At 33.7% G+C, this 72089-nt stretch overlaps 2 protein-coding genes across 2 annotated transcripts; one reads left to right on the forward strand and one right to left on the reverse strand.

Moving 5' to 3' along the window:
- Positions 1–1983: 1983 nt before the first annotated feature.
- On the forward strand, positions 1984–3041 carry LOC149550113 (putative calcium-binding protein CML25). The gene has a single exon (XM_089795025.1). It carries the CDS (start codon positions 2049–2051, stop codon positions 2841–2843), a length of 795 nt encoding a protein of 264 aa, XP_089651151.1. The 5' UTR covers positions 1984–2048; the 3' UTR covers positions 2844–3041.
- Positions 3042–13981: 10940 nt separating this feature from the next.
- Positions 13982–33020, reverse strand: LOC149550114 (calmodulin-like protein 5). The gene is made up of 2 exons (XM_089794427.1): positions 32246–33020; positions 13982–14160 (listed from the first exon to the last, which is right to left on the reverse strand). Exons 1-2 carry the CDS (start codon positions 33018–33020, stop codon positions 13982–13984), a joined length of 954 nt encoding a protein of 317 aa, XP_089650553.1.
- Positions 33021–72089: the final 39069 nt, after the last annotated feature.

Consider the following 72089-nt stretch of genomic DNA (forward strand, 5'->3'; position numbering starts at 1 on the left):
GAATATTTTTAATTGATTAAAAACATATAAAAAGTAAAAATAATTGAATATAATTGGTTGATCTTTGCAAAATTAATTAGCTAATTGGACAAAGTGAATGCAATAGTCCTAGCCTATATCAAGTACAATAAGGTAGAGGAAGTGGCACAACTTTTTGTTTTTGTAGGACATTCAATTCATTACTCACAATTGTAAGAAGAATCTTTATTTCCTATTTTACATTTTAGGAATTAAATTGTGAAGATTTAGAATAGAAGTCAAAGTGTTTTAAATTGTTTGATTTGAATGAGAATATATATTGTTCAATATGTGTTGTCGGTCTAAGACTTTAACAAATATTTTAGAATAAAAAAATAATTCCTCTCAAATTTTATTATTATTAATTGGTTGACAAGTCATAACTATTTATAGATTGAAGTATCATTGAAATTTCAGAATGAAAAACATTTAAGAAATTTAAAATACTATCTATGAATAAGATTCATCTTCAAAAAAAATAGCTTCAATTTGTATGTCATCTATTGTTAAAATAAGAAACAATTTCTATTAATAATAGTCATTGTTCAAACATAAAAATATGATCTGCATTAGTCTAAAACAATGATATAAAAAACTATTATACAACTTATCATTAAACTCATTTGTAAAATAAAAATTGAATATACTAATCTAAAACTTCTATCTAGAGCAAGACCATGAAAAACTTGACAATATACTTTGAATATTTACACTGAGTTATTGAAAATCCTATCAAAATGTAAGATGAAAGGGCTTTTGAAGTGAATAGGAACTGAATGCTTAAAAGTACTTGTGAGGTAGAACTAGATCCTGCTTCAAAAATACCACCCTATAAAAAAACTATGTGAAGATGCCCTAAAGGAAGTTTTGACGTAAAAGGCCATTTCTCGGGCTCAACTGCTACTGGGAGATAACAAGAAGCAGTGATTTCTCTCTCAAAACTCCAAGGGCTGCACCACGTGAGTACCTGTCAAGAGGCTTGTGGACAAAAATGAAACAAAAAGACCCGAGGAAGATAACCATGCAAAAAGGAAAACAGGCCCACTAGGTGGATTATGTGGGCTAATGGTTTGAACAGCCCTAACCTTTATAACATGTGAAACTGTCAGCGCCCACTAGAAAACTACAAATCCACGGGTTTGGGCTGTGCAATTTTTGTCCATCATAATTGAAAGCTTTTTGTATATACTTGCACGTACTAAAATGTTCAACTGGAGGACAAAATAATTTATCAGGTAAGTGTTGAGATGCCTATTTCTTAGGAGGGTTTAATTTCATCTATTACTTTATTTTTCTAGTATGTATGAAACCTAAATTGATACTCTAAATATCCTTTCCGTAAAAGGAAATAGGAAAAAAAATCTTATTAAACTCATCATTAATGCTAAGTCATTGCAAACTATCTTGTCATTGAGCAATATCTATTTCACTAAGGCAGTGCAGAGTTTTTAGTAATGTTACTTTCTTACATCTTATGCCCATCTTCTTGCATGTTGATTTTCCTGCCATGTAAGTTATGATTGCACCAATACTACGAAGCTTCCTTTGTCTATGACTTATAATAAAGATGACAGCGTTGTTTGTTTTAAGTTATTTGTTTGCATTAGCACGTACTTAAAACTTTTTAGTATAATAAAACATGGAGCTGTTATCCATCCTTCAAGTTTGGTCTGTAGAAGTTGAAGTGCTTGCTGTCATTGAGCTATAGCCACGTACCCACATCAAGAGTTCTACTTAAAAATGACCAAGCCATTGTAATTAGAACTTTGATACATTAGTTAGTAAGATCATGACGTATAATACTGAAACTGATATACCTCAAGCAGCTTCCTCCCACTTTCCTAAGTATTCTTATGTACTGAAAACTGCCAGATCCTATTCTTTTCTCAAAAGATTCTCTCTCTTGAAATTTTATTTAATAGTAGAGAGACTCATTGAGGAATACAAAGGCTAAGAGAAGTTGATAGTAGTGGAGAAGGATACTTCTTAAGTTTAGAGAATAGGAGAAGCAAGTTAGAGATTTATCAAAGATGTCTTTTAGGTTGGATGTTAATGAGTCCATCATTGATGGGTGTTGGTATTATGGTTCTCTCTTCAGTCCAAAGAAGAGCATTGATCTTGACGCAATTTTTAGTGTTAGTCCAGGTCATAATGAGATTACTGATGCTGGTCATGGCATTCCTAGTGAAGATGAAAAGTGTCAACAACCCATTGCACTCAATAAAGAGATATTGAAAGAGGATGGTAGCAATGGTAGTAGTTCATGTTTTGAGTCAAGGGACTCTCATGTTTCAGCTAGAATAATGTCTAGCGAAGATGCTGAGAAGGAGGCTGAGTGTCTTGCAAGTATGTTTAGAACTTTGGATGAAGATGGTGATGGAAGAGTTAGTACGGATGAGATATTGAGATTTTTGGAGAGAATAAGTCTGGAAATGCCAAAGGAGGAGGTGGAATTAGCTGTGAGATCAATGTCTGCATGTGGTAATCACTTTCTCACTGAAAATGAGTTTGGCGAGCTTTATAGAATCCTATTTGCAGAGGAGGAGGAGGATGTTGAAAATGTGAAGGTTGAGGACAAGGCAATTTGTGAGGCATTTAATGTGTTTGATCAAAATGGAGATGGGTTTATCAGTGCAGTGGAGTTGGCCGATGTTCTCTCCAGATTGGGTTTTGTGGAGGGAAAAGATTTGAGTTGCTGTGAGAGCATGATTGAGAGTGTGGATTATAATGGAGATGGGTTTGTGGATATTCATGAGTTCAGGCATTTAATCACCAGAACTTCTTCTGCTTCTCATCCATCTCTTCAATGTGTTTCTGTAGTCTAGTGGCATGCCAATATTTATTTAAGGGTTAGAATGGGATGTATTGAGGAGTTCACAATTATCTTATGGCTAAAAATCTGTAATTTAACAATCAAGTGAGCTTCTTAGTTTTGTGCTAGGAGTAGCGACATTGCTTGAAATTCGTATGATCTCTTATATAGAGATGATATAAACTAATGAATCTTGTTCAGTTATTCATAATTTGTATGTTGCAGCTGGAAATACTATAAACATTAAACCTTATGATGACCTTCAGTAAAAGATTGGGAAATCAATTTCATATTTGAATAATAATTGTAAAGGGAAGTAACTGTGCCGTTCTTTCAAATTAAAGCATCCACAAGTTTTTGCATTTCAAAAAGATGACAGCTAGCAAGGAAATGTAAGACTTTTGCAGTGAAAAGCATTAAAAACAATACCAATATTTAGTTCATTGTAATAAAAACATTCTGGAAAAGATATAGGAATGGGGAGGTGACAAACGGGGGGGTGAAAAGCAGTCTGAAATAGGAAAATATATAGGAATGGGGAGGTGAAAAGCAGTTTGAAATAGGAAATGAATAGAGGAAGTTCTATAAATATTAAGAAAACTATCATTTTGAATTTTAAATGTAGAAAATGGATACTGATCAATTATTACAGCTTTCTAAAGAGTATTGTGGTTTGGGGAATAGAACTGATGAGAGTTCTAATAGAAAGAAAACATGTTCTTTTAGATCAATTTCTTAGACTCGAAGGTTTGAAAATGAATCTAATATTTAAATGAGGTTGATTTTTATATTAAAAACAAAAAAATATGGGTAATGTCCCTAACAAAGCTATAGTCTAATGGGGGAGGAAATGGAACCCTCATTATGAAATTGATTAGGTTGGAATAGTTATAAACGCAATCTATGCACTAAATTATTTCTAATTAATTTTTACATGCACAACATTATTGTTGGGTGATGCGACACACTCCCTTGCCCAAGGTGGTTAATTATGTGGTGTTCCATGTTCACTAATAGTCATGGCTTTTGGTGCAACGGCAAATGGGCCCTACAAGTGCTCAAAATACCTATCAAATGAAATATCATTTGTGAATATAGAAGTTTTGCATATATTTATATGCCTCTCAAATATGGTATGAGAGAACAATCTTTGTGTCTATGTTGCGATTAATGAAGAAATCTCGATGTATGTTAACTAATTATAATTCTTCTTTTATTTCCACCTACACATACAAGTGAAATTTGGGGGGATTTGAATAAATTGTTTGGAACAAAAGTAATAAATGCAAGTTTTTCTTTAAAATTTCAACTATTTAGATTTAAAATGGAAGATAGAATCACAATGAAAAATCATATAAGTAATTTGAGGTCTCTTATAAGACAACTAGCCATAGATGATGACACTGATGTTAAAGCTACATAGCTAAACATTCTTCCTAAAAAATATAATAATGTAGTTTTTGCCCTGAACTAAAGAAATGCAATTTGTTCTCTTTTCATAGAAGAAACAAGAACAAATGCAAATTATTCAAAAGGTGTTTCTCAATTAGAAAATATGTCACTTAGCTTGGTCTAGCAAAATCTGATTTTCTTAAAGGAAGTCTCCAGGATGAGGGTAATATTACCTATGTTGAGAAGGAGGATTCATCAAATACTAAGGTATTAATATAAAAAAATTAGTGGTCATGGAGAAGTACTGATGGAGGATTTTAATCATCTCGAATTAGCTCACCTTCTCACTTTGAGATGATGTTTTTCTTAAAAAGCATTTTTTATTTTTGGTTTCTTGTTTATTCTTATTATTGTTGATATATTTAAAGATATATGTTTTGTGAAGTTTGATTTGTGGAGGCAGGTAAGGGGTTTTGTGTAGAACTCAAAAATAGATGGGGAGAACCCAAGAATCTCAAATAGGGGCTACACCTTCATGAGAATTATGAGACAACTTGACAAAACTCCATTTGATTCAAAATTTGATTTTTTAGTGACGATTTTACAAAAACTGTAAATGTGTATGCATCTTATATTCAACATATTTTTAAAAAATAAAATAAAATATAAAGGTGAGTTTCTCAAGAGATGAATACAGTCCAAAAATAAAGGTGGGATTATTAGTATAATGTATTACATAGATTAGGTTAGATAGTTACAAAAGTAGTTTGTGTACAAGTAAATTATTTAACTGACTTTTATTGTCTGCACAACATTATAAAATATAGATATCAAATGTAATATCTGAAATACATTGGAAGTTAAAAATAAATAAATAAATTCATAGCTAACACAAGGAGGAGAGTGTTGGCAAGCCTGCACATCATAAGCTACAAGATCGAGATAATCAAGAGTAGTGGTTAGAGGAGGGTCTACACATCAAGAGGGTGTCCGATGATCATCATAGCATCCTTCCATTAAGTGCCAATACCTTTACAAATAGGAGTCCTCATAATTTAACAATTTAATCCATGGCCTAACCCTCTACACATAGAAAAAAAAAATTTAATGCAAAAGTAATAGAATTAATTATAAAAACATCATAACTTTTTCAATAGGTTTTTATTCATATTGATCACAATTTTCAGAATATATTAAATAATTCAACATGACTAAAGTATGCAAATAGTTTTAGGTTTGTTTATGATTTACTTTTATAAGTAAATAATTCTTTAATATAAAAAATATATTAGAAAAAAGGAGAAAATGAAGTCTAACAATGCAAGAAGGTATCATTATAATAATAATAAATAAATTATTATTATTATTATTTTCTTTATTAAAATTTTTCAAAACTCATATAAGAATACAAATAGTTTTACAAACAAAATGTACAACAAAATTACATTATTTTCTGAAGAATGAATTCTTTTAACCAACTGACAACAAAATTACATTATTTCTAAAGAATGAATTCTTCTAACCTACCGACATCATTGTCAGAAATAAATAGAAAATTTAGACAAAAAATAAATACTCATGCAACTTTTGTGTACCCTAAATTTAGAGAAATTTTTAATATATTTCTCAATTGAACTATAAAGATGATTTCATTAAAAAATTATTTTTAAAAAATAAACACATTCATGTAATTGGGTGCAAGCAAAGAAATATAATAGATTGGAATGGTGCGGTTTTCAGTTCATTAATATTGTAAAACTTCTCCCACTCATTTCTTAACTAGTCTTCACCTACTTTGTTGTATTTAATGCTTGTCCATACGAGAAGGGTCTTCAATTTGTTCCTTCTTCCAGTGCAGTTTAGAGTTGCATATATAAATACATAGCCTAAAACAAAAAGAAACAGTTTTGCTCAAGTAATAGAAAAAGGAAGCATCCCAGAAGTACCTCCCTAACGTACTTCTAACACTACTGTTGTTGTAGTTGACATTTCAGGAATTCTACATGATCCATAATATTGTATGGTTGCCTTATTTACATTCTCCTGCTAAATAACATTAATGGAGGCACAAAACGCCTAGGGCACTGATTGTTGTAAGCAATAATTGTCATCATTTATGAACATTTAATTTGTGTTTTGTTTTTTACATTTGACTGCCCTCAAGGTTATTTATTATTGTTATAAGACAACAAGAACTGCATTATCTACAAGAGATATTGAAGAAGACTTGAGGAACAAAGTATTTATTATTTTGATTATTTATACATTTGGTGATAAATAATCATATATATTTTATATTTTAAATTTTTTTTTACTGATGTTGATGTAGATTTTTCTAAGAAATAGATGTTTAAATTAGTATTTTTTGGGATAAGTTCAAATATCATAATGCTGCTATCAGAATTTATTTGTGTAATGATAAGTCAAATTTGTAGATATGTGTTTCATGAGTAGTAGTTTACAAGAATCCATCTCTCATAGGAATGAATGGAACACCATTCATTAGGCACACTCATTACATCTAGACTATGTTGCTATCAAGATTTTTATCATTTGAACAAAAATTGAACAATTGAATCCTTATAACAATATCAAGGTCCCAGCAAGCAAACCAGGGCTCACTCCAAGAAGATTGAAGATACGAGCAAAAAGATTAGGTGAAGGCAGTGGCTGAAAACATGTAGATTCTAGTAGACCAAGTGTTGGACCTGATCAAGGCTACTTAGCTGGTTCTTTGCTGTCTCGTTTGCTATCTTTTTGCTGACTTTCTACTGTCTTTTTGCTATTTTTTTCAGCAGATTTTTTTTGACCTCCTTTTTTGTCCTACTTGGAGGTCTATTTCTTGTTTTCTTTTAATTGCTATCTCAGATTCTAACTAGAATTTTGTTTTTTGTAAAAAAGTTTCGAGTCCTTTAAAACCTAATTTTACTTATTAAAGACAATATCACAATTTGTATTTTTGTAAAAAATATGCTACCTGTCAAATTAAATATAAGCCACCTTTTATTAAATATTTATAAAATCAACAATATATTCAAATAAAAAAATCACAAACTAAAATAAAAAATAATGTGCACTATTTATATTAAGTTCAATATTATATTTGAAATATAGTATTCTTAATCCTCTTAAACAAAATTATTTTATATTAAAATATAATTGACTACTTATATTGTTTATTTTCTATAGAAAGTTGACAATTACATTTTAAAGAAATTTCCTGAGTTATCAATCACTTACATTGAAGTTCCATAAAGATATTACATCTTGTGTTTTGCTCCAATCCTATAGAGATAAGCTTGAATACATTTGAAGGTTTCTTCTTGTATAAATTTACATTGGTTATAGCTTGAAAATTTTATAATTATAAGTTCAAATAACTGAAATACTTATATGATTATGAAGGCAACATGCATTTTATGTTGATGACAATTTCTATATACACACTCTTAATGGTGAGCTTCTACTATTAGTTATATTGAAGTTTCTTTTATCAAAGTCTTTACATGGAAGTTGGTTCTTTAAATAAATATATATTCCAATCTCTCATAAAAGTAGTTTTTTAATGATAAACTTTTTATGATAAACTCAAGGACAATATTGTATTTTATATTATAAGATTTCAAAAACTAGAAATAAAACAGCAACAATGTGACAATATGCTACTAATGCACTTGATCTATGATGAATTTGTTCAAAATCATCCAAAACATAGTCTTTTCTTTCTCGCAATTTTATATTTGTTGAAGTGTTAAGTACTAGAAATAAGATTTATGGTTTTTTCTTATATGATAGGGATAGTTGGGGTTTTGGCTATGGAGGGGCCAAAATGCACATGCATAACCAATTTGTTTGTATTTTTTAATAAACTAAAATTCATAAAATTCTTATACATTATTTTTTAATTAATTAATACAAGCACATTTTAGCCCCTCCATAGACAACATCGATAGTTAGAGCTATATGCATTCCTTATTTCTGATTATAGTTGAGGGCAAGAAGTGGGCTAAGGAATGGTAAGTCAATGACAAAGCACAAGTGAAGGGAAAGCAATGATTATGGAGAGCTTCTGATTCTTTAGTACATTAATTATTATAGGTAGCAGTTTTTCCATTTCCACAGATTTGGTCGGTTGCTTTGCCTCTTTCAATTTGTAGTTTTCTATCACATGTTAAAAGTACCTCTCCAAAGAAGTTGAGTCCTTCAAAGACTTTTTGATGCCATATTAATTTATAGACGAGTATGATTTGGATAGTCTCAAAATTGTACCCATATGTACTTTCATGAATATTTAGTATTTTATTTTTAGTTGAATTGATTGACACCTAAGATTCCAGATTCTAAATAAAGTAGCTAAATATTTCTTAGATGAATATTATTTGTTATAAAATTTTCAATGGAGATATAAATTGAGGTACAAATACTTTATTTCAGAAGAATGATAGTTTTCTAAAATTTTCATTTGTCTCATTGTTCTAAGAGCGAGATCTCTAGGTCATTGTTATGATTAGTCAAATATAAAATTGATTTCTGACATTTCACTTATTGTTAAACTAAGATTGTTTATAAATCAAGGTCTTATGTTTACAGTATCATCAACTACTCAATAGACAATATAAATATGTTAATATATTCTAGTCATTCCTCCCCCAAAACCCGAAATAAACCATAGATAAATTTCTATAATAGTTAGAAATATATTGATTATTTCTGTTATTGTCACGTTCTTATTTTTAGCAAGTAAATCCCAGAGGTTATTCCTATCATTAGCTTCAAGAGGCTTCCTCCCATTTACTAACATCCATTGACCAGTGCCTTCAACAAAAACAAACTATTTTTGCCAGCATTCCTAATAATAGACAAAGGAAGCTTCGTAGAATTGATACAATCATATCTTACACGGCAGGAACCTCCACATGGAAGATGAGGGTAGGTGCATAAATTACTAAAACCTCTTCAACTGCCGTATGGGCATTGCGAACAACAATTGCTTACTGACACGGATGTTTTTAATGACTCGGCATTGATGTTGAGCTTCATTACCTTTTTTGTTTTGTTTATCCTTCACTTTTGTTTGACTGGGTATGGTATGCTACATTGATTAAATCATATTGATTTATTATAATCTTTAATATCTATTTTATAAAGCAAATCGTTATCCCTTGAAATGTGGTTATATATTCTTATCTATATTTGAGAACCGAGATAAAAAGAATATAGGTGTAGTGTCCTACTCTTCATATTATATTAGGACTTTTAAATTTATTAAATTTAAGTTTGAATAATTTAGCTAAATGTCATTTCAGATTGATTATATTATATTATTTTATTATTATAATAAAACTATTTTTAATGTTTTCTTTCTAAAAGCAAAGTTCATACATGTCTTTTTTTCTTGAAATGTAGTTATATATATATTTTTAGTCTTTAATTCATAAAGTCTAATGAGAATCTCACATTTAAATAATTATAAATCTTATAAAAAGATAGTTTGAAAAGATTGTACAACTTTGGATTCTAACATTTAGATAGAATTTGACTCAATCTAATATTTTTGTATGGAAAGTGGAGGTACTTAGCTAAATATTTTCTTTTGATTGTACAATTAAAAGGATGCATATTGAAATTGTGAAGACAATTTTGTGAGCTAGGTTGCATGTACAGACATAAGAATAATTACTAAACATGAAGTTAATCACAAGAAATACTAAGTAAATAGGCTCAAATATAAACATAAATACTTAATTTATAGCTATATAATAGATATTTTAAAGCTAAATTTAAAAAATAAATTGATAATTGATATCCATTCATTTTTTAAAGTTACTATTAAATTTTTGTCCTTAATTTATCAATATAATTTGAATAGTCATATTTAAATATTTCAATTATATATAATATAATTAACTTTTTAAAAACTATATATATAAGAATTTCCTTTTGATTATCTATAATAGTCTTAATAATTGATTTCTATGGAATTTCTATCAAAGATCATGTAATTAATTGTCCAACCAATTAGTCGAAAATCTACCAAAAGAATAATAGAAAACTTAGACAACAAATAAATATATTCATGCAACTTTTGTGTATTCTAAATTTAGAAACACTCTTAATATATTTCTCAATTCAACTATAAGCCTATTTCATAAAATATAGATTTTTCAATAGAGAAACACATGCATGTAATTAGATACAAACAAAAAAATATAATAGATTGGAATGGTGTGATAATTTGAAGGTAAAACATTTCATTAATATTTGTAAAATCTCTCCCACCTATTTCTTAACTAGTCTTCCCTTGCTTTGTTGTATTAAATGATTGGCCATAAGAGTAGGGTCTTCAATTTGTTCCTTCTTTCTAATGCATTTGGAGTTACATACATAAATACATAGCTTAAAATAAAAAAAGAAACAATGCAGTTTGGAGTTATATATATATAAATACCTAGCCTAAAACAAAAAGAAACAATTTTGCTGGAGTAATAGACTAAGGAAGCATCCGAGAAGTGCCTCCCTAACGTACTTCTAAAACTTGCCACATGGAATATGAGAATTGGAGAGAAGCTTACTACTGATCCATAATATTGTATGGTTTGCCTTATTGTTCATTCTCCTGCTACAGAACATGAATGGAGGCACAACACGCCAAGGGCACTGATTTGTACTGTAAGGAATAATTGGCATTTATGAACATTTAATTTGTTTTTTGTTTTTTAACATTTGATCCTCAAGGTTATATGTTATCGTTATAAGCCAAGAATTGCATTAGCTACAACAGATATTGAAAAAAGACTTTAGGAATAATATATTTATTATTTTGATTGTTTATACACGGGTGATAATAATCTTATATATTTTAAATTTTAAAAAAATTTATTGATGCTGATGTACATTTTTTTAATAAAAAAATGTTTTAAAAAGGAAAATTAAAAATTTGGTGCAATATCATGATGTTATCAAAATTTATTTGTGAGTTTTCAGTAAAATATAAAAAATTAACAATTGAATCCTAACTTTTTTGTACTTTGAGGTCAGCCCCCATTGTTTTGGCTGCTAATACTTCAAAAATAATATCACAATTTTATTATTGTAAAAAATATAGTACTTGCCAAATTAAAATATAAGCCATCTTTTATTAAATACTTATAAAATCAACAATATATTCAAATTAAAAAATCACAAATGTACACGAGTCATATTAAGCTCTATATTATATTATGTATTATCGGGTAGATTAAGCTCAATATTACATTTGAACTTTTTTTTTTATCAGTAAGAGGGTGAAGTCAAGATTAATTATTATGTATTATTATTAATTATTATTTTATTAAGCACATGTAGATTCGAACCCAAAACCTCTTTGATAAGAGGCTCACAATTTACATTTATCTTTATGTTGTAGGCTCTTTCCTTTGAAATATATTATTCTTAATTATCTTAACCACATGTATTTTATATTGAAATATGATTGGATAGTTATATTGTTTATTTTCTATAGAAAGTTGACAAATTTCTTGAATTATCAATCATTTACATTGAAGTTGCATAAAGATATTACATCTTGAGTTTTGCTCCAATTCTATAGAAATAAGCTTGAATATATTTCAAGATTTCTTTTAGTATAAATTTATATAGGCAATAGCTTGAAAATTTTATAATTATAAGTTCAAATAATTGAAATACTAATATGATTATGAAGGTAACATGCATTTATGCTAATGACTATTTCTATGTACACACTCTTAATGGTGACCTTCTACTATTAGTTATTATGAAGTTCCTTTTATCAAAGTCTTTATATGAAAGTTGGTTCTTTAAATAAATAAATATTCTAATCTCTCATAAAAGTGAATCTTTTATGATAAACTCAAAGACAAATACAATATTGTATTTTAAATTATAAAATTGTAAATCTATGATGAATTTGTTCAAAACCACCCAAAACATAACATTTTCTTTCCCACAATTTTATATTTTTTAGTGTTAAGTATTAGAAACAAAATTTATGATTTTGTTATTGTACTTACTATAGGCTAGTACTATTGTATTCACTTTAGTTTATAATCTATCAACTAATCACAATGAATAAATCAACTATTTATAAAGTTTATATATAATTTATTAATATAAATTATAATTTAAACTATTTATTTTAATAATGATTGGCTTATTTCATTTGGTCTTATAAGACCCCTTTTTTTGGACGCTCCTCCATATTGATTTATTTTTGGCTATATTTTATGTAGTATGTATTATTACTATTTCATATTTTTAATTCTTGATAAATTATTTATTAATTTACTTTATAATTACTTCTACTATTACTATTTAAATTTAATTTTTGATTAAGATTCAATTTATGTTATTTTTTTATATAACCTCTATTATATCATATTGTAATATATTTTATAATACTAAATTTATACAATATATAATTAAAAATAATAGTGTACACATATTTTTAAATATTTCATTTACTATATCAATTATTATTATAATATTGAATAAATATTTCTATTAAAATGCATTTTACGACAAGTACATGCCACTATGTGGCAATTTTTATATAATAGGGATAGTTGAGATGTAGGCATTCTTTATTTCGCATTATGGTTTAGGGCAAGTAGAGGGCTAAAGAGTGGTAAGCCAAATGATAAAGGACAAGTGAAGGGAGAGTAATTAGTACTATGGATGGATCTTCATTTCTTTGGTAAATTATTCATTATAGGTAGCAATTTTTCCTTTTCCTTTGTTAGAATCTTGTTTAATACAGCTTGCAGCTTTGGCTGTTTGCTTTGCCACTTTCAATTGGCACCAGCTACGGTGCAACATAGTTGCATCGACTGAGCCCCTCCACTCCATGCCTTCGTCGTGGTGACATACCATACCATGCATCATTTGTACTAACCTCGAGCAAATGCAAATTTTTGTACCTATCTTGTCTTCTTAGTATTTTGCAATCCTTAAAAAATTAAATGGATAGACTTGTTATTGCACCGTTAAATGTTTTTCTTAACTTTTAAATAATTGAATCCACATTCCTATTTTCATCTAAAAATTTTAGAAGGTAAGTTTTTTAAAATATTTTTTAGTAAATTAAAATTTGACTTTGTATATTGAGTTGTTCTAATATATATATCTCCAAATTAATATTTTAAGTGATTCTAATATACTTTTATTTTAAGTTTATATCTTTAAAAAAAAATTATTATTATTATTATTTCAATAAATTAACATCCCCTTAAATTCAAACAAAAACTAAAAATTATTTTAAAAATATATAATTAAAATATATTAAAATTACAAAACTTTTATATTCTATCGAAGGAATTAGAATGAAATCTTGACTGTGAATGCAAAAAGACTACAAACTAGGGTTGCGAATGTGTATTGGCCAAATCAAATTAGGGCAATGAAAGGCGGCTCCAAGATTAGCGACACCAGGCAATCCATTCTAGCAAATCTAGCAAATTCCTCCAATTTGGTGGCTCGCACGGATGAAGGACAGAATCACACTGTTGTTTGCTCCACCCCCATGAACAGTGCCAAGGTGGCTCCTGTTGCTGCTATGGTGATCTCCTAGGATGTGCGCTCACCCCATGGCAACTCTCAAATAAGGGATACTGCTAGTGTCAAAAGCAATGGGAATTTTGTTGTTGGTGAGGTAGCAGCTAGTAAATGTGTTGATGCGACGAATAGACAAGAAAGCAGGTGTGATCCGCCCTTAATCCCAAACCCTAAATCTAATATGCCTTTTTATTTTTTGGCTGTTTCACTATCCCGTAGCATCAATGTGTATGCTTTGAAATCAATTGATAACTCTACAAACAATGTGCGTAAACCTAGTTCAAACTCTAGCAACAAACCAAGATCTTTGCTAGAGGCAGTGGCAAATTCATCTCCTACAATTGCCTCTGGTGCTCGCTTCACCATACCTGCACAAGATGAAATCTCAAAAATTGGTAAACATTTTGTGGATCCTTCTACATTTCATGTTACCCCTAACCCTAAAATTTTAAATGAGATTATTAAGGAAAAAAAAAGATTAAGAAATACCACCATCTTCTTCTCTATGGTTGAAATTAATAAAGTGCTTGCTAGGAAATTCTTAGACGACTGGTTTCATAATTATTCGAACATAAAGCTTAGCTATCAAATTTCTTTTTGTAGGCAGATCCAGAAAGGATTGTTTGTTGTATGTTTTTATCAATAATGAATCTCAATAGGCTATGCTAAAAAAAGGGTATTGGACAGTCGGCAACACCACATTCAGGGCTCTGGCTTGGAATGCAGAGGCTAACCTTGATGAGGTGGTTTCTCTTTTAGCTCCAAGATGGGTTCTCATTAAACAAATTCCCCCTTTTTTGTGGCGTTTTATTCCTCAATTGGTTGAACCCCTAGGAAAATTCTTACGAATGGATGACTCTACTCGTTTAGTCCCTCATTTAGATGCTAGGGTCCTTATTGCTTTGAAGCTTGGTCAGGATTTACCCAAAGAAATTAACATCTCTATAGTTAATGAGAAAGTTTCCTGCCCTGTGGAAACCCTAGGAGGTTTGAACGCATGTTTTTTATGTAGTAAAGAGTGGCATCTTAGGAAAGATTTCCCGATTATTAGAAATAAAACCCAAAAGAATACTAATCCTTTTAACCTCCCCACTTCTACCTAGCTGATTCCCCCTTCCTTTGCTAAAATTAATCCTATGCCTTCCCCAATTGCCCCCTCACAATCTTTCCCCTCTCTACGTCAAACACTATTCTCTGAAAATGCATCATGTACCAGCATAGTGGATACAGATGGTTTTCAAATTGTTACAAAAAAAAGGAAAAATTGGTTGAGTAAAAAAGACTCGGCCCCAAACATGCCTTTTGTATCCCCTCCTTCAGTGGCTACTATGACTTCTAAAGAAAAGGCTAATCCCTCTGTCCCCCCTCCATCTACTCCTAAGGCTACCACCAAACAGATTTCCTCATAATAGAACCCCCCTGTGAAAGTGTTTCAAGAGATCTCAGATGATTTCATAGTTGAAGTCATTCCGGCAGCCCCTATTGTTGTTAATAATTAGTCTCTAGAGCTGGAGGCTTCTTCCCCTTCTCTGTCTGATAATGAGGATATCCCCACTGCTACAAGGAAAGGAAGACCTCCGGGATCCAAGAACAAAAACAAGAACAGTAAGAAGCAAAATCAAACTAAATCTTAGGATCCTTCTCCTATGGAGGACATAGTGGGTGTTGAGGCGTCTAATTCTCTAATTCTGTCTCAATGAATTGTCTTTCTTGGAATATTAGAGGATTGGAATGTCTTGATAGAAAGTTTGTTATTAAGAACTTTATCAATTCTCAAAACAATATTGATATGATTATGCTTCAAGAAATTAAGTCTACTGGATTCAATCTTGAATCCAATCTTAATCTTATCTGGAGAGATGCTATCAAATTCTCCACTAATCACCCTCAGGGTAGAGGGGGAGTGGCAATTTTGCTCAGCCCCAAATGGGGACCTAAAATTAAAAGTTTTGGTTTTTCACCTTGTAATAGAGCTATTTGGTTGATCTTTAATCATAATGATATGGATTTTGGTATATGTTCTATTTATGCTACTAATGATTATATGGAAAGGAGTATGTTTTGGTCTTGGCTCAGCTCACTTCCTGACATTCCCTGGATGTTTGGAGGTGATTTGAATATGATAGAGAATCAAGAACATAAACTAGGAGGTCTCCCTTTCTCTTGGAAAGAGCAGGAAAGACTTACTTGGAACAACTTTAAAAGGGCTAAATCCCTTTTTGATCCTTTAAGGGGAAGCAAGAATAATAACCCTGGCCTTTGGTTTACTTGGTGTAATTTTCAGAAGGGTCAATATAGAATCTACTCTAGACTTGATAGATTCTATCTTAATAGCAATTTCTTTTCTATGATTCCATATAAGAATAATAACTTGGTGCTTGTCTCCCCTACCACTCTTTTAGATCACCACCCTATTTCTATATCTAATAATCTCGGCTACTCACCTAGTTATAGCAATCATTCTAACCATAAATTCATTCTCAATAGTAGCCTTCTGGAGGATAATGATATTCTTCCTGCCATTTCTATTATAAGACTCATCAATGAGTCTCATTTTCACTCTTTATCCTATATCCATAGGTGGAGTCTTGATGTCTCTACCTGGCAGAATTTTTTAAGAACTATTGGTCAAAAGAAGGCCAAAGATTATAGATTTAAGGAATCCTAGGTTAATAATAATCTTTATAATGCTGAAATGGATATCCAAAATAACCCAAATGATCCTTATCTCTGTCACCAGGTTGTCGATGCTAAGAATGCTCTTAGAAAACATCAACATCATAAAGCTCTGGGGTCGAGAATTCGTTCAAGATCCCATTGGTTACATTATGGGGATAGAGGTAGTACATTTTTCTTTAATCTTATTAAACATAAGAAAACTAAGGAATCTATTGATAAATTGCTTATTAACAATCATCTAATTACTGATATTGATATTATCAAGAATGAATTTGCTGAATTTTATAAAAATATTTTTACTTTGGAGGTTACTCAAGAGGCTAGGCCCCTTAGAGATCACTGTAAGAATCTTATTCCTAAAAGGATCTTGGCTGAGGATGCTTCTATTCTAGAGCAGCCCTTGTCTCTTGAGGAAATTGAGAATTCCATCAATTCCCTTAATAATGATAGAGCTCCTAGGCCTGATGGGCTACCTACGAAATTCTACAAGGCTAACAATAAATGGATTAGCAAAGTCTTAATTAATATTTATAATGAAGCCATCAATATTGGAACCCTAGGTAGGGATATTAATTCTATAATTATTAAACTCATCCCTAAGGAGGGTGATAAATCCCTTATTAAGAATTGGAGGCCTATAACTCTTTTAAATGTTTCTTATAAAATTTTGGCTAAGATTATGTCAACTAGGCTTGAAGCCATTCTCCCCAAATTTTTTTGCCCTACCCAAATTGGTTTTGTGAAGTGTAGATATATATTAGAGAATCTTATTACTAGGTGGGAAGCTCTTAATTGGGCTAAACATACTAAGCAAAATGTTTCTATGTTTTTATTGGATTTTGAAAAGGCTTATGACAGAATTGAATGGAATTTTATTAACATGATGCTCGAGGCTTTTGGTTTCTCGTCTTTCTTTTGTGGTATTGTTAAAAATCTTCTCAAGGATGCTTATGCTCAAGTTGATGTTAATGAATCCCTATCTACCCCTTTCCCTTTGGGAAGATCAATTAGACAAGGGTGCCCTCTTGCTCTTTCTCTTTTTGTTATTGCCTCTAAAGCTCTATTTTATATTCTTAGGGACAACACTTTATCCCCCGCTGTTAAAGGAATCATCCTTCCTAATAATAAGGAGATTATAAACTGTCAGTTTGCTGATGATACTTCTCTATTTCATGAAGCCTCTGAAGAGAATTTTGTTTCCATGATCAATAAACTTAACTTCTTCTGTAAAATTTTTGGAGCTAGATTATCTCATGCCAAATCTATTCATCTTGGTTGGGATGATCAACCTCCTAATTGGTTTAGTAAATTTGATTTCCAATGGGGTGGTCCCTCTAAAATTGTTAGATATTTGGGTATCCCCTTCTCTATTGATCCCTCTTTAAAAGAGATGTGGAGTTGGGTCAAGGATAAGATCCATAATAAGGTGAACAAGTGGCACAATAGGTCTCTATCTCTTGCTGGAAGAATCCAAGTTGGCCAAAAGATTTTGTCTTCTTACAATATATATTATGCCTTTTCTTGGATGTTTAATGACTACCAAGTTTTGGAGATCTAGAAAGCTATTAGAAATTATCTCTGGTCTGATGGGAAGGACAATAAAAAGTTGAATTCTATCAATTGGAATTGGTGTCATGTTGATAAGCTCCTTGGGGACCTGGGGTTGAAAGATCTACGACTTTGTGGTCTTGCTTTAGCCTTTAAATGGATCTTTCATGTCTTAGAGGGAGATGAGGAAAGTTTTGTTTCGTAATAATATTGAGAGGGGGTATCCTAAAAATGCTAAATTCTAGAAAAATCTTCCTCTCACTGATCTCATTTGTGGTGAATTTCCTATTATAGTTCAAGGCTCAGTGGTTTTTAAATCCATCTGGAAAGACTGGAACCGTGTTAGGCAGTTCATCACTAACAAAGAATTCTATGATAATAAAACCCTCCATGGTGAAAGATCCATTTGGTGGAACCTTAAGCTTGGTAATAAACCCCTTGCTCTTACCCAAGGGTGCTCGGCTAAGTATTGGACTAACCTTGGAATCAAGAAATTTATTGATATCTCTGAAATGGACAAACTTATCCCTTGGGATGTTTTAAAGAATAAATTTAAATTTCCTGACTCTCATAAAAAGACTTATAGTATGATTGTTAAAGCTAGTAATGATATTCCTACCCTATATCATGTGGACTCTAATAGTTATTTGAAGATAAAATGGCCTGATGGTATCATCATCTCGAAACTTAAAGCGAAGAATATTTATTCTATTTTAAATTATAATGTTGACATCATCAATCATATTAACAATATTTGGAATACCAATTTGGATATTTCTTCTTGGATGAAGGTTTTTGATTATCTTTGGAAAAGTTCTATTGACCCTAAAATTAAATGTTTTAAATGGTTACTTATTCTCAATAAGCTACCTATTAGGAACTCTTTCTTTGATATTAACTATTGCAGCATTTGTAGAACCCCAGAAATGGGAAAGCATATTTTCTTTGAGTGCACTTTTGCCAAAGAGGTTTGGTTAATGTTTGGTATTTCTATCCCTTCTAATTTTAGTATTTTTGAAGTTATTACTGGCTTTATCTCTAATGCTAGAAAATATGTTAATATGTTTTGGGATATTACCTCATCTAACATTTTATGGCAAATTTGGAAGTGCAAAAATGAAGAAAGGTTTCAAAATATCCCAGAATGCTTATTGAGGTTTTTTGAAGTCTCACACATTTTAATTTTTTTTTGTAGATTCAGATGACCATGAGAATCAACAAGGCTAAATTGAAAAGGTTTCTCAAGGACGGTCATGCTACCTTTTTTTTTAATGAGGTTAATAATGGATATTTTTTTAGGCTACACCTGGATAATATACATGCTTTCATTCAAGCCTTCAGTAGGTTTAGCAAAGAGATTAAAAGAAGACCTCACAATGCTTCTAGTGAGATGGTTTACATGCAGAATCAAATTCAAGATTCGAAAAGCATGGTGTGGATGGATGGCCCCTTGGGCTGGGTGGCTTGGGTGGACACCTAGGTTGATGTGCTTTACTTGGTGTCATGGTCTATGATTTTGTTCTATTGTTTCATTGTATATACTTCATTTTTGATGGTGTGATGCTTGGCCTTTGAACTCTGATACTCTACGATCTCTTGTATTTTTGATCTCCTTATTTCTAATACAAAAAAAAATTATATTCTATCATTTTATTTTCTTTTTTAAATAACCATATATATTCTCTAACAACATGTACTTGAATTACTTATAATATTGATAAGTAGGAGATAATTTCCATAGCAAGTCAAATTGTGATATTCCTATTAGGATTTAACTGTGTGATTTTGAGTTAAACTCATTGACCCATGTTTAATGAGACATGGGTCAATGAGTTTGACTCAAAATCACAGAGTTAAATCTTAATAGCAATATCACTACTTATAATATATTTTTTAGAATCAAATTTGTCACATAGTAAAGATAGCTTAAGTCTTGAATGCAAATCCAAAATCTAAATATGAATATAATTTTAAAAATTATAAATATTCATATTTTATCATTTTAAATTTTAAATTTTCTCTTAATTTTATTATAAATATTACAATATTAAATAGTTATTCAAATTATGATTGCTGGTGAGTTATATTTTTGTGCTTTTCCAACTATTCTTTCATCAAATTATATAATAAATGTTATTTTATAAATATTTTATTATAAATAAATTGAATTTTTATTAAATAAAAGATGTAACTATTGCATATTAATTATATTATATTTATTTATTAAATATTATTAAAAAATCATATATTTAAATTTACAATTTTACAACATAAATAATAGATAATAGTAATCTTAACTCTTATCTATGAAAAAAAATGCATTGAAAAAAATTTGATTTGCTAATAGAAGCAATTAGAATGAAAATAAATCATGCCTTCCCAAATTATAATAGATCTTACTTCAAATAAATAAGTCAATTCATGTCTTCTAAAAATCTTATATTACTTTCAACATTAATAGAAAAATTAATCGTTTTTCATATATATTTTTAACATATCATTTTGAATATTTTTAAATATTATTAAATATTCAAACAAGTTTTTAAAAAAATCTTCTTTCTATTATTCAAATATCAATATTGTTAACTAATCCACATTTTACTTAACTATAAATGATAATTCCAATAATACTAAAAATTATAATTTTTATAACACTAATTTTTATAAAATATAAATGTTCCTAATTTTAAAAATATTTTAAATTTATTTCTTTAAAATAACTTTTATACTTATAATCATATTTAGATATTGGAATAAAATCAAGTATAGTTGTTAGAGACTATTTATGGTTATTTAAAAAGAAAAAAATTAAAATGATAGAATATAAATGTTTTGTAATTCTAATATATTTTTTAATTATATATTTTTTAAATAGTTTTTAGTTTTTGTTTGAATTTAAGGGGATGCTAATTTATTGAAAAAAAAATTATTAAAAAAAAAAAAAAGATATGAACTATGTTTGGGATGTCTGTCATAGACTTGGTAATTTAGATTTTCTCTGTCTGCAAGAAGTTAAAATTTCTAGTTTCATGCTTGCTTCGGCAATGTTGCATAATTTGGCAGGTGTAGTGTACTGACTCGCTATGACCAACTAGTGTTTGACAACAAAATGCAATTATGGGCCTGCAGGATGTCCATATGGTGTGGGGGAGAGAGTATGTGCTAGCCGTACGGTAGAGAAGGAGTAGTGCATAGGTGTACAGAGAAGAGATGACTGCACAGTGTGTGGGTAGCCAACTTGAATAGTCTATATGAGAGGGAGTATTTTGAATGCAGTACGGTGGGATAAGCTTGGCGTACAATTACCTAATGAAGCCATACAATAGTGAAACTTGGATGTATGGTTTAGGAGGTTGTACGGGTATATGAGATGGTAGTACAGAATATAAATGGAGATGGTCATACAAGATATAGAAGTTGTCCATATGGTACTAAATGATGTCCGTATGGTGAACAATAAGGCTATACGAGCATATAAATGTGAAGGTTGTATGGTGCAAAATAGGATACCAAACAAGGTGATTAGGAGGTGTTGTTTCAGAATGGAAGTCATTCAAGGTATAGTGAGCAATGAGCCATATAGTAATGATGTAATAAATACAGTATGTTAATGGCATGATACTGAACATCAATTAATACTTGAACAAGTATGGAAGAACATTCACTAGATTGATAGAATTGCAATAATGAAAACACTCCAAATTGCTGGATACAGATCAGTTGAACAACGACGGAATAGGGTGAGGGTTGAATCCCATCGAAATTGTTCAAGCCAACTAGGGAAGGTCTTTCACTTCCAAAATGGCGGATAATGCCGAACTCCAATAGAAATCTGCAGTATAGAGAGATATGATCCAAAAGCATACCTACAAACCTCTATAAGCCACACTTAAATACCCATTGGGAAAAGCTTTTTGAGGGTGTACAAAGTTAGCCAACAATGACATAAACTATGAAGACTAAATAAAAAAAAGGGTTCGAGATAAAATAAATAAATCAGCCGATTACAAAGATCAAATGAGTACATTTATTTTTATGACAGGGACATTATAGTCCTCCCATCCCAAAACTTGCTTGTCCTCAAGCAAGTGCAGTGCTAGGTGCTGGAGGATGTGTTCGCCTTCTCATGTCGCGTCGTCCAATGGTAGATGTCGCCAACATACCAAGAACTCCCTAATGGTTTGGTTCCATAGGACCCTTTCACGTATTTCAAGAATCTCAATAGGTTCTAGGATGAGTTTTCCCTCCTCGTTGAGTGGTGGAAGGTCGGTAGTGACAGTGATGTTTTTCCCGATAGCCTTATTCAGATAGGAAACATGGAACACATTGTGAATGCGACTACCTTCTAGAAGCTCTAGTTCGTACGCTACTTCACCAATGTGACGAATCACACAGTAGGGACCATAAAATCGTGGCTTCAGTTTCTCCTTCCCTGTTCCCTTAAATGAGGACTACCGGTATGGCTAAAGCCAAAGATAAACTAGATCCCCCACTTCAAAACTCCTCTCTATTCGATGTCTATTAGCATACACCTTCTGTCGATTTTGTGCCTATTGTAGATTTTCTTTCAAGCTCCTCAGAATGTCTTGTCCCTCCTGAAGCCAATCCTTTCCCCTAGGGGCGTGGCTGTCACCCAAAATTGTATCAATGAAGGAGAGTGGTTCGTGCCCATGTAGTGCTTTGAATGGTGCCATCCCAATCGACGTGTGATACGTGGTATTGTAGCAGTACTCCCTGAGATGGATCCATTTCACCCATGCACATTATTGTGCTGAGACATAGTTTCATAGGTAGCCTTCGAGCCATTTGTTCAAAATTTTAGTTTGGCCATTCGTCTATGGGTGGTAGCTCATGCTTGGTGATAATTTAGTTCCTACCATCAGAAACAGTTCAATCCAAAAGATATTGACAAACCATCCATCCCAATCACTGATAATGTTTTGGGGTAACCCATGCAGGCAAAAGACTTCTCTGAAAAATAGTTTGGTGACCTGTGTAGCTTGAAGGTCTGAGGGGATGGTGAAGAAGTGAGAATTCTTTGTCAATCTATCAACAACCATGAAGATGCAGTCCTTTCCATTCACCCTGGGAAGACCTATTATGAAGTCCATTGATATACTTTTTCACTTATGTTCGAGAATTGGTAGAGGCTGTAGCAGTCCAACAGGAAGAGTGTGTTCAAATTTGTTTTATTGGAAAATGGTACATTCTATGACATGTTGCAACACATCCCCTTTTAGTCCCTTCCATGAAAATGTCTCCTGGATACTTTTGTAGGTCTTAAGGAAGCTGGGATGTCCTGCTAGAGAGGAGTCATGCACTTCCTTCAGGATCTTCTGCTTCAGCTTGGATTTTGGCACTAGGTAGATTCGATCCTTATAATGGATGATATCATTCACCACCCTATAATGATCATCGTCTAATACGAAAATATATTTTTGAAATATTCCACCAACAGTTGTACCTTCTAGTTAGTTGAGATCCGGTCCAGTGAGCAGATGGTGGGTTTTCTAGACAAGGCATCTGTAATGACATTGTTTTTCCCTTTTACATATTCAATGTCAAAATTAAAAGATTGGACTTTGCTTACCCATTTTTGTTGTCGTTCCTTCAAGTTTCACTGCTCCAGGAAATATTTCAAACTATTGTGATCTGTATGGACAACAAACTTGGCACCAACTAGAAACTACCAGAACTTGGTCAGTGTGTGTACAATGGCCAACATTTCTTTGTCATAAATAGAGTATAGGCATTCCCTTGGTGTAAGCTTCCTGCTCTCATACATGATGGGGTGTCTGTCCTACATCAAAATTGCTCTAATGCCTTTCCCTAACACATCGCATTCCAAAATGAACAGTGGGGTGAAGTTAGGTAGTGCTAGAACTGGGCAAGTGCTCATGACCTCTTTTAGCTTATCAAATGTGAGCTATGATTCTTCGTTCCACTGGAAAGCCCCTTTCTTTGTCAAATCTGTTAAAGGTGCACTGAGCTGAGAAAAACTTTTGACGAATCTTCTATAGTAACTATACAACCCGAAGAACCCTCGCAGATCCATGAGAGATTTTGGTGGAGGGTAGTTGAGGATAGCCTGAATCTTCTCCTGTTGCACTTGAACCTTGTATTGACTGACGACATGCCCCAAGTATAATATCTCTATCATTTTGAACTCACATTTGGACTGTTTGGCGAATAGGGACTATTCTTCCATGATACTTAGAACCTCATTCAAATGTTTCAAGTGCTCCTCCCACGTCCTGCTATAAATGAGGAGATCATCAAATAATACCAACAAATACTTATCCAACTATTTGTTAAAGATGTGGTTCATGCATGTTTGGAGTGTAGCAGGTGTGTTGGTCAAATCGAACGACATGACCAGGAACTCATAGTGTCTGTAATGGTAGCAAAAGGCCATTTTCTCCACATTCTCTTACCTCATTCGCATCTGATGGTATCCAAAATGGAGATCTATTTTTGAAAAATAGACTGCACCATGTAGTTCATCCAGCAACTCATCTATCCTAGAGATTGGGTACCTGTTCTTTATTGTCCTTTTGTTCAGAGTGCGATAGTCCACATGCATGCACAATGTTCTGTACTTCTTCTTGATCAACATCATAGATGATGTGAACGGGCTAGAACTAGGATAGATCCATCCATTCTTGAGCAACTCCTGAATTGTCTGCTCAATCTCATCTTTGAACTTCTTGGGGTGGCAGTACGGTGTGGCTATGACAGGTTTCGCCCTTGATTCCAACTCTATTGTGTGTTCAAATCCCTGATGCAGTGGTATGCCAGGAAGAATATCCACGAAATCCTTTTCATGCCTACTTAAAATATCCTAAAGTTCCTTATCCTGTGGAGGTGTTTGGTGCCTCTTTATAGGTTCTGCCCAGATGAAGCATTGCGCAGTCCACAAAACATCATTGTGCCACAAGATTGCCTCCATCCGATGCATAAACACTTCCTTCCATCCTTCATTTTCCATCCCTTAGAGGACCACCTTCTTCTTGTCAGCCATGAAAGTGAAGTCCATTTGCTTGAAACTCTGAGTGTACTCATGAAGCATCTCCATCCATTGTATGCCAAGAATGACTTCCATGTTAGTGAGGTCCACTATGAAAAAGTCCTCTATCACCATATGATTCGCCATAGTGATGCTTAGCTGAGGAACAAGGTGTGTGTAGGGTAGGAACATTCCTCTGGCAACCTTGACCTGGAAGCCTTCATGTGCCTTTGTCAGAAGATTTCTTCACTTTACCAAGGAGGAATTTATGAAATTCAATGTAGCTCTACTATCCAACATCACCGTGACCCTCTATCCCTAAAGGGTACCCCTCACATGGAAAACTGTGCACCTCAGACTACTAGCCAAAGCAATGGATCCATTGTGCTGTATCAAGGTGGCAATCCTCTCTGTACAGTTTAATTTGGCCATGTTGGTGTCACTGCTAGGTTGGATATCTTCCACTGGCATTTCCTCCTATTCCTATTCATCTTCTTTATTAGACAATACCTTGGTGTAATGAATTTTCCCTTTCTCGAGGCATCAGTGGCTAGGTTCCCAAGGCCCCTTGCAATTGAAACATAGCTTCTTCCTTTGGAGTTCTTGTCAGGATGCTTCATCCAATGACAGCTTCTTGGGTAGAGGTTTGTCTCTCGAGAACATCAATGACTTTGGATGTGAGTGATTCTGAGAGGATGAGGATAATGCTAACAATGAAGCCATGCTTCATGCCTTATTGATTGTTGCTGACAATGTTGACAGATTGAATCCCTTCACCCAACCCTTTAGAGGTTCTACCAACTTGTACATAAAGAGCACAACCCACCTTTGTTCTGAGATGTCTGTGACCAACAGGAAAAGTCTATGAAATTGAGTGATGAACTAATCCACTGATCCTGTTTGCCTTAGTTGCACCAGATTCTTGAAATTGAGCCCGGGATCCTTTCCATCAAATCATTCTATTAATCTCTCCATAAATTCTGCATAGGTCTTTATTTGATCATGCTTGAGTGTGATAGTGTTGTGATGTCACCACTCATGTGCAACACCCTCCAAGTGCAACGCGACAAATTTGATCACTTCTTCTTCAAGCATAGGATTTAGCTGGAAGTATGTGTCAGCCTTCATCACCCATGTCTATGCTAAAATGAAACTCGAACCATCGAATGGAGACAGGTTCACTAGACTTAATTTTCTCCTCAGATCATTGTTAAAGTATCCTCCTCTATTTTCACCTCCTGCATATCTCATTCTTAGATCTATGTAATCCAGTCTTCTCTTATCTCTTCGAAGGTTGGAAGTCTTTCTCCGTGATGTGTCTCTGTCCATGGTGGGAAAGTCGGCATGGACGGTTGAGAGCATGCTAAGTGAGGGTGTGATATGCCCACCACTGAGTCTACGCTGTGTCCATTCTATTCTCTAGATATTTTATTTTCTACCAACTTCTTGAGGGTTTCTTCCATGAGCCACTATGTATCTATGATCTGTGCCTAGTTTTGGGAAAGATCCCTTAGAAGTGCAATGAGTTTGGCACCTGCCGATTCCCATTCCCATTCTTCAGCCATTCAATCAATGGAATGTGTCCTTCTCTTCCAGCTATAAACTCGCATTGACTGTCCACAGGCCGGCAGGATCAATGGCTCTAATAGCAATTTAGTGTACTAGCTCACTATGACCAACTGGTGTTTCAAAACAAAATGCAATTTTGGGCCTACAGGATGTCCATATGGTGTGGGGGAGAGAGTCTGTGATAGTTGTATGGTAGAGAAGGAGTAGTGCACAGGCGTACAAAGAAGAGATGACTGTACAGTGTGTGGGTAGCCAACTTGAATAGTTCATATGGGAGGGAGTATTTGGAATGTTGTACAGTGGGATAAGCTTGGCGTATAGTTACCTAATGAAGTTGTATGGTAGCAAAACTTGGATGTATGGGTTAGGAGGCTATACGGGTATATGAAATGGCAGTATGAAATATAAATTGAGATGGCCGTATGAGATATAGAAGTTGGCCGTACGGTGCTAAATGTCATGCATACGGTGGATAGTAAGGCTGTACAAGCATATAAATGTGAAGGTTGTATGGTGCAAAATAGGATACCAAACAAGGTGATTAGGAGGTGTTGTTTCAAAATGGAAGTTGTTTAGGGTATAGTGAGGAATGAGCCATTTAGTAATGTCGTATACAAATAAAGTATGTTAATGGCATGATACTGAACATCAATTAATACTCAAACAAGTATGGAAGAACATTCACCAATTTGATAGAATTGCAATAATGAAAGCACTCCGTATTGTTGGATACAGATCAGTTGAACACCGACGGAATAGGGTGAGGGCTGAATCCCATCGAAACCATTCAAGCGAAATAGGGAAGGTCTTTCACTTTTGAAATGGCAGATAATGCTAAACTCCAAAAAAAAATCTACAGTACAGAGAGATATGATCCAAAAGCATACCTACAAACCTCTACAAGCCATGCTTAAATACTTGTTGGGAAAAGCTTTTCGAGGGTGTAAAAAGTTAGACGACAATGACACAAACTATAAAGACTAAATAAAAAAATGGGTCCAAGATAAAATAAATCAATCAGCCTGTTACAAAGATCAATTGAGTACATTTATTTTTATGATGGGGACATTACAACATGATGGCGTGATGTTTTGTTCCCAGTACGAAGCTGTCCGAGGTGGTGTAGTTACTCTCCTATCACCTCACCTTCATTTTGTTGTTATCTCGCATGGTTCTGACCCCACGCATAGAATTATTTGGCTTTTGCTTTTCATTAACAATCATTCTTTTGGAGTTATTAATGTTTATGCTTCCAATGATGTTGTGGAAAGATCCTAGATGTGGGCCTGGCTGACTAACAACTTGCCTCCAACTACTTGGGTTATGTGTGGGGATTTTAATATGGTTGAAGTGGCCTTTAACAAAGATGACATTCTACCTTTTCACTGGACAGTTGGGGAAAGACAAGCCTAGTATTACATACACAATAAATTGGGCCTTTTTGATCCCAATACCAACCGCTACCAGGATAGTGGGGTTTGGCACACTTGGTCCAACTTTTGAGTTGGATCTAACCGCATATTAAAATTCCTTGATAATGCTATGATCACTGCATAATCTTTTTTCTCTTTTTCTAAGGATCGAGATTTTCTTTTCATTCCCCTACTCGATGTGACGTTATCTAACCACTACCCCATCTCTTTTGTCATCTCTTGGCAAACAAGTATCCCAAAGGTGGCCAAGTCTTAGTTCTTCCTCAACACATCTGTGCTGATGAATGCTTCCACCATTTCACACATCCTACATGTTTGGAACTTGGAGCCATGTCTGCATTCTCAAAGGGGTTGGATTCAATGGTGGAATAATGTCATTACTAGAACTACTTGGTTCTTGTGCATTTATGGGTGACGATTGGCTATGTTCCGCAAACGGTCCTATGAAGCCAACATGCTTGCCCTTAAAAAAGCCTCTAAGGCCCTCACCCTCAATCCCTTTGATGTGGACTTGCAAATTCAGCTTGCTAAGCTTTGTCATGAAAATCAAATTGCTGATAATTATGCTGCACAAGGAGCCCAAATCAAAGCCCGTTTCCATTGGTTGGAGGTTGGCCAAAGTCTTGAAGGAGTTTTTTAAGGCTCTTTGTTCTCATCATACCAATGTTGTGATTAAAAAAATCAAACAAGGAAATGTTGTTCTATCTAGTCTCCTTGCCATCCTACAATCATTTGTTCATCACTATGAGAACGTGTTTGCTTTGTAGGAAAATTCAATTGTTCAAGAGGTAGCTCTTAGAAAGTGAATTTATGTTACTCCAAACCATCTAGCAGCTGAGGAACGTGCTTTATGTGAGAAACTTCTTTCTCTTTGTGACCTTAAAGAGGTGCTCTACTCCATGGTGGATGACAAGTCCCCTGGGTGTGATGGTTTCCCTTGTGAATTCTACAAACACCTCTGGGAGCATATAGGTCCTGACCTGCACAAAGTTTATCTTGAAGCCTATGACTCTAAAAGCTTAGGAGCCATTATAAACAAAGGAAATATCAAATTTATACCTGAAGCTGGTGATCCAGAGGATATATGCAATTGGAGACCTATTACCCTTCTGAATGTGTCATACAAGATCATTGCCAAGGCTCTCTCTCTCAAAATCAGGCACATGTTGCCCTTAGTTGTGTGACCGGAGAAAATTATATTCATCAAGTCTAGATATATTCTTGACAACATCATTGCTATCTGGGAGGGAATGGAATGGGCTCGCAAGTCCAACCAGAAGGCCATCTTTTTTAAAGATAGATTTTGCTAAAGCCTATGATCGCATTGAATGGCCCTTCATCTTGGCTATGCTCCAGGCTCTAGGTTTTGGCCCCAACTTCCTCCAGTCCATGGAGATGATTTTTGGGGATGCTAATGCTTGCATTACCATCAACAATTTGCAATTGGAGGCTTTTGGTCTTTTTCGTTCCATCAGACAAGGTTGTCTGCTAGCTCCTGTGCTTTATGTCCTTGCTACGCAAGGTTTTGGTTATTTACTTGCACATTCTGTGTCCTCAGGACTGGTTCATGGCATTTCCTTGCCTAAATCATCCTCCCAATTAGTCAATGGACACTTTGCTAATGATTCTTTTCTCACTATTTTAGAGGATGAAGAAAACATCAATAATGCTTTAAGTTTCCTGGACACCTCTTGCCAAGCTTCTGGTTCTACCATTCAATGGCATAAAATGCTCTGCTTTTGCCAAACCTTTCTACCAGCTCCACCTTGGCTTAGCCAGTTTGAGTGGAAATGGGTTGCTCACAGAGAAATCTTCCTCTTTCTTGGCATTCCTTTTGCATTCTAGGCATCGCCTATGGAACTTTGGAATGTTGTGTTGGCTTAGATTAGCAAAAAGCTCGACTACTGGATCACAAAGCCGCTCTCCCTTGCGAGGAAATTTTAGATTTACTCTAAGATTCTTGCAGCCACTCATGTTTATTACTCATCCTGATGGGCTCCATCCAAAGCCTCTTACATGAAGCTGGAAAGATTGCTCAGGAATTTTCTTTGGGCCTCTAGTTCTGATCACCATGGCTTTCACAGAGTGGCCTGGGACTTCTATTGTCTCCCAAGAAAGTTCGGTGGTCTTGGATTGCTTTCCACTCAGAGACAAAGGCCTTGGTCTATGTGCAAAATGGATTATTAGTGTTCTCTCAAGAGATGAAGCTTGGAAGATTTTGGTTCGGCACTGCATTTCTTCTAGCTTCCCTATCAATAGGCCTGCTTGCAAGGGGATTGGTTTCCAAACCCTTCTCATGCATGAGTCTGTGATCATTCAGGACTCCTTTTTCATTAAGAGCATCTGGAAAGCCTAGGAGGTTGTTAAGCTCTGGCTTGAATGGGCTGGAGATGAATTCCACAATGGCCTCTCCTTGATTCGACATAACATATGGTGGTTTCCCCTGTTTGCCATTCAAATTACTCCCCTCGCCAAGACTCAAGGGGCTAGTGCTCTACATTTTTTCAAACATGGTATCAAAACTCCAAAGGACCTCTTTTCACGGGTCACCATGAATTTCAAAATCTAGGAAGAGATGCAAGTACAGTACCACCTTGTCCATTCAAACCGACATACTTTTGACCTTCTGCTTTCTTCCATCCCTATTCACTTAGTTCATATAGTAGGGATTTAGTCTGTTCACCCTTGGTGGCTTGATTGGAGGTGGTTTCTTGCCACTCCTTTTTCCAATTGCAAGCCAAGTTTGGGCTACATATGGCTTTCGCCTCATCTTCCCTTCCTCAATGGAGAAAATTCTTTGACACCATATGGAATGCTATAACTGAACCCAAGATTGTGTTTTTGCTTGGTACCTAGCCTTCCAAGGTCTTCCCCTAGGGTCTCAGCTCAAACACATTAGGGTTCTTGACCCTAGATGCCCCTTTTGTGGACAACCAGAATGTTTTTTGCGTATTTTTTAGTTCTGCAAGCGTGCTTAGAATTATTGACACTAGATTCATGATTTCTTCAAGCCATTCAGACCTGAGTTTTTCTCTTGGCATATGATTTTATTGGGTGACTCTACTAGATTTCCTTAGAATTTCACCCAGATTTGGCATACCTTCAGGCTGGAGATCTTGTTTTCTCTGTGGAAAGATAGGAATGTTGTTCTTTTCACACATAGTTTTTTGGATGTTAACATTGCTATGCATACTAAGGCATGCATTTGTAATAATGTTAGAGTATAGAGCCCACCTTGTGCTCTCCTTGCAATTTGAGAGAAATCACTTCCTCTTGTTATATCTCTCCATAGAAATTGAGTCCCACAAAGACTTTTGATGCCATATTAATTTATAGAGATGTATGATTTGGACATGATAGTTCTTCTCAAAATTGTACCACATATGTACTTATGAATATTTAGTTTTTTATTTATTTTAAAAGTTCCGATCAATTTGTGGAACGTTATTTTTTGATTGATTGAGACCTAAGATTCACACTTCTAAATAAAGTAGCTCAAAAATTTTTAGATGATTATTATTTGTTATAAAATTTTCAATGAAGATATAAAATATTGTTTTGGAATTCATATTGTTTTTCTATATATAAAATATTGTTTTGGAATTCATATTGTCTTTCTATATAAGTTGAGTTGAGGTATAGATACATTATCTCAAAAGAAGAATGATAGTTTTCTTAAAAAATTATTTGTCTCATTGTTGAAGAGATCTCTAGGTCATTGTTATGATTAGTTAAATAGATTTGGTACATTCCACTTATTGTTGAAGTAAGATTGTTTATAAGTCAAGTTCTTATGTTTACAGTATCATCAACTACTTGATAGGCAATATAAATATGTTAATGTATTCTAGTCGTTTCTCCCCCAAAACCTGAAGATAAACCATAGATAAATTTCTATAATACTTAGAAATATATTGGTTATTGCTGTTATTGGCATGTTCTTATGTTTAGCAAGTAAATCCTATAGGTTATTCCTATTATATGGAGAAGATTTTCAAATTTCAACTAACGCCGGTACTGCGAGAATACAAATAGAAAGTGATATATTCAAAACTGGAAAGTCACAGAGTTGCTCACTTGTTGACAAAATTGCAGAATGGCATCTGAATTTCTGTCAGCACTGCAGTGAATTTATTAATACAAAATCATTTATTCAATAGTAGCCATAAAATTAACATTTTGAGACAATTACAATATTCATGATAATAATACCATTACATTGCCAATAAACTGCAGCAACACATTGAAGACATGGATGAGAAGCAGAAGTAGTTCTGGTGATCAAATGCCTAAACTCATGAATATCCACAAACCCATCTCCATTATAATCCACACTCTCAATCATACTCTCACAACAACTCAAATCCTTCCCTTCCACAAACCCTAATCTGGAGAGAACATCAGCCAACTCCATTGCACTGATAAACCCATCTCCATTCTTATCAAAAACATTAAATGCCTGATTGATTGCCTTCTCCTCATCCTTCACAATATCAACTTCTTCCTCATTTGAAAATATTTCTCTATAAAACTCACCAAACTCCATGGTAGTGAGAAACTCATCACCAAATGCAGACACTGATCTCACAGCCAATTTCACCTCCTCCTTTGGTATTTCCATATTTAATCTCTCCAGAAACCTCACTATCTCATCTGAACTAACTCTTCCATCACCATCTTCATCCAATGCTATAAACATACTCGCAAGACATTCAGCCTTTTCTTCTTCATCTTCCACAGAAATTTCAGCTGAACTGGAATCTCTTGACTCTAAATATGGACTGCTACTATTACCACTTTCTTCTCTCGATGTTTTCTGTTTCCCTTCAATGGGATGATTGGGCTTTTTATCATTAGCAATGTCGCGATATTTGCCAGCATTGTCATTATCACACAGACTCTCACTACTAGTGTTTTTCTTAGGACTGAAGAGACAACTGTAATACCAATTATCGTCAATGATAAAGTCATCAACATGCAATATTGAAGACATTTTTGATATATGCTTTTCCTATCCTGGAAACTTGAGAACTATCCTTTCCAATACTAGCTATCAACTACACTAAGCCTTGGTACTACTCTATCAGTCTCTCTACTATTAAATAATATTTCAATGGAAAAAAATCTTCTGGTTACCGCCTGTTTAAGTGGCCAAGAATAGCCTAAGGAAGGTGCGAGGAAGCTTCTTGAAGCGAGTGATAGAAGCTCGTCTTGTACTTTATTCAATTAATATGAAATGGGCCAATGCCTACAACAAAAACAAACTAACTTTGCCAGCATTCCAAATAATAGACAAAGGAAGCTTCGTAGTATTGATACAATCATATCTTACATGGCAGGAAACTCCAGATGGAAGATGAGGGTAGGCGCATAAATTACTAAAACCTCTCCAGATGCCGTATGGGAACAACAATTGCTTACTGACACGAATGTTTTTAATGACTCGGTATTAACGTTGAGCTTCATTACATTTTTCTTTTTCTTTTTTCATTTATATCCTTCACTTTTATTTGATGGGTATCGTATACCACATTGATTAAATCATATTATTATTTCATTATAATCTTTAATATCTATTTTATAAAGCAATCGTTCCGCCTTTGAAATGTGGCTATATATTCTGATCTATAATTGAGAATCGAGATAAAAAGAATTTAGGTGTAGTGTCCTACTCTTCATATTATATTAGGAATTTTAAATTTATTAAATTTAAGTTTGAACAATTTAGGTGGATGTCATTTAGACTAATTATATTATATATTATAATAAAACAATCTTTATTGTTTTCTTTCTAAAAGCAAAGTTCATACATTTTTTTTAGATGAATAGATCTTTTCTATTAATTATAATTTAAAGATACATATTCACAAAAAAGGAGCTGGGGGATACAAGATCATCCCGTGAGTTCAAATGGTACACGGCCAGATTAACAACTATTCATCAAAAAAATATATATAAGCAAAAAGTAGAAAGCCCTCAGGTTGCAAGAGTAGTGTCAGCTAAAAGTGGATCTTTATTTTCAAAACCCTAGAAGTCCTTGAGGTTAGTGGTTGGCTTAGAGGGAGCCTAACCATCATCAACAACAACATCAATATCTTTATCTCCCTTAGGCCTGGGTTGAGAAATGACTAAGTCCAACTGAGGGAAAGCCCATTTGGGGTTTTGTTGCATAGACAACCAACTCACATTAGGGGCAAACCACCGAGGACCAACCCGAGCTCAATCTCCTTGGAGGTGAGGTTAAGCAGCGACAACCACCAAAACCACCACTGGGAGAGCAACAATGAGGCTATGACTAGGGAGTGTGCAAGTGGCGTGTAGATCTGCTTTGACCTCGCTGACGACCACGAGGGGGAGTGTAGTCATTGGATAAAGCATCCAAAGGCATGCAGGCAACCATACAAGGTGCCTTTCCCCAATGAGCTAATAACTCCTCCAAGTGAGCCACCTGCAACGTGACTTTGTCAGTTTTTACTTGAATCTACATCATGACATTATTACAGATACATGTTTTAGAGTACATAGCAACATGTATATCAAGAAAGTTGTGAGAGAATAAAACAACATTGCGGTCCTTCCAAATAGTAAACAAAATCTCCATTCTGAAAGTATGCCAAATCTAGGCATATCTAAAAGGAAGTCTTGGTGGATCTCCCAGCACAACCATATGCCAAGTGAAATCTTCTAGATGGAAAGGCTTGAAAAAGTCATGGATCTAGAGCCAATAGTTCTGGGTTCTCCTACAAAACCAAAAAAAATGTAGGAAGCTTTCGGGCTGACCACAAAAAGGACATCTAGGATTTGGGACTCCTAGATGTTGGAGTCAAGGGCCCAAAGGTAAGCCCTAGAAGAGGAGCAACCAGGAAAACTGAGCAGTCTTTGGCTCTATAATGGTATGCCAAATAGTAGCAAATCTAAGACTCCAAGTCTTATAAGAAGAATACAAATGCCAACGCTGATTGAGAGTATCAACCATCGAAAGATGGGGCACGAGCCACCGATACCCCAACTTTCACTTATAACTAGTCATAGGAGTGGTAGGATATGACTTCCAATCTTTCCACCATAAGTAAGATGAGTAAATACCAAGCTTGTGTAACAAATTGGGAGGCACCATAGGAAACTAGAAGATCAACTATCTGTTGATATGCACAGATAAGCTTGAACTGCACCTGCAGATCCTCCCATGCGAAAAGGTTCATAGTAACCCTAGAAAATAAATCCTTGGAAGTTTTCATACCTCTTCGAAATAAGCGCAGAGCGCTAGCTTCTTGAATCTTAGCCTAAGGAACACCTTGACCAGCAAACAAGGGAGACCACCAAAGGTTTTGCTAGTTCTTTGAGAGTCTATCTCTAAACCCATTATCAGCCTAGTGAAACCATGGTTTGAGGGCTTCCTAGGATTTCCAAATGCTTTTAACAACAAAAATGCCCTAAATCTAAATCGGTTCAGGAGATACAAGAAGGTTTTGAAAGCCAATCACCTTCTAGGAAGGTTGGTTAACTGGAAAGCCTAAAGAAATGCAATATTGTAACAAAATTTTCTAGGCCTAATCTTTAGTGAGGGCTCGAATGGCCCACTTGGCACAAAAGGAAATTCCCTACTTACGAGTGGAGAGTAGCCCAAGCCCACCAGAGTCTTTGGGCAAGCAACAATAATCCCATACCACTCTGTGAAAGCTATGATGCACAACATCAAAGGCCTAGAGAAAGTCTCAGAGGAGATGCTCAAGCTTGAGGTATGAAGCTTTGGAAGGGGCCCAAAGTAAGAGTAGTACACATGCATAATAGCAAGCACTTTAGAATAAATTTGTAACTTTTTCGTAAGGGGGAGTGGCTTAGTGATCCAATATTCCAACTTCTTCTCAATCTGTAAGATGACAACATTCCACAACTCCATGGGGGAGGCTTGAAAAGCAAAGGGAATGCCCAAAAACTTAAAATTTTATCCATGTTGTACCCATTTCCACTCATACTACTACAACCATGAGGGCCCTGACAAGAAAGATTGTTTGTAACAAAGGGTTTTGTGTCATTGAAAGTAGACCCAGAGGCAAGGCAAAATGTATCCAAGCATTGCAAGGTGTTGGCAATATTTTCTTCATCTTCCACTAAAGTAATGAAGGAATCATCTACAAAATGGCCATTAAAAAGTTGTGTGGAGGACTTTGGAAGAGAAATGCCATGAACTAGACCCCAAGAGATGGCGTTGGCAAGAAGATAGCCAAACCTTAAGCCACTAGCACATAAAGTGAAGGAACAAGAGGGCAAACCTGACAAATAGATCTAAACAACCCAAAAGCTTCAGATTGCCTCCCATTGATGGTGATGTAAGAAGAGGCATCACCAAATAACATCTTCATAGACTGCAAAAATCCTGGACCAAACCCCAGAGCTTGAAGCATGACCAAGCTGAAAGGCCACTCAACCTAGTCATAAGCATTGGCAAAATTAGTCTTGAGAAATAAAGTTTGTTGCTTGGACTTTTGGGCCCATTCCATACCTTCCCAAACAAAAATGATGCTATCCAAAATATATTAGGACCTGATGAAACTAGTTTTTTCAAGTCGAACAATTTGAGGGAGAAAGTGTCAAATTTTAAGAGAGACGGCTTTGTCAATGATCTTGTAGGAGACATTCAACAAAGTGATGGGCCTCTAGTTGTAGATTTCCTCAGTATCACCAGCTTTAGGTATGAATTTAATATTACCCTTATTGATAATGTTACCTAGGGAATCATAATTTGTAAGATTCATGATACACCTAAAGAAAATTAGGGCCAATATCATCTCATAGGATTTTGTAGAATTCACAAGGAAAACCACCATAGCCAGGGGTCTTGTCATCATCCATAGAAATGACAACTTCCTTTAGGTCTACAAGCATTAAATTTTTCTCACAAAAGTCATATTGCTGAGGAGAAAGCCTATTGGGAGTGACAACAAGGCTAGCTTGTAAAGCTTGATCACATGCTGCAGAGGGCCCTTGAGCTGTGAAAACCTACTCATAGTGGTGCACAAATGCCTGGAGAATGTCTGACAGGACAGTAAGAACATGTTGGTCTTCTCTTATATGTTTGATGCCAACTATAGAGTGACAAGCCCATACAACATTTAAAAATTCTTTAGAAGCTTGATCGCTGACCTGTAACCAATGGAGACATGCCTTGGTATGAGCTCTTCTAGTAGTATAATTATTTGCAACTTGCTTCTGGTTCTGAAGATTGGCAAGCTAAACTGGTAGATCCATATTAAACAGATTCATGGCAAGGGCTTCGGAGGTCGTACATAGATCTTTAGTTGTGGCTTCATAAGATCTTTTGCAGTACTTAGCCAACTGTCTACCATAACAACAAAGAAATCTTGTAGTATAGAAGATAGTGTCATTTTACCATTGAATCCACCCAACCTAGGTGTGGGGCCAAGGGTCAAGATTCTAGAGTCAAAGAATATGGCCAATAGTCGATGGATGGGATAACAAAGAAGTATTGAGATAAAACTAGGTTTTACAAGGAGGAGATTGAGCTATTTGCTAAGTGATAGAAAAGATAATGGGGAAATGATCTGATAGTGTAACATCTAGCAAAGGTGTGATAGGTAGAGCATACTCGTGAAAGAAGGAAAAAAAAGGACTGATAGAAATCATATCCTTGTCAAGTCTCTTTAAGACTCTATCAGACCTAGCTCAAAAATTGTACCATGTATGCCAAACCCCATTTGGGTGGTGGTGGCTAGCATTGGGATAAAAATGACCTAGCTTTTTCTACATGTAAAACTGGGTCTCTCTTTGAGCAGTTGCCCATCAAAAAGGTAGAAGTCATTCCTTGTCAACAGTGGCCATCTCAACCATGTTGAAGTCGCCACAAAAGACCTAGGTCATAGGTGGAAAATGATCTACCAACCAGTGCCACAAGTGTGAATGCTCAACAACATCATTAGGGGCATAGATGTTAATAATACCAAAAGAATCATTTTGAAAAAGATAGCAAAAAGTGTAGAGGGTTAGATCGATGCAAAATAACAAAAGAAAGTAAACAAGGGGAGAGAAGAGTAACAACTCCACCTTGGCTAACCTCATGCTGGGAAGCAAATATGATGTTGTTCGACCAAATAACCCTTCAAGCTGAGGTCAGAAGAAACCTACTGACTTTAACTTCTTGAAGACAAAGCACATAAGATTAGCAAGTCAAAGTTTGTTGTCAGGAACAAAATATTTTCTAGGGAGGTCTATCAACCCTGACACATTCCATGAGAGGCAATTCATGGTAAACTAGCTTGCATGTCATCCTTGTCTCTAAGAGAGGAGAAATTGTTGTGCAAAAATGTGGGAGTATCAAATGAGAAGTCATCAAAAGAGATGACCCTTTGAATCTTCTCTCCATTTTCAATATACTCATCATAGTCATCTGGGCTGCGTGACTGATATAGGGTTTTTTGTGTAATCATCAACACTGCTTGTGGTGCTTGAATCCATAAAGGACGAGGATCATGAGTATGAACACTTGCTATCCCTTGAACTCCAAGGTTTGAAATAGGAGGTAGAGGAAGAAAAGGGACTGAAGGCTCTAGTTAAACAAGGCTTGAGCTAGGTACCATTATCCACAAGAAAAGAGATCACGGTAGTTGTAGCTAGATTGGCTTCCAATACAGGTGGACGGTTGTAGTGCAACAAAGGACAATCCTTGATCTTATTCTGAATAGACTAGCACTGATAATAGTTATTCAGAAGGTTTAGGTAAAGCACCTTTTGAATGAACGTGATACCACTAATCTAGATATCCACAGAGTCTTTGAGGTCCCTAAATAGGTTGACCTCAACACAAACCATACATTGGGGCTGAGCATTAAAAAAATTGTCTAGTTCAAGGTAAATAGCCTTGTCAATAGTTTGTACAATGGCTGACAAAAATGACTATTATGGGATAGGTAGCCTGAGGAATTCCATCCAAATAGGCACCTTAAGCTTGCTATCATCATAAACAACCAAATCACTCAACCAATGTTGAAAAACCAAGAGGGAGGACCTCACAGTCTCAGGACTTTGAACAAACACATGTTCATCTTGGCCTGGGGTGCCAAAGTTAAAAAGGAAAAATCCTTTAATAAGGCTTTGAATGCCTTCAAGATGGACATCTTGAGGTGGCCAAACCTTGGAAACCCATTCTTGTAGCATGCTTTCAAAAGGAGTGTGACCCACAAAATACCTAATGAGGGTTTGTTGTTCTAACCAAGTGCATGCACTATAAAACTCCTTGACATTCAAAAAAAATTTCAAGAGAGGAATTACCTCATGGAACACCTTGGGGAAAAACTTGCATGTTTTTTCAATGACGGCATTCTCTCCAACAACAAAAAATCCAACACTAGCATCAACTACTGAGCTAGAGAATGCTGAGGCCATTATAAATGAATACTAATCCCATAGTAAATGCAGTATGACAGGCAACAAACCAGTGAGGGCTTAGACAAAAGCCATACAAATTGTAGTAGAACACATTTTTTTCCTCTTATGATTTTTCTCTTCATCTTTCTTTCTTGAAATGTGGTTATATATATATATATATATATATATATATTTTAATGTAGATATATATATTTTAGTCTTCAATTCATAAAGCATAATGAGAATCTCACATTTAAATAATTATAAATCTTATAAAAGATAGTTTGAAAAGATGGTACAACTTTGGAATCTAGCATTTAGATAGAATTTCACTCAATTGAATATTTTTGTATGGATAGTGGAGGTACTTAGCTAAATATTTTTCAAAAGGATGCAGATTGAAATTGTGAAGACAATTTTGTGAGCTAGGTTGCATGTACAAACATAAGGATAAACACTAAACATGAAGTTAATTGCAAGAAATACTAAGTAAATAGTCCTAAATATAAACATAAATGGTTAATTTATAGCTATATAATAGATATTTTATTAGCTAAATTAAAAAAATAAAATTGATAATTGATATCCATTCATTTTAAAAGTAGCTATTAAATTTTTGCCCTTAATTTATCAATTTATAATTTAAACAATCACATTTAAATGTTTCAATTATATATAATATAATTAAATATTTAAATACAATATCATATAGTATATATATAATGAAAATTCCCTTTTGATTGTCTATGATAGTCCTAATAATTGATTTGTATGAAATTCTATCAAAGATCATGTCCTTACTTTGTGTTGGCTCTCGATTTGATAGGATTTTAACAACCACGAAGGTGAAACAAATGTATATAAGGATAGTTAATTCCCATGACCAATACATCTTGGATAGAACTTGGACCAACTAAAAAGGAAACGACTCTTTCTTCTACTCTTTAGGCTTTGCAAGACCTAGGTGATTTAACCTTTAGATTCATCACAATGACCACTATAAGAAGATTGATCTAAATCTAAATAAAATAGATAATACCCTAATTCTTCTATACTTATGCAATTAGATAGGTGTGTAATAGCTAATTTCCCAACCTATAAAATCCACAAGCTAAGTGAGGGTCTAGTTTCAGTTCTTGAAACAACAAAGGGAAATGTATTTTTGTATTTGAAAGATTCAACAAGAACCAGATGTAAAACAACCCAAGCATGTAATCTCCTAGCTAAGATTAATGCCTTATCCACATTAAGCCACTGCATCATGAAACCCTTCACATAAAATATCAGACTTTATCAAATAGCTTAGATCTAAGAAACAATGCTTTGTAACATTTCCATATCAGATATCTTGAATTGACCTTCTTATCAAAATCCTTGTGCAAGCTTGACATATCTACAACTCCTATTAAGCATATTATTGATCCATTGAATCAAAGCATAAGAAGAATGTGCACATTTGATAACAAGACAACAAGTGAGCTAAACCCTTGGTTCATCCACTTGAAATAAAATCAGGAAACTCATAAGAGAGATTTGAAACAAGACTTTATTTACATTAATCTCTTTGCTATTACTAGTATACAATGCAAGAAAATGGTTTAATAGGAAAAAAAGCATAGATTCAAATACTATCCATTATTGTACTCAAAGAAATGTACAATATGGTGTTCATACAAAAGAAAATGTTGAAGGATGATTCTTCTCCAAATTTGGCTTTGAACCAGTCTTGTTGGAGTTGATCTTGCATCTTGAGGAAGATAGGTTATTATTCCCATATTGTTCTAAAAATTTTGGAAAATTTTGACACCATTAGTGATGTGTGGGAGCACTCTATGTGAAGCCTCTCATTGAGAGGTTATCATTATGCTCATTTTATTCTCCATTTGTCCTTTTTTTTTGTCAAGATTCAAAGGATCTTTCCAATTTGTTTTTCCCCCTTCACTAAAGTCTTTCCAAGTTTTTATTTTTCATTTACCAAAGTTTCACTTAGTTGTCATTGTCCTCTTGTTAGCTCCTATAGGAGTATCATCATCTTAATGCTTGATTCACTCATCCTGCCTATTGAGTAGGATATTTTTGACATCAAACATTAACCACAAGCTAGAAATATAACTATGTTCTGATGCCAGTATAATTTTCTTTCACAAGCATATGTACTCTAGCCCTAATTTTTTTAAAATCAAAATTGCACCTGCAAATGTGAGAATAAATGAGTTGTTCAACAACCTAAGTGAGGATGGTCATAAAATAAGGGGTTTGATGGAGGAATTTTTTTTTTTTTGTACAGATGTAATGTCATAGTTAATTTGCAATGAGGCTTGTGGGTCATTTAGTTAGCATATCATACAAATTGAGAAAATAGAATTGCTAATGATAGGAAGACATAAGATTTGGCAATGTTAAAATAGATATGAATCACCGAAATATGCATAGAATATTTGTTAAACACATAGATATAATAATTTTTTTTAGAAATACAATATTTTATTCACAAAAAAAATGGCATGTGGATTTGCTAGATCTGAGAAAAGTAAACCAAAGCAGAATAGGGTAGGAAAGACACATACTAGAATTGTAACAAGTCAAGTATGTAAGGTCTCTTCCAAAATGGTGTACATGTAGAATCTCAATTGGGTTAACAATAAAAAATAAATTTAAACACATGCTTGCAACAACCCAAGGCTCGCCTTATAAAGTGTTAGAAAGTAAAGTCCACCAAGATAACTACTAGGGGGGGGAGGGGGTTGAATCAGTTATGCAAGTAAAATAACTCTCAATATTCGTATTAGTCCTTTAAAATGTAAATAGTAGATGCAACAACCATATAAAGATAAGTTCATACACGATAACACCAATTTTTTAAATTAGCAAAACCCTTGATGAGAGGGAAAACCCTGGTGGGAATGATGCCCACAAGATGATGTAATAATATAGTAGTTCCTTGTGATTGGATGGACCCTATTAGAAGTTAGTGCAATATAATTACTACATATGAGTCCCTGTTAGGAGACTTTGAATTCCTATTAGGAGACAATCCTATTAGGAGTTGTACCAACCTTGTTGGGAGTTGAAAGGAAGAAAGATGTACCCATTGTCTAAACAACTTCAACAATATTCTCAATCAATAATATAAGAGTACATCAATGACTATCCAACATCAAGTTATCTTTCTATATACAGTTTCATGTAATCTCATTGTGCCTCAACTACACCAATCTCTTCTCTAATCAAAAAGATATTCTCATTCAAGCTCACATATCACAATATGATCTCACTAATTAAAAAATCTACATTGGATCTCACTAATCTACTTTACCACAAGGAAATGACCTTTCTTTATACCAATTCCTAAAATAAATTATTGAGTCATTCTTAAGGATTTCTCAATTTAATATAATAATATAGGACCAACTTAATCTATTACAATTTACATGTTTCATTACAATATTACATATTTTCACAATTACAAGTAATCTGTCAGCTCGTAGTATTCATAACTTTACACTCATTGATCATTTGATTATGTGTGTTTAACCAAGTCATCTTCATCATGTCTTCAACCTCTATCTCATCTCTCTCAACTAAATTTTATCTTTGTTAGGATATAAAATCCAAACTATAGTACTCATTTTTTAGAAATGTTGTTTGAAAGTTGCCATCACCAAATTCTTCACAACTTTGTCTAGTCTTCATATTTCCATACACTCTCTTAACTATAGCATCTAGACACACTCTACAAGATTTATGTAAGTGCAAATAATTTGATCGCTAATCCTTGAAATACACAAAACTAATCTCTATTTTCTCCTCTATCAGCCTTTACAAATTAACCAATGTGTTAACATCAATGACAAACTCTATCATGAATGCAACACATAACCATTGAATCATGTCTTCAACATTATTAGGATACTCCCCCATACAAATACTATCAACATTCATGCTAACAATCTCCCCCTTAGAATTGATTGAAACATAAGTTTCATGAATATCAAATGTATCTCTTCTGTATATACTCCCCCATTCATGATGTCCATGAATGTCATCATTCAGAAACCAAAATGCACAAGGAAGGTGTTAATATCCCTTAGACTTAAATATCTTTTCAAAAGCTCTTCATCAATCAAATCCTCTTGATCAATTAAATCATCTTCATCAATCAAGACATCTTTCCCTCAAGTACATATCTCCCCCATAGAATGTATCAAGTATAGTATACTCATATCTACCCTAAAGGATAATCTCGCATGTGTTATTCTCTCCCAAACATACATACCAAAGGATATTTTTCATACACTATTATCTTCCCCATTAATATTACTGAAAAAGGCATCATTATGTCAATTCTCTAAGTATGTTCTCCAATAATCTCAAGTGTCCAAATACTCTATTAAATACTAGTATTAAGAGTCCTTTATGACTTAGGTCAAACATAGATACTCCACCATAGGAGAAGCATCAAGTGTCCAGTCTAGATAAAAGAGATGGTGCTCTGCTATCATTAGATTGATGTAATCTTTGCATCAACTACTCAAAAGTAGGTTGGGGTATAACCCCAAGCATACTTCTCAAGTACTTAAATGTTTCCTTCAACAAAGGTTTTGTAAATATGTCTACTATCTACTCTTTAGTGCTAACATACTCCAATCTAATCTCTTTCTCAGTGACTTTTCCCTCTCAAAAAGTGATACTTAATTGACATATGCTTTCTCTTTTAATGTAAAATTGGATTCTTTGACATGCTTAGTATACTTGTGTTATCACAATGTATGATAATAGGCTCTGCAAACTCAATTCTAATGTCTTTTAAGATTTACTTCATCAAAATAATCTGATTACAACTATTTTCTACTTCTATATACTCTACTTATGTCATACTCAGTGAAATACAATCTTATTTCTTACTTAGCCAAGAAACCAATCCCAAGAAGAATGATCCATCATTGGTGCTCTTTTTTCATCTATACTTCCTACATAATCCACATCAGTGTACTCACATAGAGTAAAGTCATTTGATCTTTCATATCATAATACATAATTAGTCGTGCCTTTCAAATATCTGAAAATTCTAACTACTGCTACATAATGTGTCTCTATAGGATCTGCCTAAAATATTTCCACAATTCTAATTGCACTAGCTATATTAGGTCTAGTATGTGTCAAATATTGCAATCCACCAATCATAGATTTATACTTATTATGTTCAATAGTAGGGGATTCATCTTTTCTAGATGATTCACATCTAGTTATCATAGGTGTTCCAGTAGGTTTATAACTTTCCAATCCAAACCTCTTCAATAGATCTTTAAGATACTTAGATTTTGATATGAAGATACCATCTTTGTTTTGTACAATCTAGAATCCCAAGAAGTATTTTATCTCTCCAATCATACTTGCTTTATCATTTCCTCTAAAAATACCTTACTTAGTTCATCATTTCCTCCAAATGATGTTATCCATAAATACTTCAACAATTAGAAATGTATTGTCATTCTTTTTGCTTGTTTCAATCCATACAATGCATATTTCAATCTGCAAACCATATCCTCTTTATCTATCAAAGGAAAACCATCAAGCTTCTTAATGTATACCTCTTCTTTTAGCTCACCATTTAGAAAAGATGATTTGACATCCATTTGATAAACTATTAAATTATTGTTACCTGAATATACCAAGAACATTCTTATTTCTTTTAATCTAGTAATAAGTGCAAAAGTTTCTTCAAAATCGATTCCTTCTTGTTGTGAATAACCTTAACATACCAATATTTCTTTGTTTCTCATAAAATGACCTTGATCATTCATTGATCTTGTTTCTAAATATCCATTTAGCTCCAACAATAATCTTATCCCTACCTCTAGGAACCAATTCCCAAGTTTTTCTCTTTTCAATCTCCTCGAGTTCTTCTTTCATATCCAATAATCATCTTTACAAGCTTCATCAACATTCTTTGTTTCAACTTTAGAAATTAAACATATTTCTTGTCACTTTTTTCTTGTCATGACTCCTTTATCTTTGCTTCTAATTATTTGTTTAGTCGGGTTATTCTTTTCCACATTTCTATTAGGTGCCACTGCTTCAATTTTGATTTCTTCTCTAGGTTCAAATCTAGGTTATTCTCCCTAAATTTTAGTTTACAAGTCAGTGTTAGTCTCATAAAACAATTCCTACTCAACATTCTCTTTGTTAGTTTTTGAATTGGTCTCTTAATCAAAATTATAATCAAATATCTTTCTTTGAATTCTAAACATTTCATCAACTTTCATATTAGCACTTTCAACAATAGTCTTAGATCTCCAATTGAAACATATGTAGGCTCTTCTTTTCAATTCATATTCAAGAAACATACCTTCATCACTTCTTGAATTGAACTTTCCATTATCATCATCTCTTTTAAAGTAGCATTTAGTTCTGAAGATTCTAAAATTCTTCAAAGAAGGTGCATGACCAAACCAAAGTTCATAATGTGTCTTGCTTATGCCTTGTCTTATCTGCACTTTGTTCATAGTATATACTATTGTATTTACTACTTCTCTCCAAATGATTCTTGATACATTGTTTATAAGCATCATTTCTCTTGCTGCCTTTGTTACTTATATGTTTCTTCTTTCTGCTATCCCATTCTGCTCAGGTGTCTTAGGGGTTGGAAGATGTGTCTTTATACCATTATCTTCATAAAAATTGTTAAACTCATTTGAAGTAAACTTTCCTCTTCTATCAGATCTCAAGCATCTAATCTTCAAACTATATTCATTCTCAGCTCTACTCTTAAATGTTAAATTTCTCAAAATCTTCATATTTTTCTCTAAAAAATGCAACCCACATCATTCTAGTGAAATCATAAACAAAAAGCATAAAATATTTTTCACCATATAATACTCTAGTCTTTGTAGGACCACTCAAATCTGTATGCACAATCTCTAATTTCGCTGAAGTGGTTACTTTTTTTTCTCTATTTTTCCATTTTATATTCTTTACACACCATGTTATTAGGTTTCACAATCTTAAGAAAATCTCTAACTACAAATTTAGTACTAATCTTCACATTGTTATCAAAGTTGATATGAAAAAATCTCTTATGGCATAACTAACTACCATCCACCTTTGCAACTGAACATGTCATCTTGAAGTAAGATTAAACTAAAATACAATACCTCTTGTCCTTGTATGAGAACCAATAAGATTTCCATATTTATCTTTGATAATGCAAGTTTTCTCTGTAAACTACAACATATATCCCTTGTCAACTAGCTCTTGAACACTCAAAAGATTATGTTTTAAACCATCCACAAAATAAACATCATTGGTGTTAGTCTTTCCATCAAGTGTAATAGATCCTTTTCCTTTTATATGTCAGGCTACATTATTTACAACTCTAACTACTCTTCTATCATACGTATTTAACTCAAAAAACTTATTTATATCTCAATTCATGTGATGGGGAAAACCACTATCTATAATCTAATCACATTTCTTCTTTTCAACTTGTGATACTAATATTTTTTCTTCTTTGACTTCTTCTTTATTAGGACTTTCTTCCTTAATAGTAACAATTTCCATTTCATCATCCTCGTTATCACTTTCAATCAAGAAGTTTATCATTCTGTAATTAAGATCACCATCCTCATCAATGACATAAAAAAATTCCTTAGGTACTCTTGATTTATAAGGATTTCTAGGCTTGAACTTCTTTACTCTCTTAGGAAATTTAAAAGAATTATGACCAACTTCATTACAAGTCCAACACTTTAAAAAAATTTACCTTTACTTTCTCTCTTCATAAGTAAGCCAAGTCCATCCTCAATCTTCTTGTCTTCATCTTCTCTTATTTGGTTGTTGTTGGCTTCATCTCCACTTGTACTTGCACTTCTTGTCAACATAAGTTTGTCTATTAGTATGGTGAAAGTAGTTTCCACTCTAGGAAATTTCCCACTTTGTCTCATCCACATTTTGGTTGATTGTAATCTCCCAAGAAGAATCTCTTTTATAAAATCAATTGTGCAGGGAATAACTTGTTCAATCATTTATGTAGTCTATTTGTATGTAGGTTTCAAAGTCTTCAATATCTTCCATACAAATTCATCTTCTAACTTCTCTCCTCCACACGTCTTAATTCCTGCAACAATTAATGATATTCTACCAAAAATAACTTCTTATAGATTCATTTTCCATCATCTTACCATCCTAAAATAAACATATCCAACTCTATAATCTAACTTTCTGAGAATGTGTATTGAACCTTCAAATGCACTTTTCAAAGCATTCCAAATTTAATGAGCAAGTCTTAAAGATCTTACTTGACCAAATTCTATTTTAGGAAGAGCTAACAGTAGTGATTCTTGGGAAAGTATGTTGAACATGAATGTATCTTTCTATTAAGATAATGGGTGTTACACACATTGCATAATATTGTTATATTGTATTATTTTATTTTATTATGTATGTTGTACCTAGATGGGCGTGCAACATGTAACGATTCTCATAGGATATACTTGATGAGTTGTATTGTAACATTGTGATAGAATTTCATGTAATTATTTAATATTGGGGAAAAGAATTAAATTTCCAATATTAAATGTGGGGTAAAGGGTTAGGTAGCACATGGTTTTAGTACATGGTTTATGTAATACTACTTGGTGGTTTTGTGAGACTTGCTACTATATAAGTAGCCATAAGGGTAGTTGTTGTTGTGAGAAGACAGAAGGGAAAGAGTCGAGTGGGATAAGGCTTTGTTAGAATTGCTTTAGAATAATTGAGAAGGGGGGGTGGGGGGTGAATCAGTTATTCAAGGTCCAGATGTCCCTTAAAATTTTTTCACTAAGTGTAGTGAATCCATTCAATCATTCATTCATCCGAACTTTAACTTATCTAATTAGCAAGTTACTGTAAATGAACATGTATGCATAACACATAAGAAATCAACACATGACACAATGATTTACGTGGAAACCCAATTTGGAAAAAACCACCAGTAACATGCTACTCAATTCTCACCCTTCTAAAGTGATGCCCTGTGAAAGGCCTACCCTATTAAAGGCTTACAACGCACTATTAAATGTGACCTTGTTAGAGGATTTAACCGCCCTGTTAAAAGTGGGCCTGGTTAGAGGACTTTAGGACATTCACTTGGAATGCCACCATGTTAAAGGATTTACAAATGGTTGTTAGGCCAACCTAAGTCCATAGGATTTTTAGATCTAATACAATTGCTAGAGAGTATTAGAAAACCTTGATCCAACTACAACATACAACTTATCTTGTAGATCTCAGATCACTTCTCAGCTCATACCCTTGCCTAGCCTTCTATCTCTGCGACTCTTAACTACTTGCCTTATCTTTCAAGCTTTGTCTCCTTGAGTCTCCATACTTAATGTACTAGTGCAATCATCGCTTCATGACCACTTGTAGAAGTAGAGCCTCTGTGCTCTTCCTTCTCCTAGATGTCTCCTTCTTGACACCCTTTCAACCACTTCACAAATTTGGCACTTCTGCAGCAATAGTATTAGCAGCTTTTTGCTTCTTGGTCTATGACTTAAATAGAAGTCTTGGAGTTCATTTTCTTGCTCGATTTATCTTTTTCTTCAATTTCAATTCACATGGATTAGGTAGGATTCATTGCATCCAACCCATATTTTGTTTCCTCTAGAAACTCTTGAATAATCCATTAGAATTCGCCCAAAATGATTTACATAGGTTTCTATGCCAACAACTCATCATCCTTATCCTCTAATTCATTCACAAAATTCAATGTAACCACTAAGTCATCTTGGATTTGGCAAATCTTCATTGTTTGAAATAATGCAACAACTCAACACTATTAAAATACTGGTGCTCGGCACATACTGTGTTACTCAACATCAACTATGTTTTTCCTGATGCTCGGCACGTGAAGGTCACTCGGCACTAACTAAATTTTTTTTGATGCTTGGAACCTAATCTTTACTCATCACTTGAATATCACTCAGCACACACTAGAAATGTTTGTTACTCAACCTCTACTAAGAATTTTCTTGGCTTCAACTAACTTGCTCGACACCCACTAAAGATTTTAGTCTAAGCTTTGTAGTCATCCTTGTTACAACTTCTTCCTCCAATGTTTCTAAGTGTGATCAACCTTTGTGCCTATGAGTATGTCATTAATACATTACTTAGCCATTGTCTTAATTGATCCTTGCACTTCATTACAACATCATAACTCAACCTTTCCCTTAGGTGCTCTTGTTACATCTTGTTGATCAAATCCTCTTCATCAACTAAGTGATAGCACTTGGATCTTATAAGAAAATGTCATTCCTACAAATAGAAAGTTTGATATCAATGGAAAAACAATGATTGAAAACATTCTTTTACAATAATCTCCCTCTTTGATCTTCAACAACAATAAGCTTTTCAATCAGATTTCCAATAGGCTTGACAAGTTAGCCAAGGGAGCATTTGTAAAGGTTGGAAGCATGGCATGGGATGTGTGGATTCATGCTTGTTCACATAGTTTTCTTGCTTGTGGCTATGACTTTGAAGACTTCCATGGTCATATTGCAATGGTGATGGATGCTTTTGGAGGCTAAGTTTTTCCCTCAATGAGGGTTTCATAGGTATATCGCGCGTCACAATTTTTGTGGGTGTGTTGTGTATTCTCTTGCATGTGGATTTTAATTTCATTATATTTTAAATTTATTATGGCTTATGTGAAAATGGTTATATTATTTCTTACAAGTTTCTTTACAAGTGGTATCAGAGCTATGGTTTTATTATTCTAACCCTAGATTGAATCCATGGGAATGCATGAGAGGATGAAAGAAAATAAAAGATATATGAGTTATTTATTGTAGATATGAGGGTTTTGGGTTTACTGTTATGATGGGATATTTGTAGATTTTGGGCATGTGAAACTATTGGTCAAAAGGATTTTTTTGGATGTTTTATTTGAATAGGATTTTATGGGGAGCTTGTAGAAATGAGCTCCTAGATAAAAATAGACCTCACCATTAGATCTGGTTTGATGCTTCCATGAATTTTGATATATAATATGTCCTAGTTTGGCCGTGTTCAAAGGAAATGAAAGAGTTTTTTGGTTTCAGCCTATGATGGCCATCAAATTTAATCCCATCGAAACTTTTGTTAAAAAAAAATACAATGAAAATGGTAAAAAGATTGTCTTAGTAAAACAGTCATAACTTTCTCTTAGGATATTGGATTTCAGACTTCTTACAAGCATTGGAAAGCTAATTCAAAGCACTACAACTTGGTGTAGGTTTGGTTCTATAATTTTAAGATTTTGTTAGGTTTTCAGATCCCTAAAGTCAGATGTTATTTATTTTGAGTAGAGATTAGGGAATAACTTGGGCATATAGAGTCGTATTTTGGACTTCAACTAGTCAATAAAAATATCTCGGAGTGCTCTACACATTTGTTTAGATTTGGTGTAGGTTTGGCATGATTTATTTGGTGATATATTAATCTGAACAGTTTAAGGTATATATTGACTATGGTAGCATTGTGAGTTTATGACATTGTATGTTTGGAGATTTTGATTTGACGTCATTATATACTCAATTCATATTTCATATTTGTCTCATGATGATATAGTTATTAGTATTTGGTTTGGATGTGAATGATAACTTGTTGGGTCTACAAGTTGTGTTGTGTTGTAAGTGGTCTATACTTATAGGTTGCATTTATAGCTTAATTATGGGTTATCTTTGCCCTTTGATCTTTCATTATTGATGAATATTCAGATTGGTAACTTAGATTTAGGTTTTCTATGCCCTAAGTCACATGATTCACTAACTATTTTTCTTCATGTAGAAGGGATGAGATGTTTTTACTAGGTACAATCATGGTGGATGATTATGGTTGACTATTTTATGCTGACGAGTTGGAAAAAATTGAGATTTAGATGCTTGGTTCATAGATGTGATCATGGTGCCATGGATTTTGGTATGACATGATTGGATATATAGGTACATCCTTGATTTTCATTGGTTTGGATTCTTGACTTGGTTATGGTCATATATCTTCTTGGTTGAGGATCATAATTATTTGGTTTCTTTTAAGGAGCTCATGATGTGCACTTTGAGTTCTTTGATGGTTTGATGCCTTGGTTGATTCTTATGGTTAGAGGATGGTTTTTCATCATGATTTCATGGATAGCTTAGATACATAGTTTAGTGGGAGCTTGTGACAATGATGGGGTGACAGTGCAGGATTAGTTGCTAGTTTGGTTTATATCTTCTTGGTTTGGAGATCTTGGTTTCACTTGGTAATAACACTTTGGTTGTGTGAGTGTAGACCTAGAGGATCTTCATATAAGAGATGGATTTTATGATGTTTTGTGTTACTTGGTACTACAGTTGAGTGGCTTCTCTTGGCATCAATATATTTATTGAGTGTCTGCAGATGTTGGAGGTTTGTCTTAGATCCTGTTGCTGTAGAAGCATCTTTAACATTTGCACGGTACACTTGCTTTGTTCATGGTGTGAAGATGGATAGATCTTGAGGACTCATAGATTTCTTGGCTATCTTCATGGTGTGTGGAGATTTTTCTTCATAGTATGTGGAGATTGTTTTCTTCATGGTGTGTGGAGATGGTTGCATCTTGAGGACTCACAAGGTTCTTGGTAAAGGTGTGGTTTATGCTTTCATTTGGCATGTTATCCTTGGTGTGAGGATGGTTTTATTATTATGTCATGGTATACTCTTGATACACATTTAGAGTTGTGACATGTTATAGTATGTTCATATCGAGCATGTTATCTCTTTCATTGAGATGGTTTAGAACATGTTGTCATGTTTATGTTCCTAAGACCATGGTTGGAACTTTGATATTTATCTTGGTTTAGTTTATTGGTATTGGGTACATTGATCATAAGTTGGATACTTCATGATATTTCTATGTTACATTTGGAGTTGGCATAGATTGATTGGTTATAGGTGCTCATGGATACTTAAAGATAGTGGTGATGCTGATTTCTCTTGGATTACAGAAGTATTTGTTGGGATAGTTAATGGTTTTAGAAAGAATTCTAAGGGACATTCACCTAATATGAACTAAAGAGGAGATTGTTCTTAGATGAGTCTTGGTTGGAGACATGGATATCTTGATGAGAACTCTCACTCCCCACTCTTGGTCTACTCAGTGGTTTGCTACTTGAGAGGTATAGCCCATTGTTTCTCTTAGGTGCATTATATTTATGCTTATCTTTCATGGATATAGATCTTGATCTATGATACATGAGATAGTTTTGGAAGGTTCATTTTAGAGATGGTTTAGAATTGATTATCTCCATTTGCATATGTTGTTGTGTTGGTTGAGTTTGGGAGTGGGCATATTCCTTGGTTTAGTAATGGTTATTCCTTGAGTTAGGAATGGTTTAAGAGTTTGATCTTCTTGTGAGAGGCTTAGATCCATGATTAGTTATATGGTATGGTTTGGGTGTTGTTGAGGCTTCTTGTTGGGGTTTTATGGAGGAGATCATACTTGCACAGTTTACATCTAGAGGTGTATGTAGAAGGACATGATACATGTTATGATTTGCATAGTTTCTCTCTAGTCTTGGTTATCTTCTTAGATGTTTGGTTTTTCTTACTATGGATTTGATATTGGTTAGTGATTTTAATCACTAGTTTGTGCTTATGTATGCCATGTGAGAGATGACATGATTATTCCTTTATCTCTTTCCTTTGTTAGTTGTGGAGAGCTTGGGAGACTGTCGGAGATTGATTATGAGAGTTATTCTTTTAGGTTATTAGTTTATGTATTATGGATGTCCTTGAGACTACATGGATTCACTTCTTTAAGATGTTGGGAGTGGATTGCTTACAGATTTGACATTATCTTTTGTAGTGGGAGCTTCTTGGTATATGTGTGGTAGGTATTTCTCTTGAGGCTTGTGATTGTAGGTAATAGATTAGATATGTTGATGATGTGAGATTCACTTGGTATACCTTTAGAGGTATGAATAGTTGGATGAGTTTGGCACTTGTTGTGGGTGTTATTTCAACTATGGATATTTTGACAACTATGGATACATGTGATTACCTTTGGATCTTTTTTTTTCTTTTTGGCATTTTAGTTGTTACACAATTTTATGATCTTCTAATGCAACAGGTTGGGTGGCTTTCTCTTTAGATGGCTTCTATGTATGTTCAGTGGTAGTGGCATAATAGAAGGTGGCTTCATTCATGTTTGAGATGTTGGATACTCTGATTATATTGTAGGTACCAGGATAGAGCACATGGTGTACTTTGATCCATGATGGTGGATATGCTAGGAGGGATTGTTTCCTTGTCCATTTATGTGGCTACAGATTGACCCTATGAAATGTTTACAAGTGGGAGATTGTTGAGATAATGGGTGTTGCACACATTGCATAATATTGTTATATTATATTATTTTATTTTATTATGTAATGTTGTACCTAGATGGGTGTGCAACATGTAAATATTCCCATGGGATATACTTGGTGATTTCTATTGTAACATTGTGATAATATTTCATGTAATTATTTAATATTGGGGAAAAGAATTAAATTTCCAATATTAAATGTGTGGTCAATGGGTTAGGTAGCAAAAAATTTTAGCACATGGTTTATGTAATACCACTTGGTGGTTTTGTGGGACTTGCTACTATATAAGTAGCCACAAGGGTAGTTGTTGGTGTCAAAAGATATAATGGGAAGATTTGAAGGCTTGACAAGTTAGCCAAGGGAGCATTTGTGAAGGTTGGAAGCATGGCATGGGATGTGCAGATTCATGCTTGTTCACATAGTTTTCTTGGTTGTGGCTATGGATTTGATGGCTTCCATGGTTGTAATGCAATGTTATTTTTTTGTTGTTGAATAATACATGGTGATGGATGCCTTTGGAGGCTGGGTTTTCCCTCAATGAGGGTTTCCTAGGGTATATCTTGTGTCACAATTTTTGTGGGTATGTTTTTTATTCTCTTGCATGTGGATTTTAATTATGTATTTATTTTAGATTTATTATGAGTCATATGAAAATAGTTATATTATTTGTTTCAAGTTTCCTTACACTTTCTTTGTTGATTCACAACCCTAAAGATATTATTCTTCAATCAAAGCCTTGTTATTTTTAGTAATTAACTAGTACTCTAGACCCATGCATAATAGACGTGTCTTCATCTTTTCTTTCCAACTATCATGGTTAACTCCATCAAACTTAAAACTATCTTTCCTAAAATGACTATCCATAAATCTCCTTAAAAGGTTAGGTTTCTCTTTTAAGGATGTAATGCTCAAATATCAATTGTTAGAAAGTAAAGTCCACCAAGATAACTAAGAAGGGAGTGAATTAGTTATCCAATTAAAAAAGCTCTCAATATCTTTATTAATTAAAAAATATGAAAATAGTAGATGCAACAAGCATAGAAAGCTAACCATACACAATAACACTAGATTTGTTAGCTACAAAAACCCTTGATCAAAGGGAAAATCCTAGTGGGAATAATTCCCATGAGATGATGTACTAATATAAAAGTTCCTTATAAAAGGATGGACCCTAGTAGGAGTCATTGAAATACAATTATACATATGAGTCCTTGCTAGGAGACTTTGAGTCCCTATTAGGAGTTGTACCATCCTTGTAAGGAGTTGAAAGGACGATATATGGAGCCATTGTCCAAATAGCTTCAGTAATATCCTTACTAAATAATACAATTGTACATCAAAAATTGTGCAACAATACCTTATCTTGCCAAATATAGTTCCTTGTAAGCTTGTCATGCCTCAACTACACCAATCTATACTCTAACCCAAAACATATTCACATTCAAGCTCGCATGTCACAATATGATCTCACTAATTAGAAAATATGCACTAGATCTCACTGATCTACTTTTCCATAAGAAAGTGACCTTTCCTTTATACTAAGTCTTCAAAAGAATATTGAGTTGTCCTTGACGCTTTCCGAATTTACAATAATAATATAGGACCAACTTAGGATATTACAATATAGGTTTCATTACAATATGACATATTTTCACAATTACAAGTAATATGTCATCTCATAGTCTTCATGACTTTACACTCACTAATCATCTTATTATGCATGTTTAACCAAGTCATCTTCATCATGTATTCAACCTATGTCTCAGATTTCTCAACCAAATTCCATCTTTGTTAGGAGGTAAAATCAAAACAAAATTACCTATTTTTTAGAAATGATGTCTGAAAGCTTCCTTCACCAAATTCTTCATAACTCTATCTGATCATCATATTTTGTACATGATCTTAATTGTACAACATCTAGACATACTCTAGAACATCTATGCAAGTTTGCATAAGCTAATCTTCAATCCATGAACCACACAAAGCCAATCTCTGTTTGTTGCGGTGCCAATCTTCATAGAATAACTAGTATGTTGACATCAATGACAAACTCTATCAAGAATGCAACACATAGCCACTAAATCATGTCTCCAACATTGTTGGTATACTCGCTCAGAGGAATACCATTAGCATTCATGGTAACATAAAGGGCTTAGGGGAAGCTTCCTGAAGGTACAAAAAGTGTCAATCTAACCAACACACTATGGGAAAAAAACTAGCCTAGAAAAAATTTAATTAAATGTCAAGGCCACATATACAGAATCTAATTTATTTAATGATATTGGGGACATCACATTGATATTCATTATTTTCTTATACTCCAAGTTATTGTACTTGTCATAGGCAATAGTACTATTGTATTCACTTTCTCCAAAACTATATTAGTGTCCACTAATCACGAGTAGTTATTATTAAATAATGAAAATGTTTCTAATGTTTTATCATTCATTTATAAATTTTATATGTTATATAAATTATATGAATAGTTGCATTGATTTTTGTTACAGGAGCCCTTTTTTCAGAGGTTCTCCATATTTGATTTCTTTGGCTAAATTCATGTTAAAAAGTGAGTTACATCTTATAGTTATATTTTGGCTAATATATCAAATAAAATTTTGAATAAATTCATACATTTGGATCTACCAAAAATATGTTTCCATAAAAACCAAAAGAAAAAAATGTTTTTATATCTCACTATAAAAATAATATTTCAAAAAACTAAGAAAAAATTTATTTTCATATATCTCTATAAAGTATAGAGACAAATTTCTATGTAGAAATATAAAAGTATTCTTATTGAAAACAAGCACCACATAGTGGTGTGTGCTTGTCATATAGTTATAGTAAATTATAAATGTTTTGATTTATAAGATTATCTCTATTTCTTTTAGTTTTAAAAGATGCACAATAGATATGATTTTTGAAATGAATTTTTGAAAATCATTTTAGCATAAAGAGAAAAAAAATTTATAATTTGATTTTCAGTTTTCAATACTCTTTTTTGATAAATGTTATGAAATAGTAAATCAATACATTAGTAGTAAATCTATATCTATGTATTTTAAAACATAATGGTGAAATATAATTGAATGGTAATGTATTAAAAAATTGAAATTAAATTAAATTATTTATTTCATGTAATTTATTAAAATAAAATTATATAAACATAATTTATTTTTGAAATTGAAAGCAACCAAAAATTAGGGCTAACTCGAATAACAAAGAGGTGGAGAACAACTAACAATTAGGAAAATCTAGAACTAACCATCCCCCTTTTAAATTTCAAAAACCCCCGACTAGAGTGTCACAACTATGATAAAGAAAACTACAAACAATATACATCAGATCAAAATATAAACAATATAGTAGACATGAGTCCATAAAAGAACCATTAATAGAACCCTAATGGGTCCGGTGCTGAAACTGTAAGTATAACAAAAACTTAAACTTAAACTAGAGGGGTAACTAATTCCCCTTGTTCTTCTCCCTCCCCTCAGGTTTATCCAATAGTAGTTGGAGCCAATCATCCACCAAGAACTTGTACAATGAACCTGTAGTGTCCACTCCCACTACAAATGTCAGGCCCTCTTGCTCCACATGTAAAGGTGAAGGGTGGAGGCCACCAAATGCATCACCCTCATAGAAACCCTAGTGACCTCATCAAACCTCTAATCTAGGATCTCCTTCCTTTGCTCCATCCTTTCAAGGTTTTGGTTAGTGACCCCCAAATATTTATTTTGAACACTAGTTTGGGACCATGGGATGTCTCTCTCAAGGGCTAGATCAACTTTATTAGTAGGATGTTGGGGGGAGGTGAGAGTCTCCCCCTTCTCACCCCAAAAATATTAGGGATATTATTTTTATGAGTACCCAAGACATTAGACAGAAGCAGTATCAATTAACTACTATCCTTAACCTTATCCTCGCTAACAATTTCTTCTTCTTCTTCTCTAACATGTTTCCTTTGGAAGCTTTTTCTCTTCTAATTTTCTTTTGTGGTGGCTTGGGCTTACCACTATTAGTGGGTTTAGAACTAGGGGGCTTTCATGTTTAGGTCCAAGCACAATATTAACCCTCTTCTTCTTATTTCTTAGGGATCACCTCCTTCAATCTTCAATTTCAACATCTGAGTCCACAACCTAGATATCCTTCTCCATTCTAATTTTCTTTAGGAGGGTGGGTATTGTGGTTTTGATTTCTATAGTGGACAACACCTCAATAGAGATTTGTGTGGTAGAAGTAGAAAGAGTTGGATTAGGAAGAACCACTTGAATGTTTATAGATTGGATAGGGAAAAGGTTCTTATGAAAATCATACAATTTATATGTAAAGGCCTAGTGTAGGATAGTGTAGGGATGTAAAAACATAGATCAATGTCACCTTTTAGGTCCATACCAAGACCTTTTTTGGTCAAATCTCATTTCTCTATCAAAACTCAATTTTTTTCAAAACCTAAAAATACCCTTTTATAGATCTCGGATTCAATATCATCATTATATAAATTTCAGAGTATTTTGATTAGTTATAATATGTTATAATTTCAAAATATTATAAGTCAATATTTCAACATTTCAGAAGATGCTCCCTCAAACGAGGACAAAAAATTGGTAAATCACATCAAAAAAATTAAAAATTTGTATTTTTCTCTAGATGAGGGAGTCCTCTTCATGAATATATAATTTTTTTTCAAAAAGGTGTAGATTTGATAGGGAAGTTTTGATGGGAGGAAAAAATTGTTGGATAATGATAAGGTTGACCTTGAGTACTTATAACATAGAAAATATACATAAAAAATAATTATTTCTTTTTTTGTTCCCTAATTTTCAAACCAGAACAAAAAAAGATAATTTGTGTATACTTGTTTTATTGGAACTACACCCTATATTTTTTATAGTTAGAAAAAGGACTTCAATTTTTTTTTAAATCAATAAATTCTTTCTCAAAAAATTTATAAAAATTATAGGCATAAAATTCATCCAATTCTACACATTTCATTAGTTTACATCATCTCCAAATTCTAAACACAAATACCATTTTTTTGTCATTAAAGTTGAACTATCACATTCTAATATTTCATTTCTTTAGGTGACACACGTTTGTGCTTTTACCTAGGGTTTCCCTTTTTTAATTTTCTTCCTAGCCCTAAAGATATTGTCTTCCATAGAATGTAGAAGAAAAAATGAGAAGGATATGAGGTCACGATTCTAAAAATGAGTTAATATGGGGAAATGGTAATAGTTGAAAATCTAAAACCTACCCTCAAGTGTGAGATATCATATAATAGAATAACATACCTCCTTCCAGGGGTTTGAAAGCTCCATTCTAAAAAACCCTCCACAATCAAATACATGGCCTTCTCTAGGTAAAAAAATTTGATTAAGACTCATTTCATCAGTGATAAGGGTTTGCTTCCTCCATTTTTTTCTCTCTAGCGAGAAACTGCCAATGTTACCTATGATATCTTCATTAATCTTGAATGAGATCCCATTTATGACCACCCTTTTGTTAGTCCAAGAGTTCACAAATTACATAGACATCGCTTCAACATATCCTTCAATGTATTGTACAAATGGCACCAAACAACCCTCTCTCAGATATGTTCATGTCACCTCTTTGTAGTTTTCAACAATGCTTGACTCAATATGAACAGGGCTCTTTCCCATTTCCCCACTCTCACTCAAGTCCTCAATGAAATTCTCTGAGATATCTAACATAATCATAGTCTTGCTCAGACGAAGGCTAGAAAAACCAAAGAGAGCGCCTAGAAACTTGTAACTTAAGAAAATAAAATGATGAACAACCAAATACAACAACCTCAAGAAATCATGTCACTCAATAGGCTCGATCCATGAAAATCTATTATTATCTTTTGTACTTTCCACCTCATTTAACACCTCATTATCTTTCTATTCAATATAAATACCTTTAAATTTAAAAATCTATCCTTTTCCTTCTGACACGATCCCTCCCAATCTCATCAAAATTGGTGAACCAATTTAGGCAAATATTGCCAACTTTATCATCCATTTTTTGTCCAATCATGGTGCTATCTGAAGGAATACTTATATGGTCACCTTTTAGCAAGAAACCCACAATATTAATTATCATCCTTAAGGCCATACATATATACATATATATACATGCATACATACATACATACATATATGTGTGTGTGTGTGTGTAGCATTAATAAAAGTTGGAAGCTCATTCACATTTTCTTAGGTGCACGTGTTCATGGTTTCATGTCCCCTCACTACTAGTGCATCTACCATGTCATTGCCTTCATGGTAAGTGTGTTGAGTACTAATAAGGAGAGGGAATGAACTAATCACTAGTTCATGCTTCTAGCTTGCCATTGAGACCTAAGGTGACTTTCAAGTTCACCAAATGGATTTATAGGATCCCTCTTATGCTGAGATCCCCCAATCCTAAGTCCCGCTCTTATATCTTGAGAAAAACTCCTCTTCTTGCCACTTGCTAGGTTCTCACACTAGGTGGAGAACACTCTAGGTTTCTAACTGAACTAGGTCTTCTTTGGTCCATTCATACACACCAATTTTAGGGTTATGGAGATGGTGAAAGACCTCTCAACACATTTTTCCCATGGCACAAAGAAACTCTATGCAGTTACCTTTTTTGCTGATCCCACACTTTCCCTTAAAAATAAGGCTACAAGAAAGAACCTCAATTAGCCCTCTTGTTCCTAGAAATTAGGGTATTCTTAGAGTTTCTTCCACTAATAAATTCAAACTTTCTTCATAGACTCCCATTATTTACTAGCACTAACTTATTTTCAAGGTTTTGTGCCTGAAAAATGATGTACAGTACCTCTACAAAAACTAAGGGTTTTAAGGGTTTCTAGACTTTTACAAGGCCAGTCTACTATTTGGATTGGTTACGTGCTTTGAAAGATTTCAAAAAATCCTTCCTTCTTCCTAAGGAGCCTTCATTCACTCCCCTTCATCCTTCATATTCACTTTGCTAATGATCTTCACAACCTTGCAAGTTACAAGCTCTGCAATGTCAATTTCCCCTAGCTGGGCAAGCTCTGGCTAGCCTAGGGAAAGAATTTAAAAATGCCTTCATGTCTTTTGAGGCCCCTTCCTTCTGCTAGTAGGAAGCACATATAGTACACTCACATCCCCAAGAGGCCTTACTATTTCTATGGAGGGATAGTGAGATACATCTCCTCCAATGCCAACTACCTGGTTTAGGACAATAAATTGGTTGGAACAAAAATATTTAGAAAACAATGAAAGAAAATACAAACACGCCTTATATACTGAAACAAAACTATCCTAAACAAGCTTATTTATAATTCCAAGGTGATACAATTGATGAGAGCCAATCATAACCTATTTAAAGCTCTATTTTAATCTATCTTACGTACTCTCCTACATACTTCTCTATTCCATTTTTATCCCATTTCATTCTATTTTACCATTATAATGTTGCATATAGTTTAATATAATTAAGTAGTATTTAATATTGTTTTGGGATTAAAATATGGAAAATTTGTTGTTGATTATGTTTTACTAATCTTTAATCTTGCAGCATGTTGATTTGTAGCATAGATCTTCCTGTCACCTACAGATCCTCCTATCGCCTACAAATCTTCCTGTAGCTATTTCAGAAATACAAAGTTCCATCGAATTTGAAATGTATTGTTTTCTATATCTTATTGGCATTCATTATTTCTTCAACAATTTAAAGCATTATTCCTTCCAAGGGTATTATGTTGAGAAAGAGCCTAACAAGAATAATTACCAACTAAAAATAAGGACAACCAGTTTTACATCTCCTTTTGTGAACAAATATGGATGAATCTTAAAAATTTGAGACATGGGTATTGTCCAGAACATGCCCAATTACAATTCCATGTGACAGAATCTTTAGAACGTGTATGATGGAAAAGTTAGAGGCCTATTTCAAAACATGATTTTTCTATTACGAGTTTTGATTTCAAATTTCAAAGTTTGTTTTTTCTACTATCACCAGCTCAACTCCTCCAGCTTAGCTAAATTCTTATGTGGATAGCAAATAATCCAACCAAGCATAAAAGATTATTGCTTCCAAAGAGATAAGATAGTATAGTCTCACGTGAAAATCAGAACCACTAAACTCCAAACCATTTCCAATATTGTTTCAAAATCATATTGGCTAAAGATGATATTTTTGTTATAAACAATAATTCTACCTGTACTTGCATGGACAAAATACACACCATTTGCTCCATATTTGTATGATGTTACAATTGAATTGTTTTCAAAACCATAGCTCAGAAGCAATGGATGGAAATAAGATTTGGATTAATACCAACCACCACATGGGATGTGGACAGGAAGAACACTAATTTGATTCTTCTTATATTTAAAACCACTTCAAGCCTATGGTTCCACAAATATGGATGAAGACAACATGGCATGATAACGTAAATCGGCTATTCTTCACATGATACAAATTTCTGTTAAGAATGGTTACGTAATATCCATTCTTTGTTAAAGCCTCTGTATATCAAAGTAGCCATAAATTTGTTAAGCCTACATATATATAAGCAGTGTGAGATATAGTATGGAGGGACTACAAGTTTTATAGATTGTACAACATTGTAATTGATCATTCTCATTTGAAAATATAAAGTTTATATTTGCATGATTACGAAGACTTAAGACTACTACATGGTTTCATCACCAGGTAGCTGAGGAGGAAGGGCCCACTCCAAAGTTATCCAGTGATCTCATTTTTATTTCTGGTTTGAAGTATATTTAAATTAGTTTTCATTTGTATGATTAGCTTAGCATTACATAATATAGATATAATTGTAGTAAATTAGTTTATGTGTTTAATATCAATATTTGATTATATAATAATATTTCATATGAAATAGATTATGAGTTGATAATTTATTAAGAGTTGTAATTATTTTATTACAGATTAGTTTTATTAAGTTATTTATGTTTCTGATGTTCCTGTCGCCAGTAAGTGACAGTTCCTATCGTTGGGATTTCTTTAGTTTTTAATAGATTCAATTTTGTGTGTTTTAGCTAGATTCATAATTTCTCAAATCACAACTATCATCCCTTGATGGCATATTTCTTGGACACCTTTCGTAAGCTTATGCTCTCAGATTGACACATATAGACCAGCCGAACTTTGTCATAAAATTGTTAATTTTTTTTTTAGTATTTGCCCCAGTGTTGGCCTATCATTTTGGTGTTGTTGTCAGGGAAAGGTGTCAAAGACATGTTAGTTTGATGATTTGAGTTAGGAACAATGCATTAGGATGAAAGCTTTTGCAATTGCTAGCCTTGCTTAAGTAATTAATCTTAATTTGCCTTGGTTAAATCATATAGATGCATTGCTTTAGAGTTTTGTTTTAGAGTTTGCAAGTAGGCTTAGAAATTAGATACATTAGTTGCTTTAGAAGTTAATTATATTTTATATTATCATATGTTGTTGTGAGTTATTAGTAAAGACAAGCATATTTTGAAGAAAAATGTAAAAAATGATGCCTTTTCAATATTGTTGAAGTATATCAATTTTGGTTGAAAATTGTTTCAAAAATGTAAAATTTGAAGGGAAGACAAGAAGAAAAATGTGCTTGGGTGCTGCCCCAAGATCTTGTAAGGGGTGTTTCCCCTTAACCCCATTGGTGGTTGCCACCCCCAGACTACTTCCTTCAAATTTAAAAACAAAAGAAGAAATTGGTGGGGAAATCACGCCAACCAAAGGTGATATTTTTACATCCTCTTTACCTAATGAATGCAACTTAAATGATCTCGATCTTCCGTTATCACAAGTACCAAGAATTCTATCTCTAGTTTGAACATGAGCAAATCATTGATGAATTCTTAGAGCACTATAATTGTGATGATGAAAATTTAACTATTTGTTGTTCTCTTTGCTATAGGAAAGATGACCAGTGCATATGCCTAAACAATCAAGAGCAAGTGGTGAATGAGGTGCAAAGTTTTTGTAATCCCTACCAAGATAAGGGAGGAAGCAAACAAGCATTACTTGTAACTTATGAACCATTTGAAATACCAATCCAAGAAGATCAAGGTATGCATTATGTTGGTAAGATATATTATCACTCTATTTCATTAAAAACCCAACACATTTCTTCAAAATATAAATCTTTGCCTAATATGCATGGTGAATGGAATCAAGAATACTCACAACAACCACTATACCCATCCTTACCATCTCCATTTCACCTATCCTACTTAATCCCATCTACATTATCTCTTTCACACTTATTACCATATTCATTATCTCATTCACATCATATTCTACTCACTCCACCAAATGCAACTGTATTACCTCATACAAGACTTCATAATAAGGTGGTTAATAAACTTTCACAGATCCCTTTACCATATAATGATGTGCTTGAAATTGATAAATCAACATTGGAATATATAGATGCACTTAAGGAATGGGATTTTGGTTTAATTAAATTAGAAGAACAATATTACTTATTGAATTATAATCAGTTTTGTTCTTCTTTTCTACTTAGTGAATTACAAATACCTACAAATAAGCCCATACTTCAAATTGCATCAATTTTAATTAATGGACTCATGAGTATGTGTGTTAATATCAATCTCGCTCTAAGTAATTTTAAGCCATATGCATTCCATACTCCACAAACATGCTGCCGAATCCTCCAAGATCTATATTTTATTACTTTTGTACCTATACCTATTGAAATTTGGAGGCCTATGGTTAAAATGTGCATCCCTCACATACTTGTTGATTTGGGACCAATAATTGATTAAGCACAATTATAAGGGATTCTATGAATTAATGGCCAATATGTTAAAACTTGATGATTCCTCATTGTTGATTCTTTCCATTGTCCTAAGATGACAAAATAAACTATGGATGATTATTTAACAAGGATCAAGGTATTAATATCCATATATTCTTCATTCTTGGTTCTTGTATCTTATGATGATCATTCATTGATTATACATGCTAATTTCTTGATTCCTTGGATGATTTTAATTCCCTATACTTTTATAACCTATAGTTAATTTGGGAGTATATCCATTGAATTATTGAAATATTTGATTAATCTATCATTCAAAAAAAGAACTCAAAATTCTAATGATGTGTTACTCTCTTTGGGTTACCTAATTTCTTTGGTTATCCTAATGTTCTCATGATCTTTTAGCATGAATTTAAGTTGGAGGGGGAATCCCTTAAATTGTTTGGTTCTTGGATGATTTTCAATAAAGGTTTGTTGGTTGTTTCATTGGTCCTTTTAACAAACCTCCACATGTGACATCTCCACAATTCAAGGTATGTGTTCTTGTGTTAATTAGCATTGCTATTAGATGAACAGAAGAGTTTTGTATTTATCCATTCTTTCAAGTATCTATTCATAGTAACAACTCTATCTATAATTTTAAAAAATAACCTACTTATGACAGAGTTATTGAATGGATGATATTCATTTACTATGCTTGATATGCTTGGTTTTGAGAATATGGTTACAAGTCTCTTGTTGTGGTGCAATAATCTTAGAACCAATACCAGTTGATGAGACTTCTCTACACAAGCATTGCATTGTGTGGGCTTTCTAGCTATCCGATACATATTCATGGAGGAAAATATGAAGCACGATCTACGAGATTCATGATTATTCAACAACACATATGATGATACTTTGAATACAGTGCTAGATACTACAATCACTCCTTGAGTTGTGTCTATCTAAAGTTCTATGGACACACTGGTGACTACTATTGGTTTTCACCCCATACTCATATTTTTGGTAATGACGGTGTGTTACTAAAGCTCTAAAGCTCTCCAGTCAGTTTTTAGATTCAGTGGTGTGAGATACATAGATCAAGGTTGATTTGTGTAGTATTTCAATATTTCCAAGTTTGTGGAGATTATTCACAGTCATCATTCTAAGTTCCTTATGTAATCAAGTCTCAACAGTGCCTTCTACATGGTCATGGTCAAAAGTCAAGCTTTGGATAGTATCAGTTTTCATCATCCATGGTAGGATTTCATTTCTTTGGTCATTCTATGCAGCTATTGAATTTTTTTTTTAAAATGAAAAAAAAGAATTTTTTTTTAAAATAATGAAAAAAAAAAGAAAGAAAAGAAAAAGAAAAAAGAAAAAAAGATCCAACAATGAAAACCTTTGGGCGTTGTTGGCCAGTTAATGTTTGAAAACCAAAATTCAATGGATGTTAACTGCAAAATAAATTCTTAGTGGTGAAAACTATTTTTACAGTGCCATTAAGCGATGAGTGATTGAAAACTTGCTTGCCAGTGGTCACTTGTCATTATCAAAATTTATTTAAAAAAAAAATAAAAACAATTGAAAATGTACTAATTGGTGTTCTTGGTTTTTCTACTAATCATTCTTTTTAGGAACACTTGGTTTCAGTGGTTCTTTTCATTCTTTGTACCACCTATTGCTCACTTCTGCAGCTTTGCTCCTCTTTAGCCTGGTCCTCAAATATTTGATCACCCATAGTCTGAGTTGCCTATTTAGTTGCGGTGTTTTCAAGTGAAATGTGCTACTTCCTATATGATCTATACTAGTTTAATTGCTGATCGTGGCCCCTCCAATTGTAGTCACTCTCCTAATTTTTTGGTTCCTTCTAGTGGTCTTCTCTTCAATGGTTTTAGTAAGATCATGGTCTTCTATGGTGTTGCAATTTTGGATACCTCTCTTCATTCATTATTTATGATTCATCCATTTTGGTGGTGATAGTTTATGAGTTACTCTCTATTCCAGCCTTAGTCTCTCTACACATGCATGTTGGTAAAACAATCAATTTTGTTTTTCCTTATTTTATCTCTTAACTTTATTAGTATTGCTTATTATACTAATCACTATGCAACACCCCTACATACCCTCTCCTTTTTTCCTGTGGATGGTCAACCTTTAAGTTGGGGGGAAGAATGTCACCCTATTATCTTCCATCTATCACCCTTAGTAAACCCATCATACTATCCATTATATCCATCATACAATAACCTTTGTTTTGTCTCTCATCTCTCCTATTTCACCCATTTAAACTCCTCTTGTGCAAATGAAAATAAATTTCTCCTATATGAAACCTTTTGAACCATGATGCTATTTAAAATGAAAAGAAAAGCAAAAACAAAATGAAAAAGGAAAAAAAAAAAAGAGAAAAAAGAGAGAGAGAAAAAAGAAACAGCTTATGAAAAGTTGAAAGTGATATCCCTATTGAAGAAGAAAAATAACAAATCTTTTCATGTAAAGTAAAGAAAGGGATTTAAATTCATCTATGAGTAATCATGGTTCAAGGTGGAGACAAAGCTAAAAACCATAAACCTAAAGTCCTTTCAATTAAAACTAAAGACCTAATGATCATAATGATTGCATGAGGATGTGCAACAAGCTAAGTTGAGGGGAATGATGAGAGCCAATCATAACCTATTTAATGCTCTATTTTAATCTATCTTATGCACTTTCTTACATACTTCTCTATTCTATTTTTATCCCATTTCATTCTATTTTACCATTATAACATTACATATAGTTTAATATAATTAAGTAGTATTTAATATTTTTTTGGGATTAAAATATGGAAAATGCATTGTTAATTACATTTTACTAATCTTTAATCTTGCAACATGCTAATTTGTAGTACATATCTTCTTGTCGTCTATAGATCCTCCTATCGCCTACAGATCTTCTTGTAGCTATTTTAAAAATAAAAAGTTCCATCAACTTTGAAATGTATTGCTTTCTATATCTCATTGGCATTCATTATTTCTTCAACAATTTAAAGTATTATTCCTTCCAAGAGTATTATGTTGAGAAAGAGCCTAACAAGAATAATTACCAACTACAAATAAGGACAACGAGTTTTGCATCTCCTTTTGCGAACAAATACAGATGAATCTCAAAAATCTGAGACATGGGTATTGTCCAGAACATACCCAATTACAATCCCACATGGCAAAATCTTTAGAACATGCATGATGGAAAAGTTAGAGGCCTATTTCAAAACATGATTTTTCTATTCTGGGTTTTGATTTCAAATTTCAAAGTTTGTTTTTGCTACTGTTACCAGCTCAACTCCTCTAGCTCAACTAAATTCTTATGTGGACAACAAATAATCCAGCCAAGCATAAAAGATTATTGCTTCCAAAGAGATAAGATAGTATAGTCTCACATGAAAATTAGAACCACTAAACTCCAAACCATTTCCAATATTGTTTCAAAACCATATTGGCTAAAGATGATGTTGTTTTTATAAACAATAATTTTGCCCATACCTACATGGACAAAATACACACCATTTACTCCATATTTGTATGTTGTTACAACTGAACTGTTTTCAAAACCATAGCTCAGAAGAAATGGATGGAAATAAGATTTGGATTAATACCAACCACCACATGGGATGTGGACAGGAAGCACACTGATCCAATTCTTCCTATATTTATAACCACTTCAAACCTATGGTTCCACAAATATGGATGAAGACAACATGGCATGATAACAGTAAATTGGCTATTCTTCACATGATAGAAATTTCTGTTAAGAATGGTTACATAATATCCATTCTTTGTTAAAGCCTATATATATAAAAACAGTCATAAATTTGTTAAGCTTGCATATATATAAGTAGTGTGAGATATAGTATGGAGGGAGTACAAGTTTTATAGATTGTACAAAATTGTAATAGATCATTCTCATTTGAAAATATAAAGTTTATATTTGCATGATTACAGAGACTTAAGACTACTACTTGGTTTCATCACCAGGCAGCTGGGGAGGAAGTGCCCACTCCAAAGTTATTCGGTGATCTCATTTTTATTTTTGGTTCGAAGTATATTTAAATTAGTTTTCATTTGTATAATTAGCTTAGCATTACATAGTATAGATATAATTGTAGTAAATTAGTTTATGTGTTTAATATTAGTATTTGATTATATAATAATATTTCATATGAAATAGATTATGAGTTGATAATTTATTAAGAGTTGTAATTATTTTTATTATAGATTAGTTTTATTGAGTTATTTATGTTTCTGATGTTCTTATCGCCATGAAGTGACAGTTCTTGTTGCTGGGATTTCTTTAGTTTTTCATAGATTTAATTTTGTGTGTTTTAGTTGCATTCATAATTACTCAAATCAAAACTATCATACCTTGATGGAATATTGATTAGACACCTTTTGTAAGCTTATGCTATTGGATTGACACATATAGAGCAATCGAACTTTGTCATAAAATTGTTAATTCTTTTGTTATTATTTGCCCCAGTTTTGGCCTATCAACAATAATCAAGTTAGCACTCAAAAGCTTTCATTGCTCATAGATTTGTCTTTTTACATTCAAAAATCAATACTCCAGTATGGAGCTTGTACACTAGCACACACTTTTGGCAACATTAGGGTTTTAGAAGCTTATATACAACCTCTTAGGTCTTTTCCTCTCACAATTAGGGCTTCAGTTGACCTCCACCATGCTTGGAAGGGTTTTTGCAAAGTTAACCAACAATTTGGCAAAATTGCAACTTTCTTGTTTGCATCTTTTACCATCTTTTTCTTGTCAAATTGGCTATCCCTTAGCTTTTCAATGCTAGAGACCCTTCCCTAGGCTAGAGACCTATTCTAGGACTTCAATGACAAGGACTCCCTTAAATTCTAAGGTCACTTATGACTTAATGACAAGGAATATCTTGATTCCAAGGCCACTTAAAGACTTCCTATCCCCTAGCCAATGTTGCCAAAACAAACACCTAGGTCCTTAAACCTTTATTCTAATTACAAAAGCTCTCTTAGATCATAGCACAACAAAATTTCTATTGGTGAGGGCCCTATGTCTCAAGGTACCCTTGCAACATACTCCCCACCAAAGAAGCTAAGTCTCCTCTAGAGACAAGAGGTGGAGATCCATGCCCCAAAGTTTAAATTGATTCTTAGGGATCCATGTAGCCTTTGATTCTAGCTTTTCTTCCCATTTGACAAGGTATTTTTTGTATGTTCCATGTATGGTCTTTGTATGAACCCGAGAGTCCAATATCTTCTCTTCTTAGAGCTTGGGCATAAGGAGCAGAGCTACTAGTTGAATATCCTTCTAAGGTTCTACCACATGCTGATCTACCTCAGTAAGAGGTCCTTTGTACTTAACTAAATCTACCACATTGAAGATGGATGAAATGGCTAGATCATCTGGTAGCCCAACTTTGTAAGCATTTGGCCCATACTTGGCTAGTATAGGACATGGCCCAAGTCTTCTCATCTGCAACTTTGTTAAAGTTCCTTTTTCCATCCTTGCTTTGTTTGGGTACTGATGCAGGAGCATCTTGCATCCAAAATAAAGGGGAGGCATGTTGAATGTAAAATTAAAAAATTGAAAAAAAAAAATTCAAAAAAAAAGAAAAAAATCTGGAGGAGAGAGAAAGTGACAAAAATTAGAGGAAATAAATAAATAAAAGGAAAAAGGAGAAAAGAAAGGAAAAGGGGATTTCTATTTTCGAGGTGCATAGGTGGCATAATGGAAAAATAAAATAAAAATGGTTGTCATTTCATTTATCGAGGTGTGTGGGTAGAATTCTAGAAAGTTATGGATATTGTAGAAAGTTGTGGATATTGTAGAAGGTTATGGAAGTTGTAGAAGGTTGAGGATAAGTCATGTATTGGGTGGTAAGTGCCTATTTAAGTAAGGCATATGAGAATTTCTAATCAAGATCGAGAAGTAGAAGCTAGAAGGCATGAAGAGTTCAAGGTGTGAAAGCTCTAAGGTGTAGCTCTTCAAGTAGAAGTTCTTGGTGAAGCTCTTGGTGTGAAGACTCTTATTTGGGATTTCTCTTATGTTGAAGAATTTGTAAACTTCTTGTTGAAGAGGTCATATCTATGATATCATCTTGTGGATGTTGTAAGGATTTTCAAGTATAATAAAATTGCTTGCGAAGCATTTTTTTTTATTTCTCTTGGTCTCCATATTGTTGCATTCTTGGTTATGAGTTGGTAAGGGTGGTGTGGCCCTTTATCAAGTGGTACCAGAGTAGGAGTTCCTGAGTGTACAAGTAGATCATCAAAATGTTAGGTAGTTTGTACTAGGACCTTGATTGGGTGATGTTTATCAGAGCGGGAGTTCCTGAGTGTGTGGATAGATCGTCGAATGTGAGATAGTTTACACCAGGATTTGCAAAGAAGGTTGATCTTGTGGTTGATTGATCTTTTAGATTGGTGGATTTTTTGCTTAGGGTTTGCTAAATTTTTGGAAGATGCCTCCAAGAAGATTGGACCCTAAGGAAAATGATGACCTTAGTGAAGCTATGGAAGAAAGAATCTTACAAAAGATAAGAGCAAAGGTCAAATCAGAGATTGCATAGATGAAGAGTGACATGATTGCTGAAATTGTGAGTGCTTTGGGTGGTGTACCTAGGCATGTGGGTACTGAAGATAGATATGATGAAGTTTCCAAAGAATTTGAAGCTGCTAGTGAGGATAGAAGTGATCATGAGGAGAGACCTATTGGAATTAGGGCTAGTCAGTTTGCTCAACCTGGATCTCAGTTGAAGTTGAAGCGCAAGATGGAGGTTTCTAATTTTTTAGGTACTTTGAATCCCGAAGACCTGATTGATTGGATTGGTGAATTACATGACTACTTTGAGCTTGAGGGTATTGAAGATCCATTGAGAGTAAGGTTGGCACAAACTAAGTTGAAGGGACATGCTGCTCTTTGGTGGAAGGAACTGCAAAGAGACAGAGAAGAGGAAGGTGAAATGAAGATCACTAGATGGAAATTGATGGTGACTAAGTTAAAGGTAAAGTTCATTCCTGCTGATTATGAACTTGAATTGGTTAAGAGGTTGCAGAATCTAAAACAGAAGGATATGACTGTGAATGATTACATTGAGGAGTTCTATAAGTTGACTATTCAGTCTAGGCATAGAGAATTGTCAAAGGAGAAGGTAGCACGGTACATTAATGGTTTGAGATTCAATATTCAGGATGAGTTTGGTATGCTAAATATTTCCACAGTTGAGGATGCTTATCAGTATGCTTTGAGAGCAAAGGAGAAGCTAAAGAGGAAGAATCAAGGTAGTTCCCAAGGGAAGGAGAAGCAGGATAGTTTGGTACAAGCTAAACCTAAAGTAGAAGGTGAACCAAAACCTATTAAACAAAGAAGAAGGACAAGTGGAGGTGTATTCAGAGGTAATTGTTTCAAGTGTGGTCAAGAAGGGCATAGATCTTTTGAATGTTCTATTGGTAGGACAGCTACTATTGTGAATGAGGTTGAAGTCCAGGAAAGTCAGCCTGAGGAAGGAGAAAGTTTGTTGGCTCGATGAGTACTAATGGGTAAGAAGACATTGGAT

The sequence above is a fragment of the Cupressus sempervirens genome, chromosome 7 (genome assembly GCF_028749045.1).
Source record: "Cupressus sempervirens isolate cs-2001-9-10 chromosome 7, ASM2874904v1, whole genome shotgun sequence".
In the NCBI taxonomy this organism is placed as follows: Eukaryota; Viridiplantae; Streptophyta; class Pinopsida; order Cupressales; family Cupressaceae; genus Cupressus; species Cupressus sempervirens.

Bases quoted from the DNA above. Each gene is read 5' to 3' on its own strand.
- LOC149550113 (XM_089795025.1), top strand. From the start codon at position 2,049: ATGTCTTTTAGGTTGGATGTTAATGAGTCCATCATTGATGGGTGTTGG.
- LOC149550114 (XM_089794427.1), bottom strand. From the start codon at position 33,020: ATGTCTTCAATATTGCATGTTGATGACTTTATCATTGACGATAATTGG. The intron at 14,161-32,245 runs GTAATGGTATTA...CATCTTGTGCAG, and splicing joins TGCTGCAGTTTATTGGCAAT to GTATGGTGAAGCGAGCACCA.